This window comes from Lycium barbarum, chromosome 1, assembly GCF_019175385.1.
Source record: "Lycium barbarum isolate Lr01 chromosome 1, ASM1917538v2, whole genome shotgun sequence".
NCBI lineage: Eukaryota > Viridiplantae > Streptophyta > Magnoliopsida > Solanales > Solanaceae > Lycium > Lycium barbarum.
In genome coordinates this window covers 149,056,578-149,128,666 of record NC_083337.1, presented here as the reverse complement: position 1 = coordinate 149,128,666, position 72,089 = coordinate 149,056,578, and the positions used below count along the sequence as shown (strand labels likewise).

The 72,089-nt window shown below is 35.6% G+C and overlaps 2 protein-coding genes and 3 long non-coding RNA genes across 5 annotated transcripts; 1 reads left to right on the top strand and 4 right to left on the bottom strand.

The window, feature by feature from the left end:
• Positions 1–21,950: 21,950 nt before the first annotated feature.
• LOC132616142 (anther-specific proline-rich protein APG-like) lies at positions 21,951–22,529 on the top strand. The gene has a single exon (XM_060330747.1). It carries the CDS (start codon positions 21,951–21,953, stop codon positions 22,527–22,529), a length of 579 nt encoding a protein of 192 aa, XP_060186730.1.
• Positions 22,530–29,221: 6,692 nt separating this feature from the next.
• Positions 29,222–32,263, bottom strand: LOC132614825 (uncharacterized). Its single transcript, XR_009572466.1, has 3 exons — positions 32,025–32,263; positions 30,566–30,621; positions 29,222–29,681 (listed from the first exon to the last, which is right to left on the bottom strand). It is a non-coding gene; the product is annotated as an uncharacterized LOC132614825 (long non-coding RNA).
• A 1,860-nt stretch (positions 32,264–34,123) lies between these two features.
• On the bottom strand, positions 34,124–37,164 carry LOC132614778 (uncharacterized). The gene is made up of 3 exons (XR_009572448.1): positions 36,926–37,164; positions 35,467–35,522; positions 34,124–34,582 (listed from the first exon to the last, which is right to left on the bottom strand). It is a non-coding gene; the product is annotated as an uncharacterized LOC132614778 (long non-coding RNA).
• A 1,860-nt stretch (positions 37,165–39,024) lies between these two features.
• On the bottom strand, positions 39,025–42,065 carry LOC132614725 (uncharacterized). Its single transcript, XR_009572432.1, has 3 exons — positions 41,827–42,065; positions 40,368–40,423; positions 39,025–39,483 (listed from the first exon to the last, which is right to left on the bottom strand). It is a non-coding gene; the product is annotated as an uncharacterized LOC132614725 (long non-coding RNA).
• A 3,795-nt stretch (positions 42,066–45,860) lies between these two features.
• LOC132643219 (uncharacterized) lies at positions 45,861–50,075 on the bottom strand. The gene is made up of 2 exons (XM_060359912.1): positions 49,918–50,075; positions 45,861–46,391 (listed from the first exon to the last, which is right to left on the bottom strand). Exon 2 carries the CDS (start codon positions 46,344–46,346, stop codon positions 46,140–46,142), a length of 207 nt encoding a protein of 68 aa, XP_060215895.1. The 5' UTR covers positions 46,347–46,391; positions 49,918–50,075; the 3' UTR covers positions 45,861–46,139.
• Positions 50,076–72,089: the final 22,014 nt, after the last annotated feature.

The following is a 72,089-nucleotide window of genomic DNA, read 5'->3' as shown; positions in this document are numbered from 1 at the left end:
ATGGTGTTCCAGTATCTATTATCTCCGATAGAAGGACTCAGTTTACAGCTAATTTCTGGACGTCTTTCCAAGAGGTCTTAGGGACCCAGGTGAGCCTTAGCACGACATTTCATCCACAGACTGATGGACAAGCCAAACGTACCATTCAGACTCTCGAAGATATGTTACGGGCATGTATGATAGATTTTGGAGGTAGTTGGGATGATCATTTGTCACTCATTGAATTTGCTTACAATAATAGTTATCATTCTAGCATTCAAATGGCACCGTATGAGGCTTTATATGGGCGAAAGTGTAGATCCCCAATCGGGTGGTTTCAAACTGGAGAAGCTAAATTGATAGGACCAGACTTGGTCCAGCAAGCCATAGAGAAGGTTAAGCTCATACAAGATCGATTATTGGCAGCTCAAAGTCGTCAAAAGTCCTATGCGGATAATCGTCGAAGAGACTTAGAATTCCAAGTGAAGGATTGGGTATTCATAAAAGTGTCGCCAATGAAGGGCGTTATGAGATTTGGCAAGAAGGGGAAGCTTAGTCCCCGATACATTGGGCCATATGAGATTGTGCGAAAAATAGGCAAAGTGGCCTATGAGCTAGATTTACCTCAGGAGTTAGAGTCCGTTCATCCAGTGGTCCATGTCTCGATGCTTCGAAAATGTGTTGGAGATCCTACGAGGATCGTCCCAGTAAATGATGTTCAAGTGACAGAAAAGTTGACTTATGAAGAAATACCCATTGCCATATTAGATAGGCAAGTATGGAGGCTTAGAAACAAAGAAGTGGCCTCAGTTAAGGTTCTATGGAGAAGCAGTAAACGAGAGGAAATGACATGGGAAGCGGAAGAGATCATGAGATCCAGATACCCGCATTTATTTCAGCCCTTGGAAGAAATACAAGATGAGATATCAAGATCATAAGGTATGTATGCTTTCCTTTTATGCTTTTGGGTCGTGTGTGACCAAATGCTATTATTGTTATGTTGTTGCCCTGTGAGGCAGTGTTATTGTAGGTTGTTGTGACAGGATGGTAGTGCCATATTATAGGGGAGACTCTGGCAAAATTTTTATAGAATCCCCGAAGATTTTAACATTCGAGGATGAATGTTCTTTAGGGGGGGGGAGAATGTTACACCTCGGAAAAATCCTCCATTGTTGCCCAAGTGAATGGACCCGCGAGGGGTACGAGTATCCGATATTTTCATGAGTAAGAAATAACATTTGACGACCCTAAGTGAGATTCCGAAGGTAATTGCAATAAGAGATAGGTTATGCTCCATAATGAATAATTATAGGTTCTGAAAATGTGGAAAGTTGCAGATCTGCATTTTGGCCAGTTGCACGTAAAATGAAATACGAACCGTAAAGTGGTATACGGTCCGTAAACTGCCATGTCGTATTTTGGTTTCCAAAACTTCAACTTTCTGCCAAATGACCAAATGGCTAAAAACGACCTGGAAGACGGACCGTAAACTGGTTTACGGCCGTAACCTGAGACCGTAAATCACTATGTCTTTAGCCTGCCTTTCTGGATTTTGATATGCTTAAATAGGTCACAAAATACGATCCATAAATTGGAATACGGACCGTAAACCCAGTTTACGACCACTGTACTGTTTATTCCGGATCAGATTTAAGTCATTAAATAAGGGATCCAAGTTTATTATTTCATTTCCACATTTCATCCCTTCTCTCTAAAAACATCTCTCTACATTTATTTCCACAAGTTTTCAAGGGTTTTTAGTGACCAACAACATAAACCAAGTGAATCAAGTGTAAGAAAACCCATTAAAATCATTCAAGTCAAGAAAACTCATCAAAAGGAAAACTAGGGTTTTTGCTCAAGTGGAGTATTTTGGCCGGGTATGTATGATCACCGATCCTAGCTATGGTCGGGTAGGTGAAACACCGAACCTTCGAGGTCGGGTATGTTATGTGAACGATGTATATTGATACGATTGTGTACATGATATGGATATGAGCATGAATAGGAATATAGTACGAATGTGAGTACAGATACGGGTACGGATGTATGTACACAATTATGTGCTAGAAATGGAAAGTTCCTATGAAAGGCAAGTAAGTTCCCATGACGATGATATTACCATCTCCCATCTTGTGCTATTTCTCATATTGTTCATTATGCTTCTATATTGATATTGATTTTGCTTTGCATACTCAGTACATTCTTCGTACTGATGTCCTTTTGTTTGTGGACGCTGCGTCATGCCCGCAGGTGGCTAGGGAGATAGACTCGATCCATAGCTTCGTTATTCAGGGACTACATAGCGGAGCTCCATTTCATCCGGAGCTGCAGCTTTTGGTATAGATTCTTTTACGTACATATTTATGGGCATAGCGGGGTCCTGTCCCGCTTATTTGATATGTTGTACTCTCCTTAGAGGCTCGTAGACATGTGTATGTGGTTAGATGTTCTTGGCCTTGTCGGCCTATATTTTGTATATCATTTTGTTGGCCTCGTCGGCCCATGTACATTGATGTGGCAAAGATGGATGCCTATGATGATATAAAGATGCTGTCATCCAAGGGGGACTAGTATGATTGATGGATAGAAATGTATGTTTTATTATATGGCTCACCTACATGTTATGTGAAGGTATGCCAAGAGGTGCCCGGGTGGGATAGCACCGGGTGCTCATCGCGGCCCCCTAGTTGGGTCGTGACAATAGGTCTCTTATCTTTTCTCTTACTAGTACCTCCATCTCTACTTCTACCTCTACCTCTACCTCTACCTCTACCTTGATCACTACCGCCTGATGACACATGCATACATAAAATTAATAACTCAATAATGATATATTTATCGTAGGTAAAAATTTAACAAGTATAGAATTGTGTTATTATCAAGTATAGAATAAACTAACATGCAACTAGTTATCCTCCCACTCATCCTCGCTTGTTTCATTTTCATCAGATGATTCTTCCTCAGCGCTTGTTCCAGGTCCATCGGTCGATTCTTCCTCAACATTTTCTATGATAGTTACATCATCTTCATCAACTTCTTCTAATATGTGTTGAGGATGTTCTAAACTATTTTCTAACTCTGTGTCAACCGTTTGATGAACAACTGGTACATCATTTTGATATGCCACATCTAATGCATTATCGACCTCAATCCTCCCCATAGGCTTAGTCTTTATAACCACCCACCAATCAGCCTTATCCCTACGCAAAGGATATGGAGCATAATACACTTGCTTAGCATTTTGTGCAATTATAAAGGGATCATAGCGATTGTATTGTCTTGTGTGTTTGACTTCAATTACGTTATGTTGACGATTCACCTTTGTACCTCTTTGGCTTGGATCAAACCACTTGCACTGAAATAATGTTATCTTCTTCTTAGGGTATCCTGGATACTTAAGTTGTATGATCTCCTGCAGCACACCGTAATAATCAACAGTTACACCGCTACCATCAGCATCACCTTTAATGCACACTCCACTATTATTCGTCTTCTTATATTGAGAAACTTCTTCGGTTTGAAACTTGTAGCCATTAACAATGTACTTTTTCATTGTCCTAACTGTCATACCCCATTTTAACCGGGTTAAAGTAGAGTACAACATATTGGTGATTCCTGTTTTTTTTATTTATTTTAAGGAGTCGCCACCTAATTATTTATGGTGAATTAGGACACCTAAATTTATTAAAGTTATGTTTAAAGTTGACTCTGTTTAAGGTCTGCGAAACTTAAGATTCTAGGTAAGGGTTCAATTAGTCTAAAGGGAAGGTATTAGGCACCCTTTAAGACCCATTAACAATGGTTAACCGACCGGACTTATGATTAGTTAAGCTTAAGTGTAAAGATAGTATTTCTAAATATTGAAAGTATTGCTAAAGTTCTAGATAGAAGTAGAATGTTGTTTGAAGTAAAACTTGTAGAAAAATAGTGATTGAATAAAAAAGAATTTAGTTATAAATAAACCAAAAGAAACAGAATGAGTAATGTTTATAAGTATCGGAATATGAATTACGCCAACTAGCAAATTAAAATGTATTTGTAAAGTTATTGCAAGATTAATATTAATGTTTTAACAAATATGTATTTCAGGTGTTCTAAGATAAAAAGAGTAAAACTTGATTCTTTTAACTCGATGTGGTCGTGCTACTTTGAAAAATCAATCATTCAAATAAATGTTATGGGTACTATAAATAGTTTGGAACATAAATAGAAGTGAATATAGTTTGTGGAATTAACTACCCTTTACTAAACTAAACCCCTTAATGACGCTAAGGTTCATCTAAGTTAAAATGTTAGTCATACAATACACATTGGATACGCACAAAAAATAAAAGTAGAGTAGATATAATGCAAATGGGTTCAGCTCATTCGGGACTGCTGTGATCTGTTGACTGTTGGGCTTCAGCCCAACAAACTTTGTTCATATACGGCTGCGGATTGGGCAGATGTGGTGGAGATCATGTTGGGCTTTTAGCCCAACACCAAAGGTGGAAGAAAACGAGTCTCTCGGACTCGTATGCGGTAATCATGCATAAAAACGAAGGATTAGTATACGGACAATAAACAAGTTTAAATATGCAAAATATAACGCAAGATAAATTAATAGATTATGTATATACTATGTATATTTTGGTATATCTTAGGTGTACGCATTCATAAGGAGATAGCTTGACATGTTAAAATATTATGAATCACATAAGTCCTAGAGCACACTCACTTTCAATCTAAGTCTTTATTCATTGCTAGTTTACATTATACTTAGGCCTACTTTGACATTTTTTTAACATAGACCAGCAGTCATTTAAGGTCATGAAAAACGAAATAGGCATGTACAACAGAGTCAGGTAAGACACAAAAATGCAAATTTTCGCTATACGGCACTCCAAAGAAACTAGTAGGATTCCCAAATCATTTACCAAATCCACAGTTGCTAAATTCAGGATTTCTCAAACCTTTCATGCATACCATTTTTTACTTCGAAACTCAAGATATTGAACCATCAATAGAATGCAAATCCTTCAACTTAGAACAGACATCAGGGGTACATTAAAGGTCTGGTTCACTAGGTTTATTTCAATGTTATTTTTATGCAAGGCCATACATAACCATAATCGTGTAATATCAAAGCAGGTATAAAGGGTAACAGCATATGCACATAAGTTTCTGGCCTTCCTCATCATTTACATGCCAAACTATCATTTTAAACATGGGGGGCAATATTACTTTAAGGTTTTAAAGGGCATTTTTAGGAGGTTTAGACAGATATAGATTTAGCCATAGGGAGTTATAATCACATGCTTTTGATTAAATAAAGGACCTGTCATACAATGCTTAACCATAGAGCAACAGTTTAAGTAATAGATAATCATTGGACTTAATCAGACAGGTTTCATAGCCATAACTAATTTCAACACAAAATAAGACAAATAGGGATAGACCCTCTTAAATATGTATAATACACTACATACCCATAGCAAGCAGGGGACAGTATATGAGTTCAAACCATAGTGTTTAAAATTAAAGAAATTACAGATTCAACTAGCTAAGACCAAGGCCAACAATACAGAACAACAACTTGCTTCAGACCTTCCTATGGTTCTATGCAGCACATTAGTGATAGGATTTGAATGATATTGACTATGGGCAGAATTAACTCCTTTTCATATCTCAAATGATACACATATAGGCTAGGGTAGTTAAATCCTCTCTGCTAAAGTGAAAGTATAAGGAAAGAACAGGGCAGATTTGGAGTTTGTTTCCATTCGACAATAAAAACCAATTCAAACTGTACACAATGGAAGGAGAAATAAAACCAGTAAACACTTAAGGCAACTGTATACAACCAAACCAAATTCATGCTCGTACCATCATTAACCTATCATTTACACTTTTAAGGACCATTGGCTTGGTTCGATCTAATGCTGAGAACTAAGGCATCCTAAATATCACAGAAACGATTTTGTTCTTTGTTACTCAGACTAGCATATGAATTCCTGTTTCTTTTCAACAGACCGTGAACAATTAAGTAAAGAGAAGAACATGAATGACATTCACCACGGATTGTAGGACCAACGCGAACTCAAAAATGAAGATATGGGAAAATCAAATACATGGCAGAGTCCACAAAATACAGTTTCAAATCAGCAGATATCCCAATCAATGAGGCCAATATCAAATAGGGAAATTTCCTTAATAAGCTTGAATTAAATGTCTATATGTCAATATTATCCAAACCGATCTGAGCTAGCCCTAAATCATATTAACGGCTACGTTAGCACATATTCTTTTAACTAACGGGCAGAACCTAAACTGGTATGCTAAACTGCTACTAATAATAACAGAACAAACTAATGACACAAAACATAAGCTAAACACAAACAACAGACAACAAATGATGAACTAACAACACCAAATAACTTAATGGAAGAAAAATCACCTTTTGTGGGTGCAGTGAAGTGGGTGTCGACGGTCACGAACCTACTCGAACGCGACGAGCTCAAAACCGATTAAAGTAATTAAGGCTGTCACACCCCATTTTAACCCGGAGGTTAAAATTAGAAGTACGACATATTGGAGATTCCTGTTTTTTGTTTTTTTGTTAAGGAGTCGTCACCTAATTATTTACGGTGAATTAGGACACCTAAAGCTTATTAAAGTAGTTATCTAAAGTGGTTATTATTGTAAAGTCTACGAAACCAAAAAGATTCCAGGTAAGGGTTCAATTAGTCTAAAGGGAAGGTATTAAGCATCCTTTAAGACCCATTAACAATGGTTAACCGACCGGACTTATGTTAACTAGGATTAAGTATAAGTTATAAAATGTGAACATTTTATGAAAGAAAGTATGTTGAAAATCCGTTTGTAAATATAGTATAGAGTGTAAATGAGTTAACATGATATTTTAGCAAAAAGCCGATAAGTTTGGTAATATTTCATTAGATTTCAACAACTTTGGACCCTAATGAAATCCGAATGTTAAGCTTGTCAGCAAATTTTGAAAAAAACTCGGCTGATTTAAAAATGTATCTTAACTCATGCAACTTCCAATTGCTTAATATGATTTCCAAGGTTCAAGTTACTGCATTATACTACTATCTATGATAAAAAGTCACTCCTTAATTACTAGTTATAGATGAAACTCATTATGCCTAAATAAACCGATTGTTAGTCCTATTGTTCCCCAAATACCACACAAGCAAACAGAGGCAGTAAACTAACACAACGAAACAACTTAAAGGAACATTTAGCTAAACATCTAATGCCTCCTACACAACCCGAACATGGAAGAAAACAGAGGCGCTGTAGCAGCCAGCTTGCGTTTGACATTCAGGATTTCACCCCTCCTCTTTCATTTTCGTCCAGATGCATTTTAAGAAAAAGCCAGGGGATAAATAGCGAGGATATGTGGATTCCGTAAGCGGCGTCGTTGAGTTTCAAAGAGGAACTCTTCGGCTCCGGTGTGGTCATGCAAATAAACAAAATAGAAGAGGAGTTAGTATAGGAAATTACCCATCCTTAACAATGTTAAAGGGAAGTAATAAGTAACCATGAAAATCATAAAGACTTAAAAAAAAGCATCACATTAAGTTGCATTTTTTTTTTCAAATGGCATCGACCACCGATTACTATCCATTGCTTTAATTTTATAATACAGACGACATTCATGAAGTCTGATATACTATTGATAATTATTCATTTCAGTATAATCTATGAAAACATTGTACCCCCTTATGAAAAATAAAAACGGAAAAGAAGTTTTCTACTCCAACTGCCTAGATGGCTGAAAGCAATGACTAATGGAAGCAAATACAGGATTAATTACAATACATTTGCTAAAAGCAATAAGGGTTAACCTGCTTAGTTAATTTTTTTTTTTTTACAAGGACTTGCGTTGATAATGAGTAATAAACATCAAATAAGCAACCCAATGCCAATCCATAAAAATATAATGTTTACTCATAACAGGAAATTAGTATAGAAGCACAACATGAAAAGAAAGAAATTAAGCCATCCCTACAGCCATTTATACACATTGACCATGTCATCATTGGAGAGTATTGCACTTTAAAAATATAATACATGTCCAGAATAGGTGAGACTTGAAACATTTTTATCAGTACTCCTCAAGGTAAACAAAAGACTAATTCTAATTCGAGTTCAAATAAATCCAAAGTTATACGCCAGGAATTCTAAGTTAGAAGATAAGTACCTCATTCTCTGTTTATGTAAAGATACTAAAATCAGTTTTCCTAAGTGACAAATAAAGTAAAGAGTGAACAGAGTTTGGAATTTTTGAAATACCGCGGCAAGAATTATATTCTAACGTCATACGCTACTCAAACATGAGATCAAAGTCAATCACATACAATCCAAAATCAGGGCTTCTAATATAACTTATTGTCTATATTCAGATTTGAATAACCAACTGTAGTGATTGTTTAAATATATCTGAACCATTTTAGCCTTAATATATAGGTAGGATTTTTAACTCTGAGGCAAAAGAAAAGTTTAGACCATATTCTCTTGTCACACACTCAACCACAAAACAACAACATTCTACGTCATTCGTAAAACACAAACTAAAATTACGGGGGCCAAACAACGTCAGGGATTTAAAGAAAGATTCATATAACTCGAGATCATGATTTTTAACAGTACTTGAACACAAAAATAATACATTCAAGCACCAATTGCAAAAGAAACTGCTTGAACACTTTGGATATGATTTCTAGCTTCTAATCATGTTTGGGGCACAACATATGCAGAATATCTAAACGAATAAATTTCAAGCAAACTTTGAGAAGATGAGATTCGGTTAGTCTAACGCATCATTTCTAGCTCACAAAATACATATACTCTAGAAGAAAAGAAAAAGTTTAGATCTAACCTTTTTATGGCGCAGTGAACGGGGCATCGACGGCGTCGAATCTACTCTCGAACGCGAACGAACCCGAACCTGAACCCGATTAAAGTAACTAAAGTTTCAAAACACAAAATGAAAATAGAGTAATTGTTGGTCGCGGCTAAAGTTCACCGGAAAAGGAGAAATCAAGTGTGGAAGATGGTATGTGTCCCTCCAAATACTCAATCATATTTTTTCTTTTTTTTCAACTGAATCGTTTTTCTTCATTTATAGAGTGAGGATGAAGAGGAGCATATGAGAGAGAGGAGCGGGGGACAAAGGAGACAGAGGCATGGGGGACAAGAGGGAGTGGAAGGAGCGTGTGAGAGATGAAGGAAGAGAAAGAGAGGGAGATGAAGGGTGGCTGTGAAGAGAAAGAGGAAGGATTTAGGTTAAAGGGAAAAGAGAGGGAGGCAGGGTGAGAAAGAAAAAGAAAATGGGAGTGAGGGATTTAGGGTAAAAAAAGATTGGGCCAGACCGGGTCGGGTCGATGACGGGTATGGGCTGGACTTATTGTTGGGCCGAAAGTGTGGGTTAAAAATGTGGGTTGGATATTAAAATGTGGGTTGTTTTATTTGGGTAGGGAAATAATATTGTATTTGTGTTTTGGGCCATTAATTGGATGAAAAAATATGGATCCTTCTTCCGCTTTTTTTTTTTTTTTGGGCTTCTAATTTAGTAACTGGTATAATATGTATCATGTAAAGACAATAAATAATTAATATGTAAAAAATAAATATTTTTCGAAGTGTTGTCTTGTAATTAATTTAACGAGTCCAAACCGGAAAAAATGAAACGATGACGAACATTTAAAATTTATGATAAAGTAAAGCTCGTAATGTTGAAAAATAGAAGTAGCGCAAATAATAGTAGTAATAATAAAGTATTTAGCTTGTTAGTAAATTTAGACGCCCGAGTGAATAAAACTAAATAAAGGAGGGACAAAATTGGGTGTCAACAGATGCCCCTCTTCGACCGTAGACGATGTAAGAATCTTCGGGCGAAGAAGTTGACGTAGTAGCCAATTTTGTTTGGACCGATGAATATGAGTTTGTAAGAAAGTACGGTTTAGGAAAATTGATGGAAAATATTATTAGGACCGAAGGAATTATGGAAAATTATGGCCGAATCTCAATTTCGAGTCGCCTACATATCTCGGGCTGCATGAGAATCAGGCCATGTGTAGTTCGAAAGTTTTTTATGGATTCATAATCTAGCGGGGGGTTGTAGACAGGTGACGAGAATGGAACACATGCTTATAGCCTCCTAATTATAAATGTGGCGCGCAACACACCTTTAAGTAGGACTCTACTAGACACGATGTAAATTCTCCAAAAATGCCCCAGTGTTGAGTTATGGAGACACTGGGGTGTAGAAAGGAACATGAGATTGTGAAAAGAGTAGATTTAGTAGAGTTTTAGCGGAGGATGTGAAAGAGAATTTAACCTACGTATCACGTTTTTGTGGACATAGGCGGAATTGAGTTCGAGAGTCGATCCGAGACCTTTGCTTATGAGTTTGATATTCCTCTTCAGCAAATTTGCCCCAGTTCACTGCGTAAGATAAAGTTCCACGTTGTGTTGCGCCTCTGCAAGTTGTACTTTCTGCCAAAACTGAAATTCATGTCAAAATTAGTAATAAAGTTGAAATTATAAAGAGTGTAAAATGATAGTAAATATGAGTGTGGGAATGAAAATGAAGCCGTGTGGCCAATGTTGTCTCTGGTTGTCTTCAGGGACTTGAATGAATGTGTTATGCCTATGTTGAGGATGTGATGATATCTCTAGTTGCATTTGAAGATGATAGCGATAAGGTCTCCGGCTGTCTTCCGGGACTCGATGATAACTGATATCTGCGAATTTTAAGGTAAATTCATTAAAGTGGTAAAGTAGATGATGAAATAAAGGAATGAAGTAAGGAGTAAAATAAGTGTATAGCCGTTTGGCTTTATGCAGGTGAGGCCGTGTAGCCATGCGATGTCTCCGGTTGTCTTCGGGGACTTGATGATATGTCTCCGGTTGTCTTCGGGGACTTGATGCTATGTCTCCGGTTGTCTTCGGGGACTTGATGATATGTCTCTGGTTGTCTTCGGAGGCTTAATGATATGTCTCCGGTTGTTTTCGGGGACTTGATGCTACGTCTCCGGTTGTTTTCGGGGACTTGATGCTATGTCTCCGGTTGTCTTCGGGGACTTGATGCTATGTCTCCGGTTGTCTTCGGGGACTTGATGCTATGTCTCCGGTTGTCTTCGGGGACTTGATGCTACGTCTCCGGTTGTTTTCAGGGACTTGATGCTATGTCTCCGGTTGTCTTCGGGGACTTGATGCTACGTCTCCGGTTGTTTTCGGGGACTTGATGATAAATGATGTAGTCGTTTGGCTTATGCGGGTGAGGCTGTGTAGCCATGTGATGTCTCCGGTTGTCTTCAGAGACTCGACGCCAATCTTGTAAAATAAAATATGTGAATTCTTATTTTAGGGTAGAATGACCCAATATGTCCTATTTTAGGGTGGACGGACCCAAGAATCCTATTTTAGGGTGGAAGAACCCAATATATCCTATTTTAGGGTGGACGAACCCAAGAATCCTATTTTAGGGCGGAAGAACCCAATATCCTATTTTAGGGTGGACGAACCCAAGTATGTCTCCGGTTGTTTTCGAGGACATGATGCATATGCCGTGTGAGGCATTTAAAGAAATGATATCTTATTAAAGGCGGACGAGCCTAAAGTGTCCTATTAAAGGCGGACGAGCCTAAAGTGTCCTATTAAAGGCGGACGATCCTAAATGCTGTGCGTTTGTGAATAATGATATTGTCCCTTTGCAGGGCATTTGAAAATAATAATGCAATGTGATGCGGTGCCTTTGCAGTGCGGGCATTTGAAAACAGTAGTGCATGTGCAGTGCGGTGCTTTTGAAGAAATGATGTCCTATTAAAGGCGGACAAGTCTAAAACGTCCTATTAAAGCGGACGAGCCTAAAATGTATAGTTATCCTCGGGGTGTGATATTGATGCCTCCAGCGGTCTTGGGAGATGCCTCCCACTGTCTTTGGAAACTTAACAATGATTCCTGCAAAGTTCAGAGTAAAATGGTTAAAGCTGGTAAAGTATATGATAAAATAATTGATAAAGTATGGAGTAAAGTGGTGGAATAGCCGTCTGGCTCATGATGTTGATGGTATTGTGACAGGCCAAATTTAGGACACGTAATCCTGATTTAATTCGCCTTCAATCTCGTCAACTTACAAAAAAAGGTGTATAAAGTTATAAAATTATTTTGATAAAAATAAATTAAAAGATAAGGTTGGAAGTAAAGCCGTATGGCTTTTGAGGCGAGGCCACAATGGCCCTGATTGATAGACTTGACTGTTGATCTCGCGATTTTAAGTTCCTGCACTCAAAGAAAAATTCTTAGTTTGGGAGGGGGAAGTTGATTCGTGTTGACTCGAAGCTTGACGTTGTTGGTTGCTCCATTCGTCTTATTTGTTTGGATCTTGTGACCTCCGTTCAAACCTCGGTAGATGAACAGTAGTGAAAATGATTGAAAGAAAGTGTTTCATTTAAAAAGTGTATATGTAAGTGCATATATAAGGAAAGATATATGTGTAAATATATGTATATATGTGTAAATATATGTATGTAAGTTGTAAAATATTTCTGCCAACTTCAGATTGTGACACTTCTAAAGTAATTGGTCTATAATACTTCCTATCTGGTAGCCTCAATCTTGTCGATGTCCAACCGTTCTTTTGTCTATATATTTTCAAGATATGCCCCAGTTTTGGGTTCAGAAGGGTATGTTAAATTTATGTTGTGGTGTGACCGAACCTTGTATAGGTTGCCTACGTATCCCTCCAAGGGAATCAGGTCGGAACGTAGTTCGTAAGTACATAAAAAAATGGTTTGAAATTTTGATAAAGGGACCGAACCCGATGTGGATTGCCTACGTATCCCGCCAAGGGAATCAGGTCGGAACGTAGTTCGTAAGTACATAAAAAAAATGGTTTGAAATTTTGATAAAGGGACCGAACCCGATGTGGATTGCCTACGTATCCCGCCAAGGGAATCAGGTCAGCGTAGTTCTGTTATACAAATGGTAAAAGATTTGTTGGATTTTTATCTAAGCGTAACGGACCTGTATGTTGATAGTCTACGAATCCCGCCGAGGGAATCAGGCTATATGTAGTTCTCCTTGTATAAGGATTTTTGGATTTTCTATTATAATACAACCGAACCCTATGTGGGCTGCCTACGTATCCCCCCATGGGAATCAGGTCAGCGTAGTTCGTATCTGGTTGTTAAAGGAAAGGTTGCAAACTAGGTTGTCTTACCTAATGTCGTCATTTGATTTATTCTTGGATTGCTAGCTCTCAGGCTTATGTCATCACCTATTGGCTATTTAAATTTCTTTCGAGTGGAATCTTGTCTTGTCCCCTAGTTTTTTTGCTACTCTCTCGGGATGTATGTTTGTCTGTTCGTACATTTCATATCACAATCGTAGAGTTGACATATTTGATAATTATAGTAGAAAATAACAATAATAGATGATTAAGGAAAATCAGAAATGCATTCATAGTTTTCACGATTAAGCTTCCAAAAGATGAAGCAAAGCAAACAAAAGTTTTGGGCATGATTCAAGCCCTTAAAAATAAAAAGTTCACTACATGTTCAGTCTACCAAGACTACCAGCGAATCAGAGACGGAGTACAAGTCCAATTCTTCAGAGTCTCTCCTGGTTCGGCACCCCGTATTGTCAGTGCCTTGGTGTTGACACGAATCAACTCTTTTTGGGGATATAAGAACATAAAATGCAAAATGATGTCAGTCCCATAACATAGAGTCAAGTAGGTAAAGTCATGATCACATAGAGTCAAGTAAGTCATGTACCTAATAATTCATCAAATAAAGTCAAACAAGTCGTCAAACAAACGTAAACGAGTATATCAAACCATAATAACACGTCCTAATATGCATGTGACCTCTTTGTGCCAGAGGTAGGCCTATCGTTTGTTTGAAGGGTAAAGTGTGTCATAATACGTCATCCCATTGCTTTGATTGATTAAACAAATTCTATTTCCCTAAAATAAAGTACAAAAGTAGTGTAATATTTATTACATGTCAAATGAGTACAACATAAAGTGTTTCCTAATCTAAGTAAAGTAAATACAATTTCCTATGTCTAAATCTCAGCTCCGTTTTGTGATGTCATTGATCTTCGTCATTCATTGTACTCCAATGCATACCTGTCATAGAAACATTAGTCATGCCCTCCCTCCTAAAGTTTAATTAATTAGAGCAAATAGTCAATATTTAGGCACAATTATCCTTCAAACATGCACATAAAGTATGATCAGTGTCACCCGGGGTCGTGAACCCGCTTGGACGTTTGGGTAAAGTCATCTAATGGGCTTAATACACCAAGGGTATTAAGTCTCCTAGGTCATGAAATGTATGCTCCTAATAAAGGGTGTTGGTTTAGCTCTATCTTAGGCTGACTAAGAGTTGGCTTCCTATGACACAAGGTTCCCCCAAGCGGACAACTTGAGAGTGGAAGGTCCGTGGCCGTCGACTGCACCGCCAATCGACTAAATCCACAAGATCAATCCAACTAAAGGGTGATTTAGTAGTGCACGGCCGCGAACCGCGAAACCGCTTTAAGTGTGTGAATATGTGTGAGTTTTCCAGGAGTGGAAGAAATATGAACGGAATGACAATTTATCAAAGCAGTAACACTTAAACAGTTTATATCAAACAAACAATTTATCACACAAACAATTCATAGCATGTAAAACAGTTTAGGCAAATAAAGTAACTAAGTTAGCACACAACGCCTAATTAAATCTAAGTCCGTTATGGATAGAACCTAAGTAGATTCCCCAGCAGAGTCGCCAAGCTGTCACACCCCATTTTAACCCGGAGGTTAAAATTAGAAGTACGACATATTGGAGATTCCTGTTTTTTGTTTTTTTGTTAAGGAGTCGCCACCTAATTATTTACGGTGAATTAGGACACCTAAAGTTTATTAAAGTAGTTATCTAAAGTGGATATTATTGTAAAGTCTACGAAACCAAAAAGATTCCAGGTAAGGGTTCAATTAGTCTAAAGGGAAGGTATTAAGCATCCTTTAAGACCCATTAATAATGGTTAACCGACCGGACTTATGTTAACTAGGATTAAGTATAAGTTATAAAATGTGAACATTTTATGAAAGAAAGTATGTTGAAAATCCGTTTGTAAATATAGTATAGAGTGTAAATGAGTTAACATGATATTTTAGCAAAAAGCCGATAAGTTTGGTAATATTTCATTAGATTTCAACAACTTTGGACCCTAATGAAATCCGAATGTTAAGCTTGTCAGCAAATTTTGAAAAAAACTCGGCTGATTTAAAAATGTATCTTAACTCATGCAACTTCCAATTGCTTAATATGATTTCCAAGGTTCAAGTTACTGCAGTATACTACTATCTATGATAAAAAGTCACTCCTTAATTACTAGTTATAGATGAAACTCATTATGCCTAAATAAACCGATTGTTAGTCCTATTGTTCACCAAATACCACACAAGCAAACAGAGGCAGTAAACTAACACAACGAAACAACTTAATGGAACATTTAGCTAAACATCTAATGCCTCCTACACAACCCGAACATGGAAGAAAACAGAGGCGCTGTAGCAGCCAGCTTGCGTTTGACATTCAGGATTTCACCCCTCCTCTTTCATTTTCGTCCAGATGCATTTTAAGAAAAAGCCAGGGGATAAATAGCGAGGATATGTGGATTCCGTAAGCGGCGTCGTTGAGTTTCAAAGAGGAACTCTTCGGCTCCGGTGTGGTCATGCAAATAAACAAAATAGAAGAGGAGTTAGTATAGGAAATTACCCATCCTTAACAATGTTAAAGGGAAGTAATAAGTAACCATGAAAATCATAAAGACTTAAAAACAAGCATCACATTAAGTTGCATTTTTTTTTTCAAATGGCATCGACCACCGATTACTATCCATTGCTTTAATTTTATAATACAGACGACATTCATGAAGTCTGATATACTATTGATAATTATTCATTTCAGTATAATCTATGAAAACATTGTACCCCCTTATGAAAAAGAAAAACCGAAAAGAAGTTTTCTACTCCAACTGCCTAGATGGCTGAAAGCAATGACTAATGGAAGCAAATACAGGATTAATTACAATACATTTGCTAAAAGCAATAAGGGTTAACCTGCTTAGTTAATATTTTTTTTTTTTACAAGAACTTGCGTTGATAATGAGTAATAAACATCAAATAAGCAACCCAATGCCAATCCATAAAAATATAATGTTTACTCATAACAGGAAATTAGTATAGAAGCACAACATGAAAAGAAAGAAATTAAGCCATCCCTACAGCCATTTATACACATTGACCATGTCATCATTGGAGAGTATTGCACTTTAAAAATATAATACATGTCCAGAATAGGTGAGACTTGAAACATTTTTATCAGTACTCCTCAAGGTAAACAAAAGACTAATTCTAATTCGAGTTCAAATAAATCCAAAGTTATACGCCAGGAATTCTAAGTTAGAAGATAAGTACCTCATTCTCTGTTTAAGTAAAGATACTAAAATCAGTTTTCCTAAGTGACAAATAAAGTAAAGAGTGAACAGAGTTTGGAATTTTTGAAATACCGCGCAAAGAATTATATTCTAACGTCATACGCTACTCAAACATGAGATCAAAGTCAATCACATACAATCCAAAATCAGGGCTTCTAATATAACTTATTGTCTATATTCAGATTTGAATAACCAACTGTAGTGATTGTTTAAATATATCTGAACCATTTTAGCCTTAATATATAGGTAGGATTTTTAACTCTGAGGCAAAAGAAAAGTTCAGACCATATTCTCTTGTCACACACTCAACCACAAATCAACAACATTCTACGTCATTCGTAAAACACAAACTAAAATTACGGGGGCCAAACAACGTCAGGGATTTAAAGAAAGATTCATATAACTCGAGATCATGATTTTTAACAGTACTTGAACACAAAAATAATACATTCAAGCACCAATTGCAAAAGAAACTGCTTGAACACTTTGGATATGATTTCTAGCTTCTAATCATGTTTGGGGCACAACATATGCAGAATATCTAAACGAATAAATTTCAAGCAAACTTTGAGAAGATGAGATTCGGTTAGTCTAACGCATCATTTCTAGCTCACAAAATACATATACTCTAGAAGAAAAGAAAAAGTTTAGATCTAACCTTTTTATGGCGCAGTGAACGGGGCATCGACGGCGTCGAATCTACTCTCGAACGCGAACGAACCCGAACCTGAACCCGATTAAAGTAACTAAAGTTTCAAAACACAAAATGAAAATAGAGTAATTATTGGTCGCGGCTAAAGTTCACCGGAAAAGGAGAAATCAAGTGTGGAAGATGGTATGTGTCCCTCCAAATACTCAATCATATTTTTTCTTTTTTTTCAACTGAATCGTTTTTCTTCATTTATAGAGTGAGGATGAAGAGGAGCGTATGAGAGAGAGGAGCGGGGGACAGAGGAGACAAAGGAAACAGAGGCATGGGGGACAAGAGGGAGTGGAAGGAGCGTGTGAGAGATGAAGGAAGAGAAAGATAGGGAGATGAAGGGCGGCTGTGAAGAGAAAGAGGAAGGATTTAGGTTAAAGGGAAAAGAGAGGGAGGCAGGGTGAGAAAGAAAAAGAAAAGGGGAGTGAGGGATTTAGGGTAAAAAAAAGATTGGGCCAGACCGGGTCGGGTCGATGACGGGTATGGGCTGGACTTATTGTTGGGCCGAAAGTGTGGGTTAAAAATGTGGGTTGGATATTAAAATGTGGGTTGTTTTATTTGGGTAGGGAAATAATATTGTATTTGTGTTTTGGGCCATTAATTGGATGAAAAAATATGGATCCTTCTTCCGCTATTTAATTTTTTTTTTTTGGGTTTCTAATTTAGTAACTGGTATAATATGTATCATGTAAAGACAATAAATAATTAATATGTAAAAAATAAATATTTTTCGAAGTGTTGTCTTGTAATTAATTTAACGAGTCCAAACCGGAAAAAATGAAACGATGACGAACATTTAAAATTTATGATAAAGTAAAGCTCGTAATGTTGAAAAATAGAAGTAGCGCAAATAATAGTAGTAATAATAAAGTATTTAGCTTGTCAGTAAATTTAGACGCCCGAGTGAATAAAATTAAATAAAGGAGGGACAAAATTGGGTGTCAACAAAGGCTTCAGACCAAAATAAAAAATAGAGTGATACGTTAGTTGTTATTTTTTTTGGGTAAGGCCCTCTTTTGTGATTAAAAACTTGTATTTTTAGGGGATTTTTGGTTTCAGATCCTCTTTTTTTTGGTCTGTTCGATCTCCCTCTCCCTTTATAGAGCAAGGAGAGGGGAGCGTATGAGAGAGCTGTTGGGCGTGGGAGATAGAGAGAAGTGGGATGAGCGTGGGTGAGTGGAGAGGCGTGGGGAACAGGCGTGGAGATGGCAGAGGCGAAGTGGGGGGAAACGTGAGGAGCAGGGAGCAGGTGAAGAGGTAGGTGAGGCGGTGGAGAAGAGAGAGAGAAGATGGGGGAGCGGCGGAAGAGGTTAAAGAAGGTAGGGTTAGATGATGATATGTAAAGTGGACCGGGTCGGGTATAAGGTGGGTAGTGGGCTGGACCGGGTAGAATAGGTAATGGGCTGAATTGTTTTTGGGTAGGGGAATAATGTGGGTTGGTCTGTTGAAGACATGGACTGGTTGGATTAAAACGTGTGGGCTAATTATTTGGGCCATTTATTTGGCTGAAATTGTTGGTCTTTCCCATCTATTTAATTATTCTGGGACTTCTAATTTAATAACTAGTACAACATATATTATGCGAAGACAATTAATAATTAATATATAGAAAAAATAAGGATTTTACAAAGTGTTGTCTTGTAATTAATTTAACGATTCCAAACCCGAAAATGAAACGATGACGATCATTTAAAATTTGTGTTAAAGTAATGCTCGTAAATATTGAAAAATAAAGTAGCGAAAATAATAGTAGTGAAAATAAAGTATTTAGCTCGTCAGTAAATTTAGAAGCCCGAGTAAATAAATTGAAATAAAGGAGGGACAAAATTGGGTGTCAACACTAACTTCATTGCCTGGTCCAAGAGCTATATCTTTCTTAATAACAATTTTAACTTTAATAACTTATGGATTCTAACTTTAATTCTAAAAATTGAAAAGTAAATCTAGTCAAATAAAGTCTACATTTAAGTTTTGAGGTTATAGAAATATTATGACTTAATAATTCTAACATAACTAAATAATTCTAACTTTGAAAAGCACAATTCCAACCAATTCTAAAAATTGAAAAGTAAATCTAGAAAAATAAAATCTACATTTTAGTATTGAGGTTATAGAACTACTATAACTTAACAATTCTAACTTTGAAAGCCACAATCTCAACCAATTCTAATTTAGAATGATCAATAACAATTCTAATAACTTATGGAATTCTAACAAAAAGCACAATCCAACAAAAAAAAAACTAGTCAAATAATTAAAGTATACATTTTTGCACATATTCAACATCAATAATATTACAAAGAATGATAACTAAGCTAACACAAATACATTGACAAAGAGCATGAAATATAGCACAATCTCAAGCCAAAAAAAAATGACAACTAAACTAGTCCAATAAAGTTTATATTTTTTTCACAAATTCAACATTAATAACATTGCAAATGATGTTTAACAAAGCTAAATAGATTAGCATTAGGCCTAAAATCTACAAATAAAACTAAAATTGAAAGAATTTTAAAAGCCCTAATTTAAGGGAAACTAACCTCAATTAATTAACTTCAAAACAGGTCTCGGGTTGGTGGGGATGGGCTGCGGAGGCGGCAGCGCTGGGCGGCAGGGAAATGGGCGGCGAGGCTGGGCGGAGGGGAGGGGGTTGGCGGGTAGCTAGGGTTTGAGGGGAATGGGAGTTTAATTGGGAAGAGGAGAAGAAATGGGTATGAAAACCCGTCTGGAAAGATTTTAAAGAAAAACTGACAGACAAAACTGACCCTGTCCGTCGGTTTTTCCCACACGTTTGACCAGATTTGACCCAAAAAAAAAAAAAAAAAAAAGGAAACCAACCCTGTCCGTCGGTTTCCTAAAAAAAAATTGTTTATTATTTTTTTAAAAAACAAATTGAATTGCATATTATTTAAAATATTTTTAAAAATAAAACCGACGTCGTCCGTCTGTATTATATTAATTTTTTTTTTAATAAAACCGACATGGGATGTCAGTTTTTTTTGGCGGATATATATTTCAAAATTCTACCAAAAAAACCGACATCGTCCGTCGATTTTATAATTAAAATAATTAAAAAAAATAGAAATGTAAAAAATCAACGCAGGGAGTCGGTTGTCCGTCGGTTTTTACTGCGTCGGTTTTTTGTCCGTCGATTTTTGGCAATTTTTTAGTCCGTCGATTTTTGGCAGTAAAAAACCGACAGACAACTGACTCCATGCGTCGGTTTTTTACATTTCTATTTTTTTTTAATTATTTTAATTAGAAAACCGACGGACGACGTCGGTTTTTTTGGTAGAATTTTGAAAATATATATCCGCCAAAAAAAACCGACGTCGCACGTCGATTTTATTAAATAATAATAATAATTAATATAAAACCGACGGACGACGTCGGTTTTATTTTTAAAAATATTTTAAATAATATGCAATTCAATTTGTTTTTTAAAAAATAATAAAAAAAAATTTTTTAGGAAACCAACGGACAGGGTCGGTTTCCAATTTTTTTTTTTAAATTTTTGGGTCAAATCTGGTCAAACGTGCGGGAAAAACAGACGGACAGGATCGGTTTTGTCCGTCGGTTTTTCTTTAAAAACTTTCCAGACAGGTTTTCATACCCATTTCTTCTCATCTTCCCAATTAAACTCCCATTCCCCTCAAACCCTAGCTACCCGCCGCCCCCCTCCCCTCCGCCCAGCGCCGCCGCCTGCGCATCCCGTCCCCACCAACCCCAAACCCGTTTTGAAGTTAATTAATTGAGGTTAGTTTCTCTTAAATTAGGGCTTTTAAAATTCTTTCAATTTTAGTTTTATTTGTAGATTTTAGGCCTAATGCTAATCTATTTTGCTTTGTTAAACATCATTTGCAATGTTATTAATGTTGAATTTGTGAAAAAAATGTAAACTTTATTTGACTAGTTTACTTGTTTTTTTTTTTTTTTTTTTTTTTTTTTTTTGCTTGAGATTGTGCTATAGTTCATGTTCTTTGTCAATGTATTTGTGTTAGCTTAGTTATCATTCTTTGTAATATTATTGATGTTGAATATGTGCAAAAATGTATACTTTATTATTTGACTAGTTTTTTTTTTGTTGTTGGATTGTGCTTTTTGTTAGAATTCCATAAGTTATTAGAATTGTTATTGATCATTCCAAATTAGAATTAGTTGAGATTGCGTTTTTCAAAGTTAGAATTGTTAAGTTATAGTATTTCTATAACCTCAATACTAAAATGTAGATTTTGTTTCTCTAGATTTACTTTTCAATTTTTAGAATTGGTTGGAATTGTGCTTTTCAAAGTTAGAATTATTAAGTTATAATATTTCTATAACCTCAAAACTAAAATGTAGACTTTACTTGACTAGATTTACTTTTCAATTTTTAGAATTAAAGTTAGAATCCATAAGTTATTAAAGTTAGAATTGTTATTGAGAATTCAAAGTTAGAATTGGTTGGGATTGTGCTTTTCAAAATTATATTAAAGTTAGAATTTGTAAATTATTAAAGTTAGAATTGTTATTAAGAATTCAAAGTTAGAAGTGGTTGGGATTGTGTTGTCTTAAGTTATATTTTAAGTTAGAATTCTTAAGTTATAATATATTTCTATAACCTCAATAATTTATGGGTATATTTTTGTAGATGGATCGTATGTGGATGTATAATATGAATAATAGTAATCGTTTACTTGATAATAACACAATTCTATACTTGTTAAATTTTTACCTACGATCAATATATCATTATTGAGTTATTAATTTTATGTATGCAGATGTCATCAGGTGGTAGTGATGAAGGTAGAGGTACAAGTAGAGCTAGAGGTACTAGTAAGAGAAAAGATAAGAGACCTATAGATCCTACATCTACTAGTAGTCAGTCCATTCCGTTCGCTCCACATATGCAGTCTACTCCGCCTCTTTTTTTTATGCCTGGCTCTTCTATACAGGCCCAGTCTGGTCAGTGGGTCTTTCAGCCGGCACCACCTCAGTCAGCATCATTTACCTATCCTACTTCTATACCTATACCTATGTATTGCCCACCACGTGGCAGATCTCCTAGCACATCGGCCATTTTGTCTCCTTCTCCTTCTCCAAATGGTACACCTCCAAGTGTATCTAATTTGCGCCTTAGAGATAGCAGTTCTGAGCCTGAGTCACTGCCATCCAACCAGTCTCAGACCCATCTTCGTCCTCCTTCACCTGCACCTGCACCTGCTCCTGCTCCTGCTCCTGCACCTGCACCGGCTCCTATACAGGCACCGATATATCATGGTTTACATCCGGGATATAGAGATGCGTCGGGTCGAATTTTCATCGTGCCTGAGGAAGCTGGGAAATATTGTCTTTTATAAAGTTTTCCTAAAGTTTTTTTTCATCTTAATCTAATATGCATTAAATTCTTTAACTGCAGGTTCTATCCAGATCACGACACTACAAAAGTCTTGCTGGATGTTATTCGGAGGCTTTATGGCGATCATTTTTATACTTCATGGGGTGAAATCCCATATGATACTCGACATGCTATGTTTAGAGAGTTTAACGTATGCATCTTACTATACATTTCATAACTTGAATTTACTTTTATATAAATCATATAACATTAGCTATTTGATTTGCAGATGTATTGTACATGGGATCCAATGGACAATGATAGGGTTGCTGCAAACTTTGAGAGGAAGGGGAGTGCAAGGTTGTCTGATTGGTTTTTGAGGGCTAGAAGGTATATGAAGATGCCCCAATGGCTAAACGCTGAACAGTGGGAGAAACTTAAGGCATATTGGGCAACTCCTGAGTTTATCGCCAAGTCTGAGCATGCAAAGGTTGCCCGTGCATCCCAGAAAGGTGGCTCTTTGCACACTGCGGGTGCAAGAAGTCAGGGGCACGTGGCTAGGACAATGGTAAGTAATTTTATACTTTTAAAGTTACCTACGATCAATATATAATTATTGAGTTATTAATTTTATGTTTAACTTTTTTTTTTTTTTTGCAGAAAAAAGCTACGGGACAGATGCCAACTCAGGATCAGCTATTCCTAAAGACCCACACAAAAAAGAAGAAGCAGGAGTCGGATCCGACCGTATGGGTTGAGGACAGGGCTCGTAATTCCTATGTGAGTGATAATTTTATTATTTAAGTAATTATATATAAGTTTAATTATGATATATTCGTTATATACTAAGTTTCATTTTTTAATAGATAGACGCAATTTATGGATAATGTGAACCAGTACAGCCAAACTCAGTCTGAGCATTCGAGCCGTCCTCCATCGGAATTAGAGATAGATTTTTGGTGTAGAGCAGTTGGGGGAGTACAAAAGGGTAGAGCGTACAGTTTAGGCCCAAGGAACAACTTAAGTCGCCTTCGGTCAGGATTGCGAGGTGAAGGGTCTTCTCGACAAGCCGAGGGAGTTGATGGTGTTCAGGTCGCAGCTATGGCGTAGCAAATTGCTGAACTTAATAGGAAATTAGCTGAGACTGAGGCAAAAAGAGTTGAGGAAAGTAACATCATGAAAGCGAGCTTTGAATCGCTCATGGCACAAGTTAAAAGCCACATTGCATGTGGACAATTTGGTATGCCCCCTTCTCCCGCCCCCTCCAACCCAGAAGATGATGATGACGGTATTACGTAGCCCGGACACCGGATGATCAGTTGTAGTAGTTTGGATTTAATAATGGACTTATGTTAAAACTAGTTAATGGTACTTTTGGTTGGACATTTAAATATTTCTGAACTTTGAAGGTCTATTTAGATCGTATTTGATGTGTTTAGATAGTGTTTGATGTGTTTTATTATTACTTAGGGTGATTTTATGTGTTGTAGCTCTTTTAGAATTGATTTGGAGCATTTTAAGTCTAGTTTTGAGCAGCTTTTGGTACTGGTTTCTGTGCAGGTGTGACTGCAGAAAATGCATGAATTGCATGCAGGAAATTTTCCAGAAAACCGATGAAAAATCGACTCAGTCCGTCGGTTTTCTGGAAATTAATTTTGGAAATTTTCTAGAAAATCGACTCAGTCCGTCGGTTTTCTGGAAATAAATTCTTAAATTTTATGAAAAAACCGACGCACTGTGTCGGTTTTTTCATAAAATATATATTGTTTTTATATAAGATCAAAAATCAGAAATTAAAAAAACCGACTCAGTCCGTCGGTTTTTTTAATTTTTTTTTTTTAAAATTATTGGATAAAACCCGACGGACCACGTAACCGACGCTGTTCGTCGGAAAAAACTGACGTTGTCCGTTGGTTTCCAAAAAGCGAGGCTATGTAAACCGACGGACCGTAAAGGGTCGGTTTCCCGTCGGTTTCATTAAAAAAACCGACGCGGTCCGTTGGTTTTCGTCGTCGGTTTTTCCCATTTTTTTAGTAGTGTAACTTGGATTGCCATGTCATTTGACACGTGGAATAATTTTATTGGATCATTTATTTGACTTGGATTGTCACATTATTTGACATGTGGCATGAGCCTGGACTTTAAGATGGGCTAATAGCTATTTGGACCTTGGGCTAATAAAGCGGGCTCATCATTTGTAGCCCAATTAAATGAGCTAGCCCTATGTGTTTAGAGTTAAATAATTAATCTAATTATATTAACCATAATATTAATTTGGACTATGGTCTTGAATTTGATATAGTCCAAATTATTTGATGAATTTAAATCCTATAAAATTTAAGTACTTACAAATGCGTCCTACTTGGACAATATATTAATACATGAGCTTGCTTGCTTTATTTGTTTAATGGCTTGATGTAGAGTAAGCTCAATGACTTGACTTTGAGAGGTGTACTCTTAAAGCTCAATTCATGCAAATAAATGGTTTATAATTTGCAGATTCTTTTCAATGCTTTCCCGTAGCTTAATTCATGAAAGGCCCATTATCCTGTAATCCTTATTGGATTAAAAATCTTTCACGTTGCAGGACAAAATTTACCATACATATTAGCTGAAATTTTGTTTTGTTGGACGTGAATATGGATCCAATACGTTTAGCAATTTGCGGACTTCAGTTGCTAAAAGAACTCTTGGACTTTTAGTAGGAAAAATGAATTACTTTACAACCTATTTGAAGAGATCTACGCCTTCTTGTCCTTATCCAAAAAATATTTGACTTATCAGGTGTTAGAGTTTGTTTTGAACTAGGTTGTCTCACTACTCTATAAATAACAGCTTTCACTATCAGTTATTCATAAAAAATAACCGACGAAATTGTGGAGGATCTGCTGAAAAGTCACAGCTAGTCGATTGACGTTAATTTTCGTAAGCCCCTTGAAAACCCATTCTGCTATTTTTTGTTCTTTCAGTTCATCTTTCCAAAGCGTGTGTCAAACATCTTTGTCTTTGTCATAATATTTTAGATTATTTGGTTAGGTCTTTTAATGATATTCAGTCAACAACTTTTATTGACTTTTCAAAATATGAAATGCTTTTGTCTTGCTCCATCTTCCGAGCGCGCTACATAGATAGATTGCTAACTAAAATAGTTTCCTTGTGACCAAGTCCACTTCTTTTTGTATCTTGTTTTGGCTATCATTTTTTTTTCACACTATGTGAATCAAATAGTGTAAAGCTCCTCCTATTCTAACATGTGATATTTTTTTCTTTGCAAGAAATATCCCTACGTGAAAGCATTCTTTGGCTTTTTGTTTTAAGCACTTTTTTTTTTGGTCATGCTAATTTCTTTCTTTATGTCACTTCAACAAGTACAATATAACTGTCTTTATGTCACAATCAGAAGGTAGTACTTTTGAGCCAAAGCTTGAAGTATTTACTTTTGTAAATATACAATTGAAGAATTCTTGAATTTGGTGTCTTTTATCACATGCTTTATCATCCATTTTAATTTTGATATGGCAATTTTTTTTTATTGAAAACTTTAACATGGAAAAAGTCAATAAAGAGGGTCCACATAATTATCATTCATGAAATTATTTGCTTTACCTTCCAATATGTTTTCTGTTTTGCGCTCGAATAAAATTGTTTTTTTAATTTCCTCGTTCTTCGGCAGCAACTAGATGAGAAAAAAAAATTGTCTCCTTTATCTTGATTGATGTTAGTTTGCAGTAATTTAGGCAGTGACTTATTCGTGCAGTTTATCATAAAATCAATAGATATCGACTCTAAGCCACTGTTTAAAAAAACTCTAAGCCGAAGACTTTTAATTCTGTCAAAGCAAAGACAATTACACCGTCGATGCCAAAGACTTTATTTTGTCCGAAGCAAAGACCAATACACCGTCGATGCTGAAGACTTTATTTTGTCCGAGTCGAAAACCCTGACACCGTCTAAGTTGAAGATTTTACTTTTGTCCGAGGCAAAGATCATTACACTGTCTAAGCCTTTATTTTGTCTGAAGCAAAGATCATACACTGTCAGCACTAAAGATTTTTACTTTCGTCCGAGGCAAAGGCCATTACACCATTTATTTTCTGAAGCAAAGACCATTACACCGTCTGAGCTGAAGACTTTATTTTGCCCGAGACAAAGACCATTATATCGTCTAAGCCAAAGACTTTATTTTGTCTAAAGCAAAGACTATTGCACTGTCTATGCTAAAGACTTTTACGTTTATATGATGCAAAGTCCATTACACCATTTGAGCTGAAGATTTTTTATCATAAGCAAAGATCAAAACACCCTTTATGCTAAGGATTGCAACTTTTGTCCGAGGCAAAAGCCATTACACCGTCTAAGACAAAGTCTTTCATGTCCGAGGCAAAATTATTACATTGTCTACGCTAAAGACTTTACACTGTCTGAGCTAAAGGCGTGACATCGTCTGAGCTAAAGACTTTACACTGTTTAAGGCAAAGACTTTACAGTGTCCATACTCAAAGAAATCGGTCATACAATGTTTGGATTCAAAACCACGGTTATTGCTTTACCAAGTTAACGTGTTGATAAACACTTTTTTTTGCAATTTGAATCATGGCTTACTTCAGAGATTCGATATCTTTTTCCTCCAAGTCACAATACCTTATGATATCGGACTATAAGGACAACAAGGTGGAGACGAGATTGTTTGTTGATACACCATCAGATGGCCAGTATGCTGCTCAATGGCCACCTTTGGGGAATCCATCTTGTTTGAATGACTGAACTCTTGAATACAACAGTCATTCGTCCAAGACATTACTTATCTCCTCCAATCATCATACTAAAACTGTTGCAAGTTCTTTATCATGCCTAGAGCGACGAATCATGAATCGAGAGATTAGTTGGAGTGATACTTTCACATTTGATAGTGAGTTTCACTACATTCATCGTTATTAGGAGTGGGCTGAAGATGTCCTTAGCAGGAGTCCCAAGACTTTGAAGGACGCAGAAAATTATGATGTTGTATATGGTTTAGTTTTCACTTATGGCTGTAATACAAACATCATGCAAGACTTCTTCTAAGCTTGGTGACCTCTTACAAAACATTACTTACCTCTGCTAGAGAATTATCTATATCACTTCGGGACTTACACGCAATTGGCGGTCTACCCATATTAGGAAGTCCTTACGAGTAGTTGTGTCCAATCGCTTAAACAAGATGAGTTGCCCAAGGTGGCCACTGAGCAGCATACAGGTCAACTAATGGTGTATCGACAAACAATCTCATCTCCACCTTGCTGTCCTTATGATTCGATATTATAAGGTATTGTGACTTGGAGGAAGAAGATATTACATCTCTGAAGTAAACCATGATTCAAATTGCAAAATAAAAATGTGTATCAGCATATTAACTTGGTAATGCAATAATCACAGTTTTCAATCCAAACATTGTATGGCCGATTTTTCTGAGTATGGACATTGTAAAGTGTTTGCCTTAGACGGTGTAAAATTTTTGCCCCGGATAATATAAAGTCTTTGGCTCAAACAGTGTAATAGTCTTTGCTTCGGACAAAATAAAGTCTTTGGCTTAGACGGTGTAATGGTCTTTGCCTCGGACAAAAGTAAAATTCTTTAGCATAAATGGTGTTATGACCTTTGCTTCAAACAAAAATAAAGTCTTCAATTCAGACTGTGTAATGCTCCTCGCCTCGGGTAAAAGTAAAAGTCTTTAGCGTGGCCGGTGTAATTGTCTTTGGTTCGGACAAAAGAAAGTCTTTGGCTTAGACAGTGTATTGGTCTTTGCCTCGGACAAAAGTAAAAGTCTTTAGCATGGACGATGTTATAGTCTTTGCTTCGACAAAATAAAGTCTTTGGCTCAGACTGTGTGACTTTGCCTCAGACAAAAGTAAAAGTCTTTTAGCTTGGACAGTGTAATGGTCTTTGCTTCGGACAACATAAAGTCTTCGGCTTAGACGGTACAATGATCTTTGCCTCGGACAAAACTAAAAGCCTTTATCTTAGACAGTGTCATGGTCTTCGACTCGTAGAAAATAAAGTTTTGGCTTAGACAGTGTAATGGTCTTACCCTCGGACAAAAGTAAAAGTCTTTAGCATAGATGGTGTTATGGTTTTTGCTTCGGACAAAATAAAGTCTTTAGCTCAGACTGTGTAATGGTCGTTTCTTCGGACAAAAGAAAGTCTTTGGCTTAGACGATGTAATGGTCTTTGTCTCGGACAAAAGTAAAAGTTCTTTTAGATGATGTAACGGTCTCCGCTTCACACAAAATAAAGTCTTTAGCTCAGATGATATAATGGTCTTGGCCTCGGACAAAGATAATAGGCTTTAGCATAAACGGTGTAATGGCCTTTGTCTCAAACAAAAGTAAAAGTCTTTGGCGTAGACTGTGTAATGGTCTTTGCTTCGGACAAAATAAAACCTCTGTAACATAAAGAAAGTTACATTTTGCCTATTTAAAGTGTCATAAAGAAAGAAAATTAGCATGAAGAAGAAAAAGGGTGCTTGAAACAAAGTTTGTGATGAAGGAAACAAAACCAAAGAATGCTTTCACATAGGGATGGTTCTTGCAAAGGAAAAAGTACTACATGTTAGAATAGGAGGAGCTTTACACTATTTGCATCACATATTCCAAGAAAGTTGTCCCTAAAAGGTGTATTGCCCATTGGATTAAACTTTAAAGGTAGAAGAAGAAAACAAAGAGTCTCTCTGCAAACGATAATGGAAAGAAAGAAAATACCTATCAGATGCAAAGGGGCGAAGACCATGAACTTCTGTCACACCCTCATCTTGATAGGGCATGATGGGCACCCGACTCTCATCAGAGTCGAGCGAACCCTTAAACGTTCGCTTTACCAAAACCTGTTGTTTCAAAAACTTTTAAAACATGACACCTTTCCAAATAAAGATCATCGTCTTTATACAGATTATGAAAAACTTTCAATCAATTACGCACTTTTTACCAACAGAAATCATCTGGAAATACATACTCTTTTAACATATATAAATGATTCGCACTGCTCGACGCCCTATCCACAGGACACTGTCTGCAAAGTCTCTAACACATACAAAATACAATGACATAAGTACTTGACCCGGCAACACTCCGAACTGAGATGGAGCTCGCCAATCCCGCTGGAACACCTTTAGCAAAGTCTTCTACTCATCGGGGTGTACCTGCGTGGCATGAAACGCAGCCCCCGAAGAAAGGGGGTCAGTACGGAATATGTACTGAATATGTAAAGCATCACTGAATCATAAACAAGGAGAGGCATAACAGTAAACCAGTTTAGAGGCAACCCGGAGTAACCTGGAACAGCATTTGAACCGTGCCATATGGTACCTTACCCAAATTCTAGCATACACAATATAAATACGGCATACACAAATTCTAGGATACACAATATAAATATAGTATCACAATAGTCCCTTCGGACAGCCGCTTTCGGCATAGTAACATAATAGTCCCTTCGGACGGCCGCTTCCGGCATAATAATGATGATGGCCCCTTCGGGCATGCCGGTTCCGACATAATGCTACACTGGCCCCTTCGGGCATGCCAATCTCGACATAATAATAATGATAATGATAATATGTAAAGTAAACATAAGTCGTAAATGGAATGAAGTAGTAAAACCTCGCACCCCCTTCGGAGTGGTTTTGAAAATCAAACTTTATATTTCCTTTAGTATAAAACTAGTTTTCTCGAAATCATTAGTAAAATCATAAACACGTTTCAAGCCAATCCGAATCAGCATAAGAAAGTTATGAACGTTATTCATTATAGAACCCTGTACGAACGTTTTAAAGCAATTCGAGACTGTCTACGAAAGTTAGGGACATTAATACTTATAGAACTCTTTTAAAAACAAGAACTCTTTATGCTTTGCTCATTATTCAATCATATAATAATCTCGTCTATACTAAACATACTCATATCAAGAAGTGAATAAGAATCGTAAACAAGCTCGGAATCAAGAATAGAATTACCCCAAGATACGTATCATAACTTACTTAGTTCTAGGACATGCCAAAAGAAAGAAAGGTTAGGCTTTACATACCGTTTGTCGTCCGTACCAATTCAATAATTTAAACTCGTCTCGATTGACACTTCAACCTATAACAATGGTAGCATGTCCGTCAAATTGGTGGTTGCTAGTAAACGATAACTCGTTCTTGTATAAAAACAAGTGGGCAGCACTTCCACTACTTGCACACATCCACAACTCACATACGAGGTCAACAACATCAATAACAAGACACAACTCAAGGACATAACAAAATCAGCCCCATATGCACTACATACACCATTGCTATCATTCTTTCTCTGTACATCCATGGAGTACAACAACCACAACAACAAAGTGATTAATACACTAATTCCTTATGTTTATCCAGCCCCTTTAACAATGTTAGACCAGCCATCAAGAACAGCCCATACTCCAGCAAATAAACTACATATATTGTACATAATCATAACTATAATCCCTGCATTTTGACTCAACAAGAGCAGCCACGAAAATTACAACAAAACAGCCCCCAAAATGTCACTACAAAACAGCCACGAAATTTATAACAAGCAGCCCCAAAACAACCACAAAATTCATCACAAAACAGCCACGAAATTCATTACAAAACAGCCCCAAAACAGCCCTTAGCTACCACATAACAATGACCGATAATCTCACGAACATCTAAGAATATACCAAGCAGATCGCACACACTTCGCATACGATATTTTATACGCTTCTTTCCTCCAAGTTTGATGATTCACATCAGCAACAACATCAACCTCTATATGCAAGAAAACTATCGTAACATTACAACAAGTTCTAAAACAGCCCCGTCCATTATAACGTCACAATACAAATCTTAACTATCCTTAGTTCCCCAATTCCTCAAGAACAGCCCCTAACTACAATTTAACCATAACAATGACAACCTCAAATAGCCATATAATCACATGAGATTTTCCACCAAAAACCTTATCAAAACAGCCCACAACAACAACAACATCAACTATTATATGCAAGGAAACTGCTCTAATTTCACAACAAGTTCTAACATGATTTAAACTTTCCTTTCACCTTTTACACATAATCCATAACATTAATAACAACAACCATCCATGTACAAGAATCACTTCAATTTCGTTTCAATAGGAAACCCAAAATAGTCCATCAACACTACAACATCGAAATACAATTTTCGACCTTTATTCCACAAAATCGCAAACACATGGAATCAAGTATAATTTTTTACCATTGACAACAGCCCCTATACATGTCAATAACCATATTTCCGGCCCTTCAACATAAACAATTATCTACAAATATCATACCATAATAGTGACAACACTAATCAAATTCAACCCAATTAAAACAACTCCAAATCTGCCCACTTTTAATGCCAACTTTAATCAAACAATTTTCTTACTTCCAAATTCACATAATACAACTTAATAGATCCATTACAACATCATTAACTCCAATCTTATAACAAAAAAAAACGAAATCTTACCTTAACAAGTTGGCTTCTTAATTTGGCTAGAAGTTGTGAAATGAACTAATACTTGTTCTTGTTGCTCCAAATGACTACTCCACGTTATTATAGCCTTCCTAACTGGTTGGAATACTTGGAAAATCTGATTTTTGGATCAAAAAATTTGAGCTCCAATTTGCTAGCCATGGCCGAATGCCATGGCTTTTGTTTTCTCTCTCTCTCTAGCTTATTGTGGAAGATGAAAATGAGGGTTTGGGCACAGATTTTTCACTATATTTTCAGCCCCCAGGAGTGACAAGTGTCCCACTCAAGGCTTGAGCCAATTAAATTTGGCCACATGTCTTGGTGGGGCCCACTTTGTGCACTAATGACTTGTTTAGTGAAAAATTAAATTTTAACCCCCACTTAATAATCTAATCATGGTAAATTAATCTCAACTTTCCATTAATATTTTTTTACACTAAGTAAAATTCATAAGCAATTCATTTTCTAATAGAGACCAGAACTTAAAGATTTCTGTTTCGTGCCCGAAAATGATCCCGTCTTTAACTTGAGTCGATTCTTGCGAATAACTCGACGTATAAAAATACGGGATATAACAACTTCTCTCGAGTATGTTTGTGAAAATTCAAATAAAAAAAGAATTGACAAACAAAACAAGAAGCAAAAAAATGGGGGATTTGGTCACAACGAAACTACTTCTTAGTTAGCAATCTCCTGGCAAAAATGATGTACCGCACTTGTAACATGGAACAAGACAAAAACAGTTTATATCTTGAAAAGTCAATAAAAGTTTTTATTGAATATCATCAAAAGACGTGCTCCTTTAATCCCTAGCTATCACCAAATAATCTAAAATATGATGATAAAGACAAAAATGTATGACACACTTTGAAAATATATTATCAAGTGAAAGGGAAAAAAAAAGCAGAATGGGTTTTCAAGGGGCTTATGAAAGTTGACTTCGAATTGTCAATCGACTTACAGGAGATTTTTCAGCAGATCCTCAGCGATTTTGTCAGTTATTTTTTAAAGAATGGTCAATAATGAAAGCTACAATTTGTAGAGTAGTTAGGGAGACTATTAGTCTCCTAGTCCAAAACAAACTTAACACATAATAAGTTAAATATTTTTGCGGTAAGGACAAAAATGTGTAAATCTCTTCAAATAAGCAGTAACGAAGCACCTTTTTCTACTAATATAATTGGGTTAATTACTTAACTTGAAATATATTAGGCTAGTCTATTTAATTGGGCTACAAATGATAAACCCGCTTTATTAGCCCAAGCTCATGACACGTGTCAAATGATGTGGCAATCCAAGTCAAATAAATGAGCCAATAAAATTGTGTCAAATGATGTGGTAATCCAAGTCAAATATATGAGCCAATTACATCATGTCAAATGTGTCGATGACATGTTCCGACCAATCAAATTGGAGCTTGTCACTAGATGAATGTGATTGGTCAGGTTCAAACCGAAGTAAAAGTCTTTAGCATAGATGGTGTTATGGTTTTTGCTTCGAACAAAATAAAGTCTTCAGTTCAGACTGTGTAATGGTCGTTGCTTCGAACAAAAGAAAGTCTTTGGCTTAGACGATGTAATGGTCTTTGTCTCGGACAAAAGTAAAAGTTCTTTTAGACGATGTAACGGTCTCCGCTTCACACAAAATAAAGTCTTTAGCTCAGACGATATAATGGTCTTGGCCTCGGACAAAGATAATAGGCTTTAGCATAAACGGTGTAATGGCCTTTGTCTCAAACAAAAGTAAAAGTCTTTGGCGTAGACTGTGTAATGGTCTTTGCTTCGGACAAAATAAAACCTCTGTAACATAAAGAAAGTTACATTTTGCCTATTTAAAGTGTCATAAAGAAAGAAAATTAGCATGAAGAAGAAAAAGGGTGCTTGAAACAAAGTTTGTGATGAAGGAAACAAAACCAAAGAATGCTTTCACATAGGGATGGTTCTTGCAAAGGAAAAAGTACTACATGTTAGAATAGGAGGAGCTTTACACTATTTGCATCACATATTCCAAGAAAGTTGTCCCTAAAAGGTGTATTGCCCATTGGATTAAACTTTAAAGGTAGAAGAAGAAAACAAAGAGTCTCTCTGCAAACGATAATGGAAAGAAAGAAAATACCTATCAGATGCAAAGGGGCGAAGACCATGAACTTCTGTCACACCCTCATCTTGATAGGGCATGATGGGCACCCGACTCTCATCAGAGTCGAGCGAACCCTTAAACGTTCGCTTTACCAAAACCTGTTGTTTCAAAAACTTTTAAAACATGACACCTTTCCAAATAAAGATCATCGTCTTTATACAGATTATGAAAAACTTTCAATCAATTACGCACTTTTTACCAACAGAAATCATCTGGAAATACATACTCTTTTAACATATATAAATGATTCGCACTGCTCGACGCCCTATCCACAGGACACTGTCTGCAAAGTCTCTAACACATACAAAATACAATGACATAAGTACTTGACCCGGCAACACTCCGAACTGAGATGGAGCTCGCCAATCCCGCTGGAACACCTTTAGCAAAGTCTTCTACTCATCGGGGTGTACCTGCGTGGCATGAAACGCAGCCCCCGAAGAAAGGGGGTCAGTACGGAATATGTACTGAATATGTAAAGCATCACTGAATCATAAACAAGGAGAGGCATAACAGTAAACCAGTTTAGAGGCAACCCGGAGTAACCTGGAACAGCATTTGAACCGTGCCATATGGTACCTTACCCAAATTCTAGCATACACAATATAAATACGGCATACACAAATTCTAGGATACACAATATAAATATAGTATCACAATAGTCCCTTCGGACAGCCGCTTTCGGCATAGTAACATAATAGTCCCTTCGGACGGCCGCTTCCGGCATAATAATGATGATGGCCCCTTCGGGCATGCCGGTTCCGACATAATGCTACACTGGCCCCTTCGGGCATGCCAATCTCGACATAATAATAATGATAATGATAATATGTAAAGTAAACATAAGTCGTAAATGGAATGAAGTAGTAAAACCTCGCACCCCCTTCGGAGTGGTTTTGAAAATCAAACTTTATATTTCCTTTAGTATAAAACTAGTTTTCTCGAAATCATTAGTAAAATCATAAACACGTTTCAAGCCAATCCGAATCAGCATAAGAAAGTTATGAACGTTATTCATTATAGAACCCTGTACGAACGTTTTAAAGCAATTCGAGACTGTCTACGAAAGTTAGGGACATTAATACTTATAGAACTCTTTTAAAAACAAGAACTCTTTATGCTTTGCTCATTATTCAATCATATAATAATCTCGTCTATACTAAACATACTCATATCAAGAAGTGAATAAGAATCGTAAACAAGCTCGGAATCAAGAATAGAATTACCCCAAGATACGTATCATAACTTACTTAGTTCTAGGACATGCCAAAAGAAAGAAAGGTTAGGCTTTACATACCGTTTGTCGTCCGTACCAATTCAATAATTTAAACTCGTCTCGATTGACACTTCAACCTATAACAATGGTAGCATGTCCGTCAAATTGGTGGTTGCTAGTAAACGATAACTCGTTCTTGTATAAAAACAAGTGGGCAGCACTTCCACTACTTGCACACATCCACAACTCACATACGAGGTCAACAACATCAATAACAAGACACAACTCAAGGACATAACAAAATCAGCCCCATATGCACTACATACACCATTGCTATCATTCTTTCTCTGTACATCCATGGAGTACAACAACCACAACAACAAAGTGATTAATACACTAATTCCTTATGTTTATCCAGCCCCTTTAACAATGTTAGACCAGCCATCAAGAACAGCCCATACTCCAGCAAATAAACTACATATATTGTACATAATCATAACTATAATCCCTGCATTTTGACTCAACAAGAGCAGCCACGAAAATTACAACAAAACAGCCCCCAAAATGTCACTACAAAACAGCCACGAAATTTATAACAAGCAGCCCCAAAACAACCACAAAATTCATCACAAAACAGCCACGAAATTCATTACAAAACAGCCCCAAAACAGCCCTTAGCTACCACATAACAATGACCGATAATCTCACGAACATCTAAGAATATACCAAGCAGATCGCACACACTTCGCATACGATATTTTATACGCTTCTTTCCTCCAAGTTTGATGATTCACATCAGCAACAACATCAACCTCTATATGCAAGAAAACTATCGTAACATTACAACAAGTTCTAAAACAGCCCCGTCCATTATAACGTCACAATACAAATCTTAACTATCCTTAGTTCCCCAATTCCTCAAGAACAGCCCCTAACTACAATTTAACCATAACAATGACAACCTCAAATAGCCATATAATCACATGAGATTTTCCACCAAAAACCTTATCAAAACAGCCCACAACAACAACAACATCAACTATTATATGCAAGGAAACTGCTCTAATTTCACAACAAGTTCTAACATGATTTAAACTTTCCTTTCACCTTTTACACATAATCCATAACATTAATAACAACAACCATCCATGTACAAGAATCACTTCAATTTCGTTTCAATAGGAAACCCAAAATAGTCCATCAACACTACAACATCGAAATACAATTTTCGACCTTTATTCCACAAAATCGCAAACACATGGAATCAAGTATAATTTTTTACCATTGACAACAGCCCCTATACATGTCAATAACCATATTTCCGGCCCTTCAACATAAACAATTATCTACAAATATCATACCATAATAGTGACAACACTAATCAAATTCAACCCAATTAAAACAACTCCAAATCTGCCCACTTTTAATGCCAACTTTAATCAAACAATTTTCTTACTTCCAAATTCACATAATACAACTTAATAGATCCATTACAACATCATTAACTCCAATCTTATAACAAAAAAAAACGAAATCTTACCTTAACAAGTTGGCTTCTTAATTTGGCTAGAAGTTGTGAAATGAACTAATACTTGTTCTTGTTGCTCCAAATGACTACTCCACGTTATTATAGCCTTCCTAACTGGTTGGAATACTTGGAAAATCTGATTTTTGGATCAAAAAATTTGAGCTCCAATTTGCTAGCCATGGCCGAATGCCATGGCTTTTGTTTTCTCTCTCTCTCTAGCTTATTGTGGAAGATGAAAATGAGGGTTTGGGCACAGATTTTTCACTATATTTTCAGCCCCCAGGAGTGACAAGTGTCCCACTCAAGGCTTGAGCCAATTAAATTTGGCCACATGTCTTGGTGGGGCCCACTTTGTGCACTAATGACTTGTTTAGTGAAAAATTAAATTTTAACCCCCACTTAATAATCTAATCATGGTAAATTAATCTCAACTTTCCATTAATATTTTTTTACACTAAGTAAAATTCATAAGCAATTCATTTTCTAATAGAGACCAGAACTTAAAGATTTCTGTTTCGTGCCCGAAAATGATCCCGTCTTTAACTTGAGTCGATTCTTGCGAATAACTCGACGTATAAAAATACGGGATATAACAACTTCTCTCGAGTATGTTTGTGAAAATTCAAATAAAAAAAGAATTGACAAACAAAACAAGAAGCAAAAAAATGGGGGATTTGGTCACAACGAAACTACTTCTTAGTTAGCAATCTCCTGGCAAAAATGATGTACCGCACTTGTAACATGGAACAAGACAAAAACAGTTTATATCTTGAAAAGTCAATAAAAGTTTTTATTGAATATCATCAAAAGACGTGCTCCTTTAATCCCTAGCTATCACCAAATAATCTAAAATATGATGATAAAGACAAAAATGTATGACACACTTTGAAAATATATTATCAAGTGAAAGGGAAAAAAAAAGCAGAATGGGTTTTCAAGGGGCTTATGAAAGTTGACTTCGAATTGTCAATCGACTTACAGGAGATTTTTCAGCAGATCCTCAGCGATTTTGTCAGTTATTTTTTAAAGAATGGTCAATAATGAAAGCTACAATTTGTAGAGTAGTTAGGGAGACTATTAGTCTCCTAGTCCAAAACAAACTTAACACATAATAAGTTAAATATTTTTGCGGTAAGGACAAAAATGTGTAAATCTCTTCAAATAAGCAGTAACGAAGCACCTTTTTCTACTAATATAATTGGGTTAATTACTTAACTTGAAATATATTAGGCTAGTCTATTTAATTGGGCTACAAATGATAAACCCGCTTTATTAGCCCAAGCTCATGACACGTGTCAAATGATGTGGCAATCCAAGTCAAATAAATGAGCCAATAAAATTGTGTCAAATGATGTGGTAATCCAAGTCAAATATATGAGCCAATTACATCATGTCAAATGTGTCGATGACATGTTCCGACCAATCAAATTGGAGCTTGTCACTAGATAAATGTGATTGGTCAGGTTCAAACCGAAGTAAAAGTCTTTAGCATAGATGGTGTTATGGTTTTTGCTTCGAACAAAATAAAGTCTTCAGTTCAGACTGTGTAATGGTCGTTGCTTCGAACAAAAGAAAGTCTTTGGCTTAGACGATGTAATGGTCTTTGTCTCGGACAAAAGTAAAAGTTCTTTTAGACGATGTAACGGTCTCCGCTTCACACAAAATAAAGTCTTTAGCTCAGACGATATAATGGTCTTGGCCTCGGACAAAGATAATAGGCTTTAGCATAAACGGTGTAATGGCCTTTGTCTCAAACAAAAGTAAAAGTCTTTGGCGTAGACTGTGTAATGGTCTTTGCTTCGGACAAAATAAAACCTCTGTAACATAAAGAAAGTTACATTTTGCCTATTTAAAGTGTCATAAAGAAAGAAAATTAGCATGAAGAAGAAAAAGGGTGCTTGAAACAAAGTTTGTGATGAAGGAAACAAAACCAAAGAATGCTTTCACATAGGGATGGTTCTTGCAAAGGAAAAAGTACTACATGTTAGAATAGGAGGAGCTTTACACTATTTGCATCACATATTCCAAGAAAGTTGTCCCTAAAAGGTGTATTGCCCATTGGATTAAACTTTAAAGGTAGAAGAAGAAAACAAAGAGTCTCTCTGCAAACGATAATGGAAAGAAAGAAAATACCTATCAGATGCAAAGGGGCGAAGACCATGAACTTCTGTCACACCCTCATCTTGATAGGGCATGATGGGCACCCGACTCTCATCAGAGTCGAGCGAACCCTTAAACGTTCGCTTTACCAAAACCTGTTGTTTCAAAAACTTTTAAAACATGACACCTTTCCAAATAAAGATCATCGTCTTTATACAGATTATGAAAAACTTTCAATCAATTACGCACTTTTTACCAACAGAAATCATCTGGAAATACATACTCTTTTAACATATATAAATGATTCGCACTGCTCGACGCCCTATCCACAGGACACTGTCTGCAAAGTCTCTAACACATACAAAATACAATGACATAAGTACTTGACCCGGCAACACTCCGAACTGAGATGGAGCTCGCCAATCCCGCTGGAACACCTTTAGCAAAGTCTTCTACTCATCGGGGTGTACCTGCGTGGCATGAAACGCAGCCCCCGAAGAAAGGGGGTCAGTACGGAATATGTACTGAATATGTAAAGCATCACTGAATCATAAACAAGGAGAGGCATAACAGTAAACCAGTTTAGAGGCAACCCGGAGTAACCTGGAACAGCATTTGAACCGTGCCATATGGTACCTTACCCAAATTCTAGCATACACAATATAAATACGGCATACACAAATTCTAGGATACACAATATAAATATAGTATCACAATAGTCCCTTCGGACAGCCGCTTTCGGCATAGTAACATAATAGTCCCTTCGGACGGCCGCTTCCGGCATAATAATGATGATGGCCCCTTCGGGCATGCCGGTTCCGACATAATACTACACTGGCCCCTTCGGGCATGCCAATCCCGACATAATAATAATGATAATGATAATATGTAAAGTAAACATAAGTCGTAAATGGAATGAAGTAGTAAAACCTCGCACCCCCTTCGGAGTGGTTTTGAAAATCAAACTTTATATTTCCTTTAGTATAAAACTAGTTTTCTCGAAATCATTAGTAAAATCATAAACACGTTTCAAGCCAATCCGAATCAGCATAAGAAAGTTATGAACGTTATTCATTATAGAACCCTGTACGAACGTTTTAAAGCAATTCGAGACTGTCTACGAAAGTTAGGGACATTAATACTTATAGAACTCTTTTAAAAACAAGAACTCTTTATGCTTTGCTCATTATTCAATCATATAATAATCTCGTCTATACTAAACATACTCATATCAAGAAGTGAATAAGAATCGTAAACAAGCTCGGAATCAAGAATAGAATTACCCCAAGATACGTATCATAACTTACTTAGTTCTAGGACATGCCAAAAGAAAGAAAGGTTAGGCTTTACATACCGTTTGTCGTCCGTACCAATTCAATAATTTAAACTCGTCTCGATTGACACTTCAACCTATAACAATGGTAGCATGTCCGTCAAATTGGTGGTTGCTAGTAAACGATAACTCGTTCTTGTATAAAAACAAGTGGGCAGCACTTCCACTACTTGCACACATCCACAACTCACATACGAGGTCAACAACATCAATAACAAGACACAACTCAAGGACATAACAAAATCAGCCCCATATGCACTACATACACCATTGCTATCATTCTTTCTCTGTACATCCATGGAGTACAACAACCACAACAACAAAGTGATTAATACACTAATTCCTTATGTTTATCCAGCCCCTTTAACAATGTTAGACCAGCCATCAAGAACAGCCCATACTCCAGCAAATAAACTACATATATTGTACATAATCATAACTATAATCCCTGCATTTTGACTCAACAAGAGCAGCCACGAAAATTACAACAAAACAGCCCCCAAAATGTCACTACAAAACAGCCACGAAATTTATAACAAGCAGCCCCAAAACAACCACAAAATTCATCACAAAACAGCCACGAAATTCATTACAAAACAGCCCCAAAACAGCCCTTAGCTACCACATAACAATGACCGATAATCTCACGAACATCTAAGAATATACCAAGCAGATCGCACACACTTCGCATACGATATTTTATACGCTTCTTTCCTCCAAGTTTGATGATTCACATCAGCAACAACATCAACCTCTATATGCAAGAAAACTATCGTAACATTACAACAAGTTCTAAAACAGCCCCGTCCATTATAACGTCACAATACAAATCTTAACTATCCTTAGTTCCCCAATTCCTCAAGAACAGCCCCTAACTACAATTTAACCATAACAATGACAACCTCAAATAGCCATATAATCACATGAGATTTTCCACCAAAAACCTTATCAAAACAGCCCACAACAACAACAACATCAACTATTATATGCAAGGAAACTGCTCTAATTTCACAACAAGTTCTAACATGATTTAAACTTTCCTTTCACCTTTTACACATAATCCATAACATTAATAACAACAACCATCCATGTACAAGAATCACTTCAATTTCGTTTCAATAGGAAACCCAAAATAGTCCATCAACACTACAACATCGAAATACAATTTTCGACCTTTATTCCACAAAATCGCAAACACATGGAATCAAGTATAATTTTTTACCATTGACAACAGCCCCTATACATGTCAATAACCATATTTCCGGCCCTTCAACATAAACAATTATCTACAAATATCATACCATAATAGTGACAACACTAATCAAATTCAACCCAATTAAAACAACTCCAAATCTGCCCACTTTTAATGCCAACTTTAATCAAACAATTTTCTTACTTCCAAATTCACATAATACAACTTAATAGATCCATTACAACATCATTAACTCCAATCTTATAACAAAAAAAAACGAAATCTTACCTTAACAAGTTGGCTTCTTAATTTGGCTAGAAGTTGTGAAATGAACTAATACTTGTTCTTGTTGCTCCAAATGACTACTCCACGTTATTATAGCCTTCCTAACTGGTTGGAATACTTGGAAAATCTGATTTTTGGATCAAAAAATTTGAGCTCCAATTTGCTAGCCATGGCCGAATGCCATGGCTTTTGTTTTCTCTCTCTCTCTAGCTTATTGTGGAAGATGAAAATGAGGGTTTGGGCACAGATTTTTCACTATATTTTCAGCCCCCAGGAGTGACAAGTGTCCCACTCAAGGCTTGAGCCAATTAAATTTGGCCACATGTCTTGGTGGGGCCCACTTTGTGCACTAATGACTTGTTTAGTGAAAAATTAAATTTTAACCCCCACTTAATAATCTAATCATGGTAAATTAATCTCAACTTTCCATTAATATTTTTTTACACTAAGTAAAATTCATAAGCAATTCATTTTCTAATAGAGACCAGAACTTAAAGATTTCTGTTTCGTGCCCGAAAATGATCCCGTCTTTAACTTGAGTCGATTCTTGCGAATAACTCGACGTATAAAAATACGGGATATAACAACTTCTCTCGAGTATGTTTGTGAAAATTCAAATAAAAAAAGAATTGACAAACAAAACAAGAAGCAAAAAAATGGGGGATTTGGTCACAACGAAACTACTTCTTAGTTAGCAATCTCCTGGCAAAAATGATGTACCGCACTTGTAACATGGAACAAGACAAAAACAGTTTATATCTTGAAAAGTCAATAAAAGTTTTTATTGAATATCATCAAAAGACGTGCTCCTTTAATCCCTAGCTATCACCAAATAATCTAAAATATGATGATAAAGACAAAAATGTATGACACACTTTGAAAATATATTATCAAGTGAAAGGGAAAAAAAAAGCAGAATGGGTTTTCAAGGGGCTTATGAAAGTTGACTTCGAATTGTCAATCGACTTACAGGAGATTTTTCAGCAGATCCTCAGCGATTTTGTCAGTTATTTTTTAAAGAATGGTCAATAATGAAAGCTACAATTTGTAGAGTAGTTAGGGAGACTATTAGTCTCCTAGTCCAAAACAAACTTAACACATAATAAGTTAAATATTTTTGCGGTAAGGACAAAAATGTGTAAATCTCTTCAAATAAGCAGTAACGAAGCACCTTTTTCTACTAATATAATTGGGTTAATTACTTAACTTGAAATATATTAGGCTAGTCTATTTAATTGGGCTACAAATGATAAACCCGCTTTATTAGCCCAAGCTCATGACACGTGTCAAATGATGTGGCAATCCAAGTCAAATAAATGAGCCAATAAAATTGTGTCAAATGATGTGGTAATCCAAGTCAAATATATGAGCCAATTACATCATGTCAAATGTGTCGATGACATGTTCCGACCAATCAAATTGGAGCTTGTCACTAGATAAATGTGATTGGTCAGGTTCAAACCGAAGTAAAAGTCTTTAGCATAGATGGTGTTATGGTTTTTGCTTCGAACAAAATAAAGTCTTCAGTTCAGACTGTGTAATGGTCGTTGCTTCGAACAAAAGAAAGTCTTTGGCTTAGACGATGTAATGGTCTTTGTCTCGGACAAAAGTAAAAGTTCTTTTAGACGATGTAACGGTCTCCGCTTCACACAAAATAAAGTCTTTAGCTCAGACGATATAATGGTCTTGGCCTCGGACAAAGATAATAGGCTTTAGCATAAACGGTGTAATGGCCTTTGTCTCAAACAAAAGTAAAAGTCTTTGGCGTAGACTGTGTAATGGTCTTTGCTTCGGACAAAATAAAACCTCTGTAACATAAAGAAAGTTACATTTTGCCTATTTAAAGTGTCATAAAGAAAGAAAATTAGCATGAAGAAGAAAAAGGGTGCTTGAAACAAAGTTTGTGATGAAGGAAACAAAACCAAAGAATGCTTTCACATAGGGATGGTTCTTGCAAAGGAAAAAGTACTACATGTTAGAATAGGAGGAGCTTTACACTATTTGCATCACATATTCCAAGAAAGTTGTCCCTAAAAGGTGTATTGCCCATTGGATTAAACTTTAAAGGTAGAAGAAGAAAACAAAGAGTCTCTCTGCAAACGATAATGGAAAGAAAGAAAATACCTATCAGATGCAAAGGGGCGAAGCCATGAACTTCTCTCGAGAATGTTTGTGAAAAGTCAAATAAAAAAAGAATTGACAAACAAAACAAGAAGCAAAAAAATGGGGGATTTGGTCACAACGAAACTACTTCTTAGTTAGCAATCTCCCGGCAAAAATGATGTACCGCACTTGTAACATGGAACAAGACAAAAACAGTTTATATCTTGTTTGGACATCAAAGGTCGTACCCCATTGAGGAGAAGAGTGAACTGCATGTATTCTTCTAAGATGTATGAACCACCCAAAGTCTTGCCAGATGTCTGCAATAGTAGAATTTGGGCCACTTTTGCATCTGAAGAGAGATGGAAAAGTTTCTTTCAGAGAGGCATGTCGCCACTCGCCTCTAATTTGTTTCCGAGTTGGATTGGCCAACGTGATCTATGAGAAACATTCGATGAGAAACATTCGATTCTTTAGATCTCTATTTTAAGGAGTGGATTAATATCAACATTATTGGATATTGAATTTTTGTTATCATAGTATTAAATTCATATATGTATGATATTTTTGGTAATTTGTGCTTCAATAGTAAAAGGCGAGAGTTTTTTTTTTTTTTCCATCCCAGCAAAAGGCATTTGCTGAGCTTCAGCTCTTTTTGCTTTTTAAAACACTGGTAACAGTAATAGGAATTATACTTGCGATTTGGTAGAGCAGTTTATTAATGTAATTTTGTGGTTACAGGAAAGACTGCAGAGGTCTCTAATGGTGTGCCAAGACAAGTTTGAGAGTGCTAAACTCCAGAAGAACAAATGTAGCATCACCATGAATTTGAAGAAATGAGGGTTTTCTTTTTTACTGCGAAAATATTAGTCTTCATAATGGCATGCTTAGATGAGATAAGTAATGAAAATCAACTCAAGTAGAAGTAACGAAAAATGACTCCACTTTTGCAGACTGTAAATCAGGTGCATCTGAAGTTGTTAACTTTGCATTGATCAAAATTCTTACAGTCGCCTGGCCGCGATTCACCCATTTTGCCTTTGGTGAGTCCAAAGGATGCTAGAAACTGTATGTTACTACTTTAAGGAAGCTCTACAACGATGATCGTGCACGCGGATTATCAATAAAATAACTCGAACTCTCTGTTTCCGTTTACTGTGTTCTTTTTCAATTTTGATTACGTTTGCTGCTGGTGCAACTAGATTTGCTAGTACAACGTACAGAGGCAGGCAATTCTACGGAATGTCGTGCAATTGCTCCAACTATGCAATTATACAGTGATTAGTTGGGGTTCTACAGAGTCTTTTTTATGCCACTAATTAAAATTCTATCATCGTTAGCCCGAAGAGTTGAATTTTGTCTACAAAAAGAAAATTGATCCAACTACTTTACAGATCAAATTTAGCTCTCTGGGCTAACAGAGGCAAAATTTAAAGAGTCACCTCCAAAAAAGAGTCGAACGGTAAACATGCATGATAATATGGGATTTCTCGATTAGGATATGATAATATGAGGATTCCGAGTCAATGAGTGGCAACTTTTTTTTTTTTTATAATAGTTGATAATTTATGATCTATCCTATTATCATTACAAAAAATAAATATTTAAATATATTTATGAATGTACAATGCTATATTATACGTCCCGTTCCATTTGTTTCCAAACAACATACTCAGTGTAATCTCACGAGTGGGGCTTGGAGTGGGTGGTACATACTCAGGTGCCATTATGTATTTCATTTTTTTGTTTTTTCAGTTTTTGAAATGAAATTAAAATCTACTTACTTTCTTTTCAATCATCCAAATATAATGCCAGCAAATTATCATTTATTCTAAGCATTTCTTTTTTATGCTGGGTTTCCTTGCCAACCATGCATGTATGACGGATTTGATTATAATGGCACCTCTGAGCATATTATGAAATACATAACAACAAATACTAACTGGAGAGATTCTATAAAACCTAAAATAAACATGCTGAATGTATAAACTGTAGACACTGAAATTCAAGAAAGAGAATTTATCTCAACATGAAAGCTAAAAGAAGGGTGCAATATCCTGATATCTTTACAGCAAAGTATATATATTCGTAGAGCATGAGGAACTGAACAAGTTATTCAACAGTCATAAGATGATCGAAGTCCGGTTCTACTGCTCCAAAATCATCCCATACTTCTTTCCTAATTCCAGTGTTACTTCATATATAGGACACAATCACGGTTTTGGTGCCAAACTTGCTTCAGCCTCACTGCTGCGTTTTGCGTCTTCAAACTTATCAATGGCCACTTGAAGTTCATCTGAGCCGCCAACAGCTCTCATAGTGTAGTAGTACACACCAAAAACAAATCCTGTCAAACCTCCAGCCATAACCAAGTTCTTAGTCTTGGGGGCAAGGGTGTTGTATCCTGGAAGTCCAGCCATCTTCACAGAAGGAATTAACCTAGACTTTGTACTCTGCTTTTTGCCCTGCAATAAGATGCAGAATGTAGTTGACTTGGGAATGTTTGAAATTTCAAGATATCTGGTGAAATAACAACGGATGAACATGTCTCTGACAAATGTGAGTATGTGACTAAATAAGGCTTTCTTCATTCTCCTTTTTGTTTTTTGATGCAAGTTACAGGTTAATTAATTGCATAAAAGAATCAAGAATGACCTCAAAAGTCATAGACTATTATAGTCAAGCAAATTACGTATAAATGAAAATTTCAGGACATAACCTTCACTCTACCGCGACACCTATATGGCACAGGTACAATATGAGTGCTGTGTATCTAATATAGACACCACGGGAACAGTATAAATCAGACATTACAGCTCAATTTATCTTCATAATTTTATATGCCTAAATTAAAAACAACATAATGCAAGATGCATCCAGACGTCATACTGTGAAAAGAATTGCAAAAAGATGCATTGCATCTGGTTGTATAATACCATTCAAACACAAGATGCATCTAAATGTCCAGACCTAGCTCAAAATTACAAAAAATTGAAGATAAGTTATTTCAATATTGAAAAGACTTGTCTGTATATGTTTGCACAAAGGTTCAGTGTTCACTATTATATGTGAGCATTGGTTTTCTTCCAACATTTCATAGAAGGAAAAGATGGGAATTTTCCACCATTCCATAGAAGGAAAACATGAGATTTTTTCACCTCAACTTTTTTAATAGACCTGTCTGTATATGTATTCAACTTCAGTTGTGGCCTCAAAAGAGTCCATTTAGTGTTAAGATTCAATAGAGGATGGATGAATCCCACAAAAAAAAAAAAAAAAAAATCATGAAACAATTATTAATGTTGGAAGTGAAGTATTCCAAGAATCCCCACATATTGCGCTGGACACAAGAACAAAAAGAATATGGATCAAAAAAATTAAGACCTGTGCTTCCTAGTCCCCAAAAAGAACCCTTGAACAAAGAGAAGGCAAACCAGTCAAGTTCCAAGAGTATAGCAAAACAGCATCAACTTTGCAATTAAATAGAAACTCGTCATACAACAGTAATCGTTTGCACTTACACCACTTAGATGAAAGACCAAAATATGCCAACAAACAAAATCCAAAGTTACCATCTCCATGCCCCCACAAGCAAAGAAAGTAGGGATAAAGGTAAGGGCCAGAATTCCTCCAAGACAAATCAAGTTGAGGCAAACTGTGGAATTGAGCCAAGCAAGAAAAAGACAACCCAATAGCCACATTCATGCTATCTACACATGATGCTATTTTAGGGCAATGTTTAACTTCTGTTGTGACCATTCCTTTATCATGGAATATCTCCATCAATGAGTTTAACTTGTGACGCTTGTGTAAGCAAAAGATCCTTTTTTATTTATCTTTTTGCAATCATTTAACAATTGGCTACAATTGCTACTTGAAGATTTGTTTTTCTCAGAAATCAAATTTTTAAATTGATTACTTTGTCAGAGCATACCAAATAATAGAGTTAACAAACTGTATAGAGAGTGTAACACCCAGACTAACTTGTCGTAAAAAAGCACGGATAAGGAGAGAAGTGCACAGATTAAGGGACATAACCCAAACCCATACATATTTCTGTTAACTCCACATCACTGAAACACATTGATCAATTTGCTGATGACTGAAGCAATGTGACACAGAGGCATAGGAATGTATCTCGTTATATTGGAGTTCAAAGTTAATACCGACATCAGTGACAAGCAGTGTTGTCAAAGACGCGCTTAAGCCTTGAAGCGAGGCACAAAACATGTCGAGCGCTTAGCCTCACTTTATGGGCACTTCAGTATCGTCATCAAGGCTCTAAAGCATACTTTTCCTTGCTAATGAGTGCAATCCTGACGATGTGACACTAAACCATTGATATTTCACTTTATCAAATCTTCTTTTCAATTTCTTTTCCATATAATTATTATTCATGCTTATGATTATTAATCTTGGACTACACATACATATCTGTAGTTTTCCTCCATTTGCGCCTTTTTTCATTAAACCCCACGCTTCATTTGTGTTTTGCACTTAAAGGCCCCAAACAGGGGCGGATCCACCCTTTAGGATGGGGGTGGCATGGCACCCCCTAGATTAATAATTTTTTTATATACTTATGTTGTAATTTGCTTAAATTAGGTTAAATATTTGATCCTGCCACCCCCCAGTCGTAAATTAAACAAAGGTGCCTTGAATCCATCTTGAACATTTTCAAGACTCCCGTTTTTCTTTGTGCTTTTTACTTCCTTTGTACCAATAATAATTCCATTTTCAGCTCACTCAATTTTCTATTTATCTTTTTATTATTTATATTGTCTTTCCTCTTTTCTATTATTTTATCTGTGATCTCTAGCGATAACACACAAATAGAAACTTCAAAATCCCTTAAATTAAGCATTTCTCTTAATCTCAAATCTGTGAGTATTTAAATTGAAAAACTTGGGTCTCAATGGAAATTTTGGATTGAGATCAAAATTCAATTTTTTTTTTTATAGTTTCTTTTGTTTATTACTCCCTCCGTCGGTGTTTATTTGTCTATATTTGACTTGGGACACTCTTAATAAGCAATAAATAAAATGAGAAATGAATTGGAGTACTTAATAATAAGGGAAATAGGTATAAAATGGTAAATTATGTCTTGATTTTTCAAACTATATAACTTACAAAAGTGGACATATATTTTTAGTATAATGGACAAATAAAAATGGACGGAGGGAGTGCATTATAAAAAATTATTTTATTCTATAATTGTTAAATTCAATTTAAATCAATTACTACTTAAATTGAAATTTCGTAAGCACTACTTAGAAAAAACATGAAATTTATATTATTTTTGAGAACTTGTAGTTTATCTAATTCTACATTTACTTATGGGGTGTATTTACCTATTGAAGAGTTTTTCTATTATTTTCTTATTTTGATTAGTGTATTCCCTCATTGAAGATGTTATTTTAATTGTGCAAATTCATTTTTTAATATACATAAGAGCTGCAAGTCCCTCGGTGAAAATGTTGATTTTACTTATGTTGTTAATGGGTATTAATGGGTGTGATTCCTTGTTTAAGATGCTAATTATGTTCGTTTATTGAATTTTGAGATGTAATTTCATATTTGCAAATAAAAAAAAAACCTATTAAGTTGATCTGAATAAACTAAAAAGAGATGGGCCCGACCCAAATACATGTTCCTAACAAGATATACATAGAAGAAAATTATGACACCCGGCACCTTTAAATCCTAGATCCACCTCTGCCCCCAAAGGACCATATAGCTTTTCTAAACTTTTCGCTTTTGATAACATTGGTGACAAGTTATCAAGATTATGAAGAGGAGGTAGTTATCTCTAAGGATCTAAGACTCTAAATGAATCCTAAGATGCTCGATAATTACCAAGAGGAGGTACTATCATTTTATACTAAAAATTCTCTGCACAAATAAAACATCAAGATAGATTCTAAATGAATCTTTTCACTGAAAGAGATAGAAGTAAAATAAATCAAGCAAAATTAGAAATTGGAAATGAACCTGGAAATATTGGTGAAGAAGGAACCTGGAAATATTGGTGAAGATTGTCTAAAACCCTAAAAATGTTAAAAACTATTTTGGCAGTATGCAGATAAACCTCTTCCCTTTTATGGGCCGGGTCAAATGGGTGTTATCAGTCCAATCCACGTGTTATTTATACAAGATGGCCACTTTTGTATCCATGTTACTACCATGTATTCAGAAGTTGGCCTTTTATTCCTTAAACATTAGACTCAAGATTTTAGTTTTAAATTTTACACTTAAGATCAAGTTGCCACATTCCAAAATTAGACCACTGCTCTAATTTTTTAAAAAGTTACCAAATTTTAAATATAACCCTTCAATCCACTTAGGGGTTGTTTAGGAAGAAATTGCACGATTTGTTCATCAAATGAAATGAGTTGGTCTTTATTTTTTGTCCTTCAAAATCAAACTTATGCCTAATGGGGTGCGAGACATAACTTATGAGATATTATGATGTGAAATATAAATTTATGTCACTGCAAAAAAAATTATTTGTCTTGAGGGCCAAAAATTAAAGACCAGCACAAAATAGGGAGAAAAGTGCAAAATGAGTAAATGACCCATTATTTAGTTTGTGAGAAAGTCATACTACTTGAGACATAACTTATGAGATATTATGATGTGAAATATAAATTTATGTCACTGCAAAAAAAAAAATTGTTTGTCTTGAGGGCCAAAAATTAAAGACTAGCACAAAATAGGGAGAAAAGTGCAAAATGAGTAAATGACCCATTATTTAGTTTGTGAGAAAGTCAAACTCGATTATAGTCAAACTCGATTATACTTGATTTATTGGATTAACAATATAATATATGTGATTTAATATAAATAGGTTTGATCTTACATTGGAAAAGCTTGAATAAACTTTTATCGTCAATTTTAATTTGGGTTTACTTAAAAAGCGCTGGGGGAAGAGCTTGGAAATGGCAAAAGTGTCATTTTGTTATTTTATCCAGAGATTAATAATTCATACTTCCCATTTCTGCAGTTGCACAATTGTTTCCTCACCCTCAATAATAGGTGCAACGAATTTCAGATTCATTCATCAAATAGGTAGAGAGCTTTCCTTTTCAAATAATTTTTTTAATTTTTCTGAGACAAATTAAAAAAGAAAGTACTACTCATACACTGGGACGTCAAATTTTGTTTCCATCTTGTTTTTAGTTTATATATAAGAATAATAATAATGTGATAGGTTTTTGGCTTTTTCACAACATTAAGAATTAGGTTAGAAACAAAACTTATTAGTGAATCTATAAAATACTAAAAAAATGAATGATTCTTTTGAGAAAAAATAATGTAAAAAGAATAGAAGACAAATGCAAGGAAATCATGATCATACCATATACTATTGAATGGCCATTTGTTAAAAAATAGGCAGCCGCTATTGACAAATCAATGTAGTACGTAGTAATAGTTTTCGAAATCCTTATTTTATTTTATCCCTTTACCATCTTTTGTTTTTTGGATTCTAGCCCTTGGGGAAAAAGTTGATCGATATTATGATATTTGAGCAACTACTTAAAGAAATAAATGTTTATTCATGCTTATCTCAAGTCTCAACTTGGATATTGTTGTTAAATTTCCTGCCAGTGTAGAAAAATGAGAATTTTAGTCATGGCACATTTTACATTTTATTTCCTAAGCACAACACCGGGGTTTTCCTGTATAAGAAAAAGAAAAGTGTAATATGTAATATATAAAATCTACCAATTGTCATTTTTTTTTTCTCCTAGCTAGAGTTGATAATTGCACTCCATGTTTTGGTTCGTGCCCTTTATTATCCTCCACGATGATCAATTCTCATTTTATATGAACTATTAATTTAATTGATTAATAAATAAGTAGAAAATAATCATTCAAAATTAAATCGCTAGCTAGGTGATAGTTATATATGATATTCTCCTCTACTAGTATTATTTAGATGGTATTAATTACTTACTGCAATGTTTTTCAAGAGTTAATGGATCTATTTGTATCCATGCGGACCCCGGGATTATTTAAATGCATCCTTATATCACAATTAATGATAAGTTTATTCCTTTTTTTATTTTCCACTTGCTGACGGGTAGCCGCATTGGAGCTCGATTATATCCAGGTTCGCGCCACGTAGGACCTATTCACGGGAAACGGTCCCCCTAATGATTTGTTCATACCCAGGGTTGAACCCTAGACCTCTGGTTAAGGGAGGAGCAACCCTAAACGCTACATTATATCCTTTTTTGATTTTAATTTATTGCTAGTATAGAGAGACTATTTTTATATTTTCGTTAGATCTCTCCATTTATAATATTTAATCTCACCCAAAGTTTAAGGGGACATGTAGTTGCTCCTTCTCTTTTGGAAGGTTTGTGTCAAAGTTAATTTTAAAGGGGACATGTAGTTGCTCCGTTTCTTTTGGAAGGTTTGTGTCAAAGTTAACATGAATTTTAAAGACGATTCTCAAATTAATTAATTAATATGTAGCTTGACTTAATTAAATGTTTAAAAAACTTACATCCTTTTTCGTTTCCTTATGGGGAAAAGGACACTGTGTGTTCACTCAGGCAAACTAATCCCACATTTAATTATTGTTTGGGCTTAATCCCATTAGGTGTCCGTTCGGCCCAAATTAATGCCAAAAAATGGTTGGTCGGCCCAAAATAATGCCACGACTGGCCGGCCCAACAACCTAGGCGCTTTGAAAAAAAAAGACTTTTTGTGGCGACTAAAACGTCGCCACTAAAGGGCTGCTACAGCATATATACATATGTTGGAATTATATATACACTTTATATACAAGAATTATACATTTTATATACATATGCTGAAAGCCTGAAATTAATCATACATTTATTATACATAGATTATACGTTAATTATACACTTATTATACACATATTATACAATAATGATATGATATTTATTTTTAACATATACAATAGTGATACATATTATATACCACAATGATATGGTTTCTATAATACATTTTTTATACGTATGGTACACTTTTTATACAAGACTGATACAGTTTATATACACATGCTGGAATTATATATACACTTTTTATACAAAAATGATACATATTATATACAAAAATGATACAATTTTCTATTTTTTACAAGGCAGTTGCACTGTGCTGATACACATTATATACACAAATGATACATATTATATACAAAAATGATACATACCTTAGTGATTCATATTTTATACAGTTTCTATACATTACAGATAGGTACTGATACATATTTTATACACAAATGACACATATTATATATAAAAATCGCCTCAAACATTTTTGTGTTTGGATTTTTATTTGAAAATTGTCTTATTTAAATTTTAGCTAGGATGGGATTAGTTTAATTGCTACATTTTGGGTTTGGGAAAAATTGGGCTAGAGGGTGGGATTATTTATGGCCGACCGGCCATCCTTTTCCCATTCTTATATCAATGTTAGGTAAACCCCCAAATTAGTAGGACCGTTATCTAATTACATCATTTACATTATTGTTGTATCTATTCGACTGCTATTTTATATGTTTTGGCTTCATTAAATAAAGACAACATAACTTATTTTCCATGGTTAATACTAAATTTGATGCATTTCTTGGCTCATGTTGCTTTTTTTTTTTTTTTTTTTTTTTTTTTTTTTTTTTTTTTTGAGTCCCAATGGGTTGATTATAATGATTAAAAGTTTAAGATCCTTCTAGTATTATCAATGTCCTAATCACCACATACTTGTCGTAAGAAAACTTTGATTACACCCCACAGCTTATTTTCTATTACGTTGGATATATATTAGACTACTATATAATTAATATTAGTTAGTGATCTCCTGACTTAATGAGTCGCGCCTCCTCAATATGATTGCTTGCAATTTTCTTCTTATTTTTTTTCCGAGAAAAGAAAAAAGTTTTATGGATGACGGTGTAAACATATTTATATAATCAAGTCACTTAAACAATAAATGCAAGTAACTGTATTTTATACATTGGTAACTTCGAATACGTGAAGGCTAAAGTGGATATTTGAGAAAAATAATAATCGTAGATATTTAGAAGGGTTTCTAGAAGGTTATATTGCAATTTGTAACATATTGTAATTTCAAATTGTATATATGAAATGTGTAGATGTTTTAGAGACTTAGATATTTGTAGAAGAGCATATCTAGATCTTTTTGTATCTAAAATCATATCTAGAACCATCACTTGACAAGTATAAACAGGGGTGACCCCAGACATTTGTAAGTTGTAACCAAGCAAATTTAAGAAAGCGTTTATTCCATAACCAAGTTGTCCTCTCAAAAATGTTTCTTCCAAATCTTCCTCTTATTTAATTGAATCTTCTGATTTCAGTTATCGATATATATTGGGCTAGCAGAATTAAGGTCTTTTCAAGTTTTTTCCTATTATTCCTTACATAATACATAGTGCAAGTAACTTGATATAACAAAAATACTAATAGCGTAAAAATACATCACTTTTGATGTATACTATAATTTATCAGATTCACTAAGAAAAAGAAATTGTTTGTTCTTGGATAATTTTGAGAATGCAAAAATGCACTCAGAAGAGTTGGTTTTAATGATTTATTAAGAAATACTACAACCATTCCAGGACATAAACAAATATTTGATAAAATTGGATATATTTTATTAAACTTAATTATGATGTCTATGTAACAGTATTACTCCATCTAAAAGAAGTTAATTAAGCACATTATAGAAGATATCGATTTCATATATAAAATCTACCAGGATCTCACGACTTCAACAACTAAATTATTATTCTATGATTCTATCCATCTAAGAAAATGTAGACAATTATAAAATTTATATTGGACGACATTATCCTATATTTTATGATTAGTATTTAGTGGGCTTGCTTCACCAAGTAAATCTTTAGCTTACTTTTATTACAAGAAAAAAAAATAAGCCAAAGATATGTTGATTGGCTCGATCCTTTACTTATTTTTCCAAGAATACCGTTGAACTCGCATTTTTAGCTTTTCTTGGATTTCTCTTATTGAAACTTATAAAAAAAATAAAAAAAAAGGTTCAAACCATATCATTTGAATGTAGAATACTTTAATCTGGATCATTACATATTATTCTACACTCATTTGATAATAATTTGACCTTAATAGCAAACAAAGTGTAGAATAATTTTATTTGAGTGTAAGTAATATATACGACCATCATTCTGACTTTCAAGTTAAGTATGATAAAACTATCACATAAAAATATGACTCTCCCAAAATCAGTCAAGGTAAATGTATTATCATGGCAGGTCAGTTTGAGCATAACACAAATAGTCCATCTAAACATTGGGTTGGTTTAAATGGACTAAAGATGTAGCCCAATTGATCCATAAAAAATGTATTAAATAATTTTAAGTTTTTAAATTTTATATTTGATAGGTTAGATATAGTCATACTACAATAATAATAATAACATTTATTTGATAATTAATAAATTATAAGAAAATAAATAATAAATAAAAATTCTAAATTACATTCATTGAAATATTGTTTGCTTTGGTATATTGCTTAATTGTTGTGTTTGATAGGTATATTATTCTATAAAAGACCACATCCACTAAACATGAAGCATCTCAAAAATTGGAACGGAGCTAAAAGCATAAGCTTAATTCTTCATGAAATGAATCACCAATGTGCTAAGCTGATCTATATTGAACGACCATCATCAGATTTTTGCATTTCAGAAGATGAATTTAATTTCACATCAACTGTTTTGGATGAATTTAATTTTATATCAAAATGTTTTGGATGAATTTGATCTATATTCTGAGATGACATAATACATAAACAGAATCTCAAACTTGACCTCAGCTGGCACGAAGTAAAGCCTCAACTTCTTTTGATAGTGCACCATATTTTAATCCCATCGGACACCTAGCTTTGCCGTCCTCTCGTATTCGTAGCACTAACTCACATTTTGGGAGAAGCTTCTTGATCTTCACAACCTCGTCCTTAGAGTAGAATGTTATGTTTACACCAACCTATCAAGAAATAACATAATTAAGTAATTAAGAGTGTAATTGTAAGTTATATACATCGTCACTTTAATTTTTTTTTTAAATAGTAACATATAATATATCTTATTTTTAATATTATAAATTCTTCATTGCAAGGACGCTTAACTGTGACTATCCTTTAATTGGTCTGATAGTGTAATTTATTTTTATGCTGACCGTTCAGAAATGTGTTTTATTTAACAATTTAAACTTTTAAATGACATGCCAAACAATTTAATATTACTTCAGAGAGAGCAAGAGGTCTCTAGTTAAAAAATCTACTGCTATTCGAAAAGCAAAAAAATATTTTCACATGTTGATGAGTGCGTCGAAACATAAACTACCATGTCCCACGTCAGGGGCGCGTTGAGACATACTAATGTATATAATTTGAAATTTAAATTATATACACTAACAATATAAAGATATTTATATATTATCAGTGAATTTTAACCATGATAGTGATTTAGTTACCATTTTTACCATATTTTCAATTAATGATTATCAAGATATCTAATTATAGTTACCTAATTAGTAACTAATTGCTTAAGTATCTCTTATACTATCAATGCATTAAATTTAAATGAAAAATTGCTCCTTCTAACTATTTAAATTTAGATTTGAATTTTTAGATAAGATGATAACACAACTCAACCAAACCTTAGCAGCAAAGATGATGTCGGGTTCTGGCTTGCATGGATTGGCAAAGATAATTCTATCAGGTGAGGCACCAAGGGAGAGAACATAATTTCAGCACTGCTAGCACCGTCAAAGTTGGAGCCCGTGGCTCCCAAAATAGCAACGAATGATGGTGTGGACAACAGAATTTTATTGAATTTAAATTCGTAAGAAATTCGGATGATATTAAGTTCAAGATATATTATTCCAAATATTATGGATTAATATAATTGGATTAATTATTTAAGTGGGCGTTTGGCCATAAAAATTATTCACTTTTTTCCGAAATTTTTTTTCACTTTTTTTACTTTTAGCGTTTGGCCATAAAAATTATTCACTTTTTTCCGGAGTTGTATTCCGGAATACTAAAAACAAGAAAAACTTGTTTTTAAAAAAAAATCAACTTTTTTCACTTTTTTACACTACATTTCACCAAAAACTACAATTTCAAAAACTATGGCCAAACATAATTCCACCTCCAACTCCAACTTCAAAAATTCCAAAAAAAAGTGAAAAAGTTTTTGGTATTTATGGCCAAACGGGCCCTTAAGTCTAATAAATATGGATTTAATTAAGGGCCAACTTCATTGGGCTAGTCCATTAGTTTGGGCAAGAAATGATGAGCCCACTTTGCTAAGCCCAAAATATCATCTTTCTAAAGGCCCACTTTAGTGCCACGTGTCAAATGACGTGGCACGCCAAGTCAAACAAAGAAGCCTATAGGGTCATGACACGTGTCAAAATGATGCAACATGCATAGTCAAATCAAAGGCCAATGAAGATGTGCTACGTGTACAAGTGACATGTTCCGACCAATTAAATATCGCCATGTCAACTGAAATTTGATTGGCCAAAAGGAGTTCGTTCTTATCACAACTCCTCCATCCTACAACTATAAATAGGGGACTCATAATTCAGAAAAGGGACCAGAAATTCAAACAAGAAGCTAGAGGGAGCTCATGGATCAAACACTACAAGTTTTCTACAAGCTGCAAGCATTTCTCTACAAGTTTCAAATATTCGAAGATCAAGAACGAAGGCGAATCAAATATCAAGGCGTTCAAGATCAAATTCACTTGTTCGTGGCGGCCATCAAAGTGTTCGTGACAAATCAATTGAAATCCAGCATAAATTCAAGATCAAGCTCAAAAGCCCTTGAATTCAAGTACAAGTCAAGATTAAATCCATCAAGTTCAAGATCAAGCTCAAAAGCCCTTAAATTTATTGTTGAAAAGACGAATCAGAGGAATCATAGAAATTGTAACACTCATATTCTGAAATCAAATACAACGATTTTTGCGATATTTTCCTGTCTTGGTTATTATTTTCTCGACGCGAATTTTATTGTCTACAGATGGTTCAGGGTAGGGGTGTACAAAGAAAATCGACAATCCGAGTCAAATCGAGAAAAAAAATCCGACTAGTAGTTTGGTTTGACTTGATTTGGTATTAAGAAAAAAATCCGACTATAATTGGTTTGGTTTGATTTTAACTAAAAGTGAGTTAAACCGAACCAAACCAACCCAACATTACACATATTCAATTTTTAAATATATTTTATACATAAAAACATTTATTTGTAATGTAATTTATAAATAATTCTTAAATGTTTCATAGTTTTTTTGCTTTCATATGTATATATTTCAAGCTTGGACTTAGAATTTTGAATGGTCAAAGAAGTTTTACGGCGCATAGATATTAGTAACTCAAATAAAGCCCAAATCAATACTAATGCTAACAAAAGAAATTCAATTCTAACACTAGGAATAACAATAATGTTGGATATCTATTAATCTTAATTTTGCATTGATTTAGGCAGTAAAAATACATAATTTAATTTATTTCTTTAATATTTAGTCATGTAATAAATACTTATTAGCTGTACTTATTTAGTACGACTTAGAACCTTTAGATTTTGATCATTTTCTTTTTGGCTTAGCGATTTTATTATCTTTTTTGTTGAATATTTTAGCACAACGTATCACTCATCTTACATTTTTGGTGCTATTTTTTTTAAAAATCACACCTTAATTAGAAAGTTGTATATTATTGGGACTAAAGTAATATTCAAAGCACAAGTAATATGTTTTGTATGAACACTTTACCTGAAAAAACCGAAAAACCCAAAGTTGAAAAACTCGATTTTTCTTGATTTATTTTGGTTTGTAGATTTACAAATCCGACACAATTGGTTTGGTTTGGTATTTGAAAAACCAGAACCAAAATAAGTATCTCTCTAATTAGTCAGCTTGACGGAAGCGAAAAGTGCCCCATAAATTAAAATGGAGGGAGTATAAATAAAGAAGTATGACATTATTTTTAGAACAAAGTATAATAAAAAGTATGTCCTCATATAAAATAAAGCAGACAGCTTCTTTTAAAAAAAATGAAAAGAATCTCGTAATGGTGGATCAGCATATCTGGTGGCTTTACTTGGCAATCACGTACGTATGTCCTATATAAACTTTTATTTTTCCCAAAGGTCTGTATAATAAGAATCATTTCATAAAATGATACAGTTAAAAATTCTGGACGAAAGAAGTAAACTAATATAAATGAAAAAAGTGAAAAAGTGAAAACCTTCAGCATACTTTACCGGCAAAAAAATGGAAAACCTTAAGCATATAAAGTAAAAGGAAAAAGAATAGCAACTCACTGTGCCGTGTTTGGCTAAACTCAGAGAAGTTGCTATTGGTGGCATTATGGTGTTTAAGTTGCTATTGTGAGGATAGTTTACCTGCATTTTCGTACAAGCTAAAAAAATTAAAGTACTCCAGAATAAAACTTCAAGTAATAATTATTTTTCTTAATTCTTTTCCCTATTTCTTATGTAGCTTTTAGCTCAGTGTTTCACCTGTTCTCTAATGAATGAACATTTATAATGTGGTAACTCGAAACTGTAATGCTGTTGATACTGACCCTACCAATTATTACTCCATATACCACACGTTTCACCTTATGTGTTTTAATTTCTTTTTTTAGTTTGTAAAAGAAAAGTCATATTTTTTTAATTTAGAAATAATTTAATTTCAAATTTCTTATTAAGCTTAATGATATGATATATAGCTATAAAAATATGGGGAAATTTCATAAATATACAATTTGGTCACTTACATTGCAAAAAAATAACCCAAAACTTACATTGTAAAGCTTTAACCCATATATACTCATATACACCCATATACCCATATACACTCATACACCCATATACCCATATACATAAACACCATATACACCCGTATACAACCATATACACCCATATACACTATTATACAATATTATACACCCACTACCCCTGCACCCCCTCCCCCCGATTTCTCCATCGCCAACCTTAACCACCTCCAACGACCCCATCGCCCTCACCTGTGCTCCACCATCGCCATAAATATTTATGAAGATGAGGCAAAACCAGCAAACATGTATAAATATATAAAAACAAAAGGGCACTCGTCGGCGTTCATGCAGGTCGCCAGAAAAACGTGAATCTGGTCAGATTTGTCACAATACAATTAACATTTAAACAAAAAGAAAAAGTCATTGGTGACGACGTTAAAAAGAGAATCCGGTCAGATTTGTAACAACACACCGCGAATCCGGTCAGATCGTTGGGCGTTGTTTAGCCAGAGATGGCTTGCTTCGCTGGAGTTAGACCTGAAACACAAAGAGGAGCAAAGCAGTGAGGGAGGGGTCATGGTGGAGCAGTGACGGCGATGGAGGTGGGAGTGAGTACAGAGAGAGAGTGAGGAGGAAAGAGTGGGTCATATTTTGAAAGATTTAGCAAAATGGGTCAATTTTGATAGCATTGCCACGCTAATTGACATAGGGTGTAATTTTCTCCACAAATATTTATGACTTGTAGGCTTGTCTTATACTATAAATTTAGTAAGTCTTTCTTTCTTAACTTATGTGCCTAGTCAAACACCGAGACATAAATTGAGATGCAGGGAGTATTTTTTTTATTTCTTATTTGGGGTCCGATACCCGCTTTGGGACTCCGTCTAACCCGAATTTGGCATCATGTAAAGCCCATTAAAGAAAGAAGAGGAACCTACTTAGATTTTTTTGGGAAATTCATAGGATTGCCCTTATTTTGGGGGTGGTCTTTAATTTTTGCCCTTTGCCTAATACCATGAGGTTTTGGGTTAGAACCCCTGCTCAGTCCAAAAAAAAAAAAAAAAATATATCGCAAGGCAGAGGTTTATAGCAAACTTAGGCCTGCAGGCAGAATTTTGCCTACTTCAGGCAGAGTTTTGAAGGCAAAATTCTGCCTTGCGGGGGTTCGGGCCAAAGTTAGGCCTGCAGGCAGAATTTTACCTTCAGGCAGAATTCTGTCTTAAAATTCTGCCTTGCGAATTCAAGTTCTACCTTGCAAATTTTTATTTTTTATTTTTTAACTGAGCGGGGTTTCGAGCCCGAAACCTAAGAGTTTTAGGCGAAGGGCAAAAAATAAAGACCAACAATTTGAGGGGGCAAAATTAAAGACCAGTGCATTTGAAGGGCACTCCGCACAAAAAAATGGATTTTTTTAATTCCCAAGACTAAGATATTAAGGAGGGATGTCCTATCCATCTTACCACAACTCTTAATAGTACCTAGTGGTGGGGCTTGTGTAAGAGCTAGTTACGGGTTTGCGAAACTCAGTAACTTTTGCTCAATTCTTGAATTTGTGTTAAATTTTTTATTTAATACGTTCAAATAATTTATTCAGAACCTAATAAACACAAAAATTGTAATTTAAAATCCATAAACTAAAAATCTTAATTTCACCTCGGGTGGTAGGTACCCTGAGAGGCGTATGTAGCCTATAAGGTTGGGGTTCAACTGAACCCCAAACTTTGGACGCGGAGCCTAAATTTATGTGTAAAAAATTATTAAAATTGCAATAAATAGTAGATATGAACCCCTAACTTTAAAAATATAATGAGTTCAATGCTAAAAATCTATAGATTGAACCCATAAAATTTAAATCCTGGATTCGCCTCTGGTACCCTACCAATTTTTCATACCAATGCGATTGCGTTTTCCTATTATTTTTTTTGTTTTTCCCGATATTGTCATATACTATAGAATAAAACTAGTTTGTCTGAACTATGATGATTACAAGTAAATTAGTAAATCAAATCCCGGCAGCAATATATATATATATATATATATATATATATATATATATATATATATATATATATATATATATATACACAATTATCACTAAATCATGGTTAATTAACGTATATATTCACTTCACATAATCACTTAATCACAATAAATTACATTGATTTGAAGTAAACATCCGGTATGAGTAAGTATTTACCCTCTTACTGGCATAGTAATACTTTTAAGCTAGCCATAATATTAACTAGCTGATCACCCGATCAATTATAGAGCAATACATCGTTTTCAATGTTTTATTAATTTGGTTTCTCTCTGAATTTTTCCTCTTGTTTCCATTCAGTACTATACAATATAGCAATATATATATATATATAATTATCACTAAATCATGATTAATTAACGTATATATTCACTTCACATAATCACTTAATCACGATAAATTGCATTGATTTGAAGTAAATATTCGGTATGAATAAGTATTTACCCTCTTGTACTGGCCTAGTAATACTTTTAAGCTAGCCATAATATTAACTAGCTGATCACCCGATCAATTATAGAGCAATACATCATTTTCAATGTTTTATTAATTTGGTTGCTCTCTGAATTTTTCCTCTTGTTTCCATTCAGTACTATACAATATAGTCTTGACACCATACTGTCTCCATTCCGATTATGCGTGGAGTTTGAACCGACACGAATTTTTTTAAAAAAAGAATGAAGACTTTTAAAATTTGTGATGTTAAACATGTCATCATAGCAATTGAATAACTAAAAAGATTTTCAACTTGTACCCTTAAATATGAAATAAAATTTGTGTGGTTGTAAAAGCTTATCATTTAGGGTAAATTAAAAATATAAAGTTAATATTTTATCAAATTTAAAATTGTGTCATTTTCTTGAAATAGACTAACAAAAAAAGCGTGTCACATAAATTAAAACGATAGAAGTAGTTATTAAAACAATAACATCATTGACAACGACTAATCATATATACAAGAAGCACTTGCAAAAGAAAAATTTGTGTTATCTAATACAATCACTAGGTCAATACAGGTCTTAAGGCTTGGAGAAATTATGTCACACATGCATCAAATTATCTTTTGCATATAAATTAATTTATATTTCTGTACAATTATTTATAAGGCGAAATGACAAGATATACTTACTCCCTCCGTCCCAATAAGATTGACACTTTTCGCTTTTCGAGAGTCAAACGAGTTGTTCTTTGACCGTAATTTTTTCATACGTCTTTTAAATATTTTAAATTATTAATTATTGACTTGTATTACTTTTTATGTAGTTTTCAAATATGTAAATTTTATTTCGAAATAATAAAAGATTCTATGTTAAATAATACGGTGAAGTATATGAAGATATACTGATATAATAGTAATAGTATCTTAAATAATAACCAATTAAGTTAAACAAACAAAATAAGACCCGCGTCAAAAAGTTTTTAGATCCATCAAATAAATATGAGAGTTAAACCGTTCTATGATGCAGCAACGGATAATTTTGGAGGAAGGAAGGAAAAAAGAAAAAAAAATTGACATCACTCTGCCAGTTTCCTTGCTCTTTCTCTGGATTCTTATTACTTCTTTTTTAAATGTTACCTTCATGATCGTCTATATTATTAATTAATGGTATATGCTCTCCTCACTACATCGCGTCGTCCCATTATCACTTGCATAAGATTATAAGGATAACAAATTTAGCCCAAACTCATTTGATTCGTCCAACCCGTTTAGATTTTAATCGGTTGAATATGATATATAATTATCAGAAAATGACGTATGGTATTTTCAAAGGTGTTCGGTCTTGAATTTTTTGTCACCACTTAATATTTTTTTTTTTTTAAAAAGACCTTAATTAACGTTTTTGCCTATAAGGCAGAACTTGTGGTCAATTGAGCATGTTCATTGTCTTGAAATATCCTGAACTTTTGTCTTATAGGCAAAAGCTAGAACTTATGCCTTATGGGCAACAAAAGTTTCGCCTTAGGCATAAGTTCTAACTTTTGCCTATAAGGCATGACTTCTGGTCATTTGTAGCGGGTTCATTAAACTAATTTATGCCCGATGGGCAACAAAAGTTTTGCCTAACAAATTTTCTAAAGCGGAGACTATTTTAAAAAAAAAATTGTTAAGCGGGGCCAAAATCTCAAGACTACCCCTTATGGAGGCAATTTGTGAACTTAACCAAAAACAACATACCAAGTGTAATCCCATAGGTGGGGTCTGGGAGGATAGTGTTACACCCCGTACTTTTAGATGAACGTTCGCTAAGTTTCAAGTACGTGGAATTATGATCAAGATGAGCCGTCTTCCGGGTTTAAGGAATGATATAATTATTAGGTATACTTATGGATAAAGTGATATATGAGGAGTACCGGGAAGTCTCACGACCAAATAGAGTTGAAGAAATAAGCTATGGAGACCTTGGGTTTTATGGAAAATATGAGGGGCAATTTTGTTCCAACTTTGAGAAAGAATATCTTTGAGTATATGAGAAGTTTTGAAGCAAAGCAAAAGCCTAAAATGAAGTTTGTCGAGTCTAGTTTCCAACGCAACAAACCGCTCGTCGATACGACATCAGAGTAGAGAATTATGGATGTTACAAGTTATGCTGACAGAGCAGGAACGCATGCTACAATAACCGACGTGCTACAGTAGCCGTGCTGCTACAGTAACTGCTACAGTACAAACCCACTTTAGCACCTTATAAAAGGGGTTTTACCCCTCATTTTTCATCCAAAACACCTCTCAAAATATCCAAAACTCTCTAGAAAATTCTCCCACAAAATTTTAACTCGAATTAAGTATAATCTCCGGATTTAAGTTCGGACAGCACGTAGTTGCGATTATACTATCGTATTACGGTGAATCTTGGTTGGAATTCAAGGAAAATATTGGAGATATCGCGGTACTAGAGAGAATAAGGTATGAATCTCTCCTTATTGATATGGATATAAGTTTATTTACGGAAGTAGAGTTGTTGAATAATTGTATAGTGGATTTGTTGGTGGAAAAATTGGACAAATGTCATGTGGGATATTTTATGGAATATATTGTTATTAATAATATTGTGGTTGATGTTGGTATTGTTGTTATTGTTGTTGGTTGCTGTATTATGATTTCGGGCTAGGCATATAAACAGGGGAGATGCTGCCCGAATTTCGGCAGATTCTAAAAAGGGTTTCATTTAAATGCTTGAGACAAGTGTGTGGCAATGAATCTAATGCTAGTATGAATGATTTATATGTAGACGTACGAGCTTGGGAGAATAAACGTTGGGTGACTAAGAAGACCGAAAGGTATGTTAAGGCTAAACCTTTCTTTCTTAAGGCATGATTCATTTGTTGTGAACCTATATATGACATCTTCAATAACCTCGTTTCTAAAAGTACCAAAGCTTACAGTTCCCGATGTTCTGGTGATATCCTTGAACTTGTTTCATGGCTATTGATGTTATTCATTGATTTTGATCTCATCTTATGACTTTGTTCCTTCAAGGTGAGACATGTTCATGATGACGGTTCCATAATAATAATCCAATGAGTTTAGGAATATGTTCTTAAGGAATGTTTTATAGGACATGAATAGAGTGCTAACAGAGGATCTCTAATGAGGTATTTAATGTTCGAAGAAAGGTTCATGTTGTATCTTAGGAATTGGTTATAGTCTAGTTAATTGGGAAGAAGTACTAATAGCCTGAGCTGTGCTTATAAGTCTTATGTAATTATGTAAACCCTACGGGTTAAGTGATGACCACAGGAAGTGTATAGAGATTACTTGTAGAAGTTTAGTTATGATGTTGATTATAATTACCACTGGTCTACGACCAGTTGGGCAGATGTTACCACCGTGCTACGGCCGATTGGGCAGATATGTGTTTACCACCATGCTACGGTTGGTTGGGCAGTTATTACCATCGAGCTACGATCGGTTGGGAAGTAACCACTGATCAGTCGGGCAGTTGTGCTCTACCGTCGGGTGATAATCGGACGGGCAGTTATTACCACCGTGCTACGGCTGGTCGGGCAGTTACTACTGATCAGTTGGGCAGTTACTACTGATTAGTTGGGCAGTTAGCACTAGGACAGTAAGTAAGTTAGAGATACAGTATTGTCCATAGATGCAGTTAAATATATGAGAGTATTAAGAGACATGCGTACTAGATTCTCATCGGTAAGTCAGAAGTGCCAGGTTGATTCTTATCCTTCTTCTCTTTAGTATATGGCTATTTTGTTGCACTTTCCGCCTTACATACTCAGTACATTGCTCGTACTGACTCCCCTTTGCTGGGGGCGCTGCGTCTCATGCCCGCAGGTTTTGAGATACAGCTTGACGGATCTTTCAGTAAGGATACCAGCTCAGCAGCCAGAGTCGTGGCACTCCACTTATTTCGGAGTTGCCCTGTGAGTCAGCATTGCTGCATATGCATTTGCATAGTTATGGCGGGGCCCTGTTCCAACCACTTTATGTCATGTACTCCTGTAGAGGCTCGTAGACAGATATGCACAGTTAGATGTCTTGTAATCATCAAGACTTATACTATGTTTTATCATTATTATGTATAGCCTTACCGGCATATGCACTCGAGATTAGTTTGAAGATGAAAGTATGTTATCTTTTGGGCTTGTGCCCCTATGGTTTATGGTACCTTAGTCTTATGTTGCCTTTTGAGATACAGAAAACGCGAGTTACAGTTTGGTTCGCTCGGTTCCCGTAGGGTGCCAAGTGCCAGTCACACCTTACCAAGGTTAGGGTGTGACAGATAGGATGTACGCAAACCTTACCTCTACCTTCGTGGGGCAGAGAGGTTGTTTCCGAAAGACCTCGACTCGAAAAGAAAGAAATTTAAAGAAAAGAAAAATAAAGGAAAGAAATTCGACGCAGACATTAGAAAAATAATAAAACATAAAATGGAAAATGACAGCAAATGAGCAAGATACACAACAACAGTGCAAGAGATAGTAATACACATCAAAGAATAGACAACTACGCGATTACTAAATAATACCACTAATAAGAAATACGTCTAGAGGGGCTAGCCCATTCCTCTCCCACCTACAGTGCCATGATGTGCCGCAGATTTGTGGCACATTCGACGCCTTTTTACTATGAATTTTGGTTGTTTTCAAGTAAGTCTGGTTCTCGTTAATATGTTTTGTTGTGTTTTAGGAAAACAATTGCCCAAAAGCAAAAATCAAAGAACAAAGGAAAAATCGGCCAGAAATGAAGAATCGACGTTCCGTCGATCAGCCGACGAACCGTCCTTTGAAGCGTCGATAAGCTCGATTTTCCAGTGATGAAAAAGTTGAAGACGACAAAGGACGGAGACATCGACGAAGCGTCGAACTGATCGACGCTTCGTCGTTTGTGTCGTCAATCGGGATCTATCAACAAGAAGATAGAAAGACGGAATACTCGACGGAGCGTCGAACTGGTCGACGGCACCATCGAATGGAACACATTGCTGAAGATACAAAGGATGGAGAAATCGACGGATCGTCGAACGATCGGCGGTCCGTCGATCTTGCTATTGGGGGTAATTTTGTCAGTAGCTGCTGTGCGTTTTTTGGAGCCTATTTAAAGAACATTTTAGGTTTTTTTTTAGCAGGAAAATTTTATTGGAACCACGTGAACAAAGTTCCATTGGTGGGTGAGCATTGAATACTCCCCTTTTGGAGCTTAGTGAAGACAACAAGATTCCATTTTCCATCATCTTTATCACACTTTCTAAGCTTTATGTCTCATTTATTGCTTACTACTTTTGAGACCATAATGTGTGAGTAGTTTCTTTAATCAAAGTGTTGGACCCGAATGATGGGTGCTATGTAACAGGTGTCTAACATTGTATATATCTATATATAATGGGTTGTGATGTGTTTTATAATAAAGTTGTAGCTCTCTCTTCTCTTCTCTCTCTTCTCTCTCCTCCACCATCAACGGTAACATCTCCCTCCCCCCACCCCACCCCACCTGCCACCACATCCGGCGATCAGACCGCGTCCGGCGACCAGGTAACTCCGGCGATCAGGTAACGCCGGCCTCTTTTCCGGCCAGATCTATTTTTTTTCTCTTTCTCTCTTTCCTTTTCTTCTTCTTCTCTTCTTCTTCTCCTTCTCTTCTCCTTTTCTCCTTTTTTATCTGCTCTTGGCGCTGCTAGAACACAGCTGCGTCATCGCCGGAGACTTTTTCCGACACCATTTTCCGGCCAGCCCCCTCTCTCTCCTTTTTTCTTTTTTCTTTTTCTTTTCTTGTTCCCCCTCTTCTCTGCTCCTGTTTCAGGACTCTGTGAAAATAATTCCGGCAGTGAACAGTGAACAGTAACTCCGGCAGTGAACAGTACTCCGGCAGTGAACAGTGAACAGTACTCGGACGTTGAACAGTGTTTTCCTGCGGCGATCAGGTTCATTTCAACTGGAGTTGGTACCTCCGGTTGCCATATTCATTATTTGTCCATACACTTGTAGTTACATTTTTTGCTAACTTTAGACTTTTGAATAGTTTATTAGTTCATACTCATTTTCGTGGCTTTACTTAGTGATGGTAGACTAGGGTCATGTTCTCATTCAGCAGCTTACCGAGGACATGACCTTAGATAGGAGGGTTTGGAGGACCCAAATTAGGGTAGAAGGCTAGTAGATAGTCTCGTTATCCGTTCTTATTAGTAGTCGCATTATTGCAATATAATTTATTGTGCTCCGATTTCTGCTATTATCTGTTATTATGTGTTATTTCCTGTGCTTTGGTTATCTTGTGTCATCTGCTCTGATTTCTGCTATTATCGGTTATTTTCTGTGCTCGGATTATCCTGTATTATCTGTGTCGCTTGCATTATTTCATTTCCATATCGCTTTAAATCTCTTATCCGAATCTCTTAACCTTATCTAACCGTATCTGACTTCTTTTTATGCTTTTATTGAGCCGGGGGTCTTTCGGAAACAGCCGTCCTACCTTGGTAGGAGTCAGGTCTGCGTACACTCTACCCTCCCCAGACCCTACGATGTGGGATTTCACTGGGTTGTTGTTGTTGTTGTTGTTGTTGTAGTCATTGTTCATTAGTGGTTGCAAACACTTGTTCATGCACAAACCCTAGTTTATTTGGAAAGATGAACTAGGGTGTGATTTGAAATAATATAACAAGGACTCGGGGCGCTAACCCTCGTTTAATGAAATCGCTTAGGGATAAGATGAGTTCTACTTGGAATATTTAATCAATCTTATTTACAATTTTTCTGCATTTGGGAAAATCATGAAAAAAAATACTTTCTAACTATTGAAAAATATTAGAAAGTGCATTAGAGATTAAGTGCATACATAACCCCGACCCATTAGAAATATATCATATTGACACCCATAGCATAACATCTAATCATCGCGGGGACACAACTTTGATTCTCCAAATCCAAACAAATTTCAAACACTTCAAAATAGCGAATACAAACCAAATCTCTTTTCAAAATATTCGGAATAGGATTAAAGTCTTTAAAGACTAGTATCGCATACAATTAGTATCCTTTTCTCTCCATATTCCCTGTGGGATTATAAACCCAACCTTGTTTGGGTTACTATATTTGACAACGTCTGCTTTACGCCATTAATAGGTGTAATTTGAGCATATCAAATTTTGGCGCCGTTGCCGGGGAATACGGTTTAGAAATTATTGATTGTTGTGTACTCTTCTTTAAAACTTTTTCTATTCCCTCACACCTTGTTTGCTATTGTGGTGAACCAGGTGAACATGGCAGGAAGACAGAATCAGAATCAAGGAAACCAAGGTGGACTCCAAGTGAACCCACATGCACCAGAAGAGGATGAGGATGAGAATATATTTGCGAAATTCATCAATGAAGTTGATTATGCTTCTGCTGTGGTTCCTCCTAGAACTGGGAATGCTACTTTCAAAATTGATAGTTCTATCTATCAGCTGCTGAAACTTGAAGGTTATTTCCGAAATTCTTCGAAGGATTGTCCACTTCGACATTTGAAGAACTTCTTGCATGTGTGTGCTCAACAATCCCATGGTGTTGTTTCTGTTGATGCACTTCGGTTACGGGTCTTTAAATATTCCTTGGCTGGCCAAGCAAGGGAATGGTATGAAAAGCTCCCCAAAAATTCTATTCACACCTGGAGCGAGTTAGCCAATACATTTTTGAAGAAGTGGTTCCCACCAAGCAAAAAGGCTGAGCTTCGGGATAAGTTCTTTGAGGTCAAACAACTTCCGGGGGAACAATTATATTCAGCATGGGAGCGTTTCAAGTACTATCTAGCTCAATCTCCAACTCGTGGGTTTCCGGATGCTATTCTCACCGAGAAGTTCTACAAGAGGTTAGATACAATGAATCAAATTGCTGTCAACACTGCAGCTGGGGGATGCTTCATGGACAAATCATTTGTCAACATCACCAGTTTGCTCGATAAGCTCACCACCCACAATCAAGCTTGGCACTCAAGTGATAGTGAAATCCTGTCATATGGTAGTCCCTCTGCTGCTACGGTGGCCAAAGAAAATCATGAGCGAGATCATGCTTTTGCTCAATTGCAAACCACCGTGGATTTGTTGTCAAAGAGGCTTACGGAGAAAGAAGCTAAAAGTGTGAATGTTGTCGAAGAAATGCCATCTCATGCTCACGGAATGTACCAAGTCTCGGAGGGAGCTTATCTAGAGGGGCAGCCACAACGTGAGGATGCTAATTATATCGATCACTCTCAAGGGGGTTATCAAAAGCAATGGAGACCCCAACAACAAAACAATCAATATGGCCTAAATGAAGATGGTGGTTCGGACAGGAGGGATTACAACAACAACAATTATGGTAATCGGAATGCCAATGCCTATGTTCCACCAAAGGGCCGTACTTCTAACTCTCAAAATTGGCGAGAAGGTCCTTCCATTGATCAAAGGACCTCTCGAATGGAATCTATGCTTGAAAAGATATTGGACAACCGGCATAAGAGTGACAAGAAGATGGAAAATTTGACCGAAGTGGTAGGCTCTCACACCGCTTTGATTCATAAACTTGAGTCACAAATGCGAGATCTTTCTCGTGAGCAATATCCACCACAAAGAGGGGGCCTTCCTAGCTACACGATTCCGAACCCAAGGGGTAGTGGAGGTGATCACATTGCCTCATGCAAAACTATTTCTACTAGAAGTGGAAAGATCCTTAATGCGGTAAATCAGAGAGTGATTGAACCTATCATTGTCGAGCCGATTGTTGATGAGGTTATTGAGGAAGACGTTGACGAAGAAATAGAGGCACCAATTGAAGTGCCTATTTTTGTTGAGAAAAAGAAGGAAGCACACCCTAATGTTCTCAAGGGTGATGAGGAGCCAAGTGTTGAAAAATCTACTGGTGGTAGCACCCAAAAGAGCAAGGTCACTGGGGAAATTAAACCCTTGACTCAAACACATAAATCTCCTCCTCCGTTCCCACAAATATTGATGAAAAGAACTGAGGATGCCAAGTGTCAACGCTTCTACGATCAATTGAAAGGGTTGTCAATGAATATCCCATTTCTTGATGCATTCCAAGAAATGCCGGGATTTGCTAAATACTTGAAAGATTTATTGACAAAGAAATGACCAATCAAGCATGATACGGTGGGAGTCACCCACCGTGTGAGCGCTATTATTTCATCATCAAAGGTTGAGAAGAAGGGAGATCCCAGGGCTTTCACTATCCCTTGCACCATCGGTCATCATGATTTTGCTCGTGCTTTATGTGACAATGGGGCTAGTATTAATTTGATGCCACTAGCCATATATAAGCAAGACGGTTTGGGAACACCTAGACCAACGAGCATGCGTCTCCAAATGGCCGATAGAACCATCAAAAGACCGGTAAGGGGTTGTTGATGACATCCTTGTTAAAGTGGGAGAATTCTTATTACCGGCAGATTTTGTCATCCTTGATTGTGCAGTTGACAAAGAAGTCCCAATTATCTTGGGAAGGTCATTTCTTGCCACCGGGAGAGCTCTAATGGACTCGGAAAAGAATGAAATAAAATTCCGGGTCAATGGTGAAGAGGTAACTTTCCAAGCTAGCAAGGGGTTAAAATTTCCTAGTGCTTATGAGACCATTTCGGTCATTCATTCTTTCGATATGGTAGACGAAGCGATGGATCATAAGTTAGAGGAGGAGCACTTTGACGAAACACTTTTGGCTATTTTGGTGAACTTCGAGGCGAATGACATGAAGGGGTATATTGAAACATTTAATTCTCTCATTGGCCGGGGTTCGTACTCTTATGAGCCGAAGAAATTATCTCTTGATCTTGATAAAAGAACCACTCCTCCAGCTAAGCCTTCGATTATTGAGCCTCCAAAACTT

Bases quoted from the DNA above. Each gene is read 5' to 3' on its own strand.
- LOC132616142 (XM_060330747.1), top strand. From the start codon at position 21,951: ATGTCATCAGGTGGTAGTGATGAAGGTAGAGGTACAAGTAGAGCTAGA.
- LOC132643219 (XM_060359912.1), bottom strand. From the start codon at position 46,346: ATGGCTGGACTTCCAGGATACAACACCCTTGCCCCCAAGACTAAGAAC.